The sequence below is a fragment of the Lynx rufus genome, unplaced genomic scaffold (genome assembly GCF_022079265.1).
Source record: "Lynx rufus isolate CCGP_SWC_20201006 ecotype Redwood Valley unplaced genomic scaffold, mLynRuf1.p SCAF_2, whole genome shotgun sequence".
In the NCBI taxonomy this organism is placed as follows: Eukaryota; Metazoa; Chordata; class Mammalia; order Carnivora; family Felidae; genus Lynx; species Lynx rufus.
In genome coordinates this window covers 137705425-137777513 of record NW_025814834.1, presented here as the reverse complement: position 1 = coordinate 137777513, position 72089 = coordinate 137705425, and the positions used below count along the sequence as shown (strand labels likewise).

Below are 72089 nucleotides of genomic sequence, written 5' to 3'. Positions count from 1 at the left end.
AATTTTTTTTCTTTCTCCAAGACCATAGAATCTTTCTCTGGGCTTGGTAGGAGCGCCAAGCAGGATAGAGAAGTCAGGGGAAATGAGACACTTTTTCTTACTCATTCTAAATTTCTTTTCTATACCAAGAACCTCCTTTTTGTTTCACTGCAATATATCTGTTCTCCAAATAAGTTAGGATATAATAGATTAGCTATTCTGAATAAAAGAATGGGTCATGAGATTATATAAACTACTGGAAATGAAAAAATGCACTAGAATATCAAAAGCCTATCTTATTCCACATGTATTAGTCAGAGTTCTTAGGTGCAAGCAACAGAGACCCTTCCTAGCTAATTTAAGCAGAAAGGAACTTATTTAAAAAGCTGCAAGCAGACTTGGGAAAGAAGAAAGATTTTGTATACAGAATCCCAGGCAAAATCATTCCAACTGAAATAGCTTTTGCTGTAAAATGAATCATTCCAAAATTTAGTGGCAACCATTTGTTTTGCTTACAATTTTGCGGTTTGACAATTTGAATTGGGTTCTCTTGTGGGTCTGTGATCAGATGCCAATGACCTGGGTGGCTCTGTGTCTGTTTGGCTAGGGCCTGACTGACTGACACAAGAGGTCTATGTGATTCTCATCAACCAGTACATTAAGCCAGGCTCATCTACATAGCTGCTCAACATGGTTCCAGAGGATGAGAAGTGTACCATTCTTTCAACCTTACAAAAGACAGATATAATTTTCACCCAACTTGACTCTTGTAATGTATCAGATCCCACGATACAATCTAGAATTTAATATGATGAATCTAAACAGTTGGCTTCGATTAGTTAGGATCATTTTAACTTCATGGGGTGATGTGCTGTTCAAATTCATAACTGTAAATGTAATCACTTTTAACCATTAAAAACTATTAATCCATTTGTGTATAATAATCCTCATGTCCATTTCTCTGTTCATTTGTTTTATATTTTAAATACTCTGAGTGGCATTGAAAATTGATTTGGCACAAACATATAAGTTTTTACTTGAAGTTAGTGGGCAAACTCTAAAAATAAATAATTTCTAATTTTATAGAATTCCTTTTACTGTACTATATTATTTAAAATTCACTTGATAAGGACACCTGGGTGGCTCAGTTAGTTAAGCCTCTGACTCTTGATTTCAGCTCAGGTCATGATCTCAAGGTTTGTGAGCTTGAGCCCCGCATCATGTTCTGTGCTGACAGTGCAGAGCCTGCTTGGGATCCTCTCTCTACCTCTCTCTCTCTGCCCCTCCCCTGTTGTCTCACTCTCCCTCTCTCAAAATAAACAAACTTAAAAAAATATTTTAAATAAAAAATAAAATTGTTTTGATAGACAAAGTGCTTCTAATTAAATGAATAAGGTATAGTTTGGTAATTTGCTATGTCTTGATAATTATATTTTGAGAAACTCATAAGAAATTGAGAAAACAAATAACTCTAATGTCTAGTTAACAAATCATTTTCAAGATAGGCAAAATTATTTTCATATAAATTGTAGAATCAAATTGTCAAGTTCCTCTAAGAAATATTTTGGAATTGTTATTGGGACTGCCTTAAGTTTATAAGCAGCCTCAGAGAGAAGTGACAATTTTGTAATATTGAGTGTCCTGCTCCATAAACATTGCATAGCTCTCCATTTATTTAGGACTTTAATTTCTCTCATTAAAGCATTTTAGCTTTTAATGTAGAGATCTTGAAAAACTCTAGCTTAATTCCTATAAAAACTTGATAACTTTTTATTCCATTGTAAATTAATACAGCTACGTCAGTTTCTTTGGGCAAGTTTTTATACGGTGTTCTCTTTCTTGTCTTTACCTTTTCAAATTTTCAAAATCTTCTGTAAATAGGACATAATTAATTTTTAAATCTGATGTACCAGTCCTCATATTTAAAATAAATAACAGTCAACTTGAAGGCCTTCAATTATGTATAAATAATTATGTAGTATATACATTATACATTGTATGTTATGTACTTTTATCTTCAATTTTCATATGTTGTTTTTATTTGTTTTACCTCGTATACTTTTCTTCACCTGATACATTGTTCTTTCCTCTTTTTACCCTCCTTCAATACAATGAAAGAACGTTAGAACATATGAGACATATTTGATGCTTTCTTGACTTTCATGCTATTTTAATCATGTTTCTTTATCCATCCTTATACTTTCATAAGGGTCTAATCTGCTGTTAAACATATCTGTATAATTTTTCAATTATATAACTTTCAGATAGTTCCTCTTCAAATCTGCACACTTAAATCCCTTGAAGAAAATTTAAGTTTGACTTTTATCTCCATAAGCAGAATAAGTGTCTTTACCCAAGGATGTGTCTGAGAAATCCAATATTTGGAGTTTTTTGGGGTCTATCTATTGCTTCTGCTGATTCTGGCTCATGCAAACTTATTATATGTATTGACATTTCAAATTATTTGATGGTCAATTTTATTGGAAAAAAAACATCTTTTAGACGAAGTTTGCCACTTTGTGCGATATCATCTTCTTCAGAAAGGATTTTATCTCCTTCTTCAATTACCTATGGACACTTGAAATACAGGATCAATGTTTGAGGAATCTCTATGCTGTCTCTGGGGTCTCTAGAGCAATCTTTACATCCTGCTTCCAGAATTCAGCTCTCTGAGGTGTTTGCTCATAACAGGGATAGGGTATTGCCAACTTTGGCAGTTGCTGAGCTCAGGCTCAATTTCCCATCTTTGAAAATCTGCCCCAAATCACAGCTTGCCTCCCAGATGTGTTATTGGGTGTTCCCACCCAGTCACCCTAGTCCTCTTCACTGAAGGCTGAGTTGCCTCCTCTCCGTGAGCAAATGCCCCCAGTGTCAACAACTCTAGTTCACCTTTCTGTGACGTTCACCCTCACTAGTCCAAGACTGGTCATTTTTCACTAACTTCTTGCATGTTCAATGCTATTAGGAGGATATTTTCTGTATTTTGTCTAGCTCTTTTGCTTATTCTCAGCAAGTGTTAGTCAAGTCACCTAAGTAACCATCACCAAAACCATCTTTTTTTCACTTATATTATAAATGAATGACGGTAGATATCAAATCACAATGGCATTTAGATTCCACTGGACACATGTTCTAACAGATTTATCTAATACTATCAATATTTACAATATGCCAAAGTTTTATCATTTGTACTAATTTAAACATACCTTAAATTTTAAGATACTAATATAAAATGGACAACAAAAAGCTTTTTTTCATATTATTTTAAGAAGCATGTGAGAAAAAATCGTGTAGACTAGTGTCTGTTTTCTAAGTATTTGATTTCACATAACTTCCCTTAGTATAGTGTAAACTTGTTTAGGACAAAACTGTGCTCATTTATCTCTATGCCTTCAGTACCTGGTACAGTACCATATATAGAATAGCCCTTCAATAAGTATTTCTTGAATTGTTACATTTAAATTTTTTCCCAAATTTTATTTTTTAAAAATTTTTTTTTCAACGTTTATTTATTTTTGGGACAGAGAGAGACAGAGCATGAACGGGGGAGGGGCAGAGAGAGAGGGAGACACAGAATCGGAAACAGGCTCCAGGCTCTGAGCCATCAGCCCAGAGCCTGACGCGGGGCTCGAACTCACGGACGGCGAGATCGTGACCTGGCTGAAGTCGGACGCTTAACCGACTGCGCCACCCAGGCGCCCCATTTTTTTCCCAAATTTTAAAATTGAGTTGTGTATGATGTCAATGAGCAGCTGATCAGCAATAGAAAACAACATTATTTTCATTAAATCTAGTAATTTTCCTTTCTAATCAATACAACAGTTGGTTTCAGTATTCAAATGGCATTAAGACCAAGGTTCCATCTGCTTTTTCTGAAATATTGGTTAATTTATTCTAATTTGCATGCCATTTTAAATAACCTTGAAAGAACTCAGCACAGATTGAACAAATTAAAGATATTTGTATAATGTGGCTTTTGCCATTTTATGACATTTGAAGGTTTAAAATTTCCTCTGAATAGTATTTACAAAGGCAAATGGATGTCTAAAATTTAAATATTACATTAAAATTCTCTCTACTGTATTTTATGGCATATTAAGGAATATTTTTAATTTCTGTCAAATCTTCTGTGAAAAATAAACTATACATCGTTCTGTCTGCATTATTCCTGTGTATATGAAGTCATGTCACAAATTCACTGTGCTCTGTGAATTCACATCCATAGATATGACATTAAAGAGTCAAGACTAGATATTTCAGTGGGATAGTGGGTTGTTTAAGAACTCTGCCATGACAGCGATTGGTGAGAAATGGTATATGCCGGAAAATGTCACTGTTTATTCTGGAGACAGTAAGATCAATCACGTGGGTTCAGAGTAAAGTCAAACTAAAATTTAGAATTAGTGAGAATTAGGATAGATGGGGTGAAGGGAAATTCTGAAAGCTGTTGAATATCAGGGGTCAGCACTGCATTCCATGAAGAACCCAAGAGAATATTTTACACTTTGTGAGCTACATAATCTTGTGTCACAGCTACTCGACTCTGCCACTGCAATATCAAAACAGGCATAGACAACACAGAAAGGCTGTGTGTGGTTGTGTTTCAGTAACACTATATTATTTTTTTAAGTTTATTTATTTATTTATTTATTTAGAGACAGCATGAGTTGGGGAGGGGCAGAGAGACAAGGAGAGAGAATCCCAAGCAGGCTCCACACTGTCAGCACAGAGCCTGATACGGACCTCCAACCCACGAATCAAGTAACACTATTTACAAAACCAGGCTGGATTTGGCCTGTGAGATGGTGGCTCACCAACTCCTGCTGAAGAGGGTTCCAGGACCCCAGGAGCTAACTTGTTGTTTGAAGGAACAATGCTGGAAGACAGAGAACCAAAAGCCTTACCTTTCTCTGTGGCATCCTGGCTCCGTTTGCTGCCAGATCTTGGTCCTCCACAATCCCATGCAAGTTAGCCCCAGGCCTATGAGATTCTCATGGTGACTTGGAATCCTGCACAGTCTGCAGCATTGCCCACTTGGAGACTAAGCAAGAGTTTTCTCATTTCACAATCCTACACACATCCACTGTTCTCAAAGCACAGCACCATGCCAGGGCCAAGTCCAGAGGGACTTCCAAACTTAGTTACATATCCCTCCAGAACTAGCTCTTCCTTAACAATTCTTGGGTCCTATCATTCTAGATTCGGATCATGAAACCAGAAATACTTTTCCTTCTGGCGAGTTCCTCTTGAGAGTCTTTATGTTTCCTCCTGCCAGAAGATCTCTTGTTTAGGGACACCATAGGTCACCTTGAGAGTTGCCCTTAATTTTGATTTTTTTTCACCCTTAATTGTTAAATTGGGGTCAGAGTCTGGGTCTTTTCTTCCACAAAGACCCTAGCTTTTTATAAAACTGATTCATCTGTCAACATATCAAAGAAAACAGAAAAATAGTCCCCTGGCAACAAAAGTATGATACCCTTCTCTAAGGATAGTGATTCCTATTCAATTTACATTTCCCTATGCCAACCCTTTTCAAAGCAGAGATCTGCTCCAAGGTGACTTCTTTCTTCTCCTATAGAATAAATATGCAGTTTCACTTTACAAAAGGAAAATTTAGCCCTGTTTAAAAGAAGCTCTTATTCAGGTGTGAGATCATTTTCTTGGGATGCAAGAAGCTTTTCCTGGAAGAGCTAGACTTTCTAAATTGAATGGAAGCTAAGTTATCTAAAATGCAAATTAGACCAATACTGCATATCTCGATTCTTTTAAATTGTCAGTACCCCGTACTTTATTCTATCATCATCTCACATGTGCTGGTCCATCACATGATCTGAAGTTCACGAATCAATATTTGTCAATCCTAGTTAACCCCAGTGAGTCGTGTACATAGACAAGATGTGCATAGTTGCAAGTAGTGAAGCTCCACAATCACTGTATATGAGGGGTTCATGGACACCTTTGTCATCACTTCTTCCTGAAAATTGTGGGTGGCAGCAAATTATGCAGTGGTAAACAACTTGTGTTGAGGTTTAATTTGTAGTATATTAGGATACATTTCAGGATGATGGCATGGTAGGATTATGGCTGGAAATCAGTTAGACACTGACTAGTAACACCTCATACTTTATTCCCAGAGAAATGCTCTTACAATATCATTAGTATCAATCTTACAGAGTGTGTATTACACAGAAACTTTGGGTTATAAGTGACAGGAACTCAAAGAAAAGCAACAGGCACAAGTGGCTTGGAAAGGAGGTGATTATCAACTCACATAGCTGAATCTCAGAGAAGCTTGTGTTGCAGCTGTCTTTGTGGCCATTGAGTTCAAGAACTCAAAACTCTCAGGAATCTGTATCTTTTGTATCTTCTTCTCCCTTCATGTCAACTTTATTCTCTTCTACTACTAGGAGACTTTCTTCATTTGGCAGAAGGAACGGGACCATGGGAAGCTTGGGACTTACACTGTCACAGCCTTGCTACCAAAAAGGGGTGAAAGGGAACATTTCCCTCTGACTCTAGTTAGAAAGCCCCTGGGAGGGTACTCTGATAGGATCCTGTTGGTTTTATGACCATCTCTGGGCAAATATCCACTGGCAGACCATAGGGTATCATACATGGTAGGACTCACTTCAGTCATGTGCTCACTCCATAACCAATATGTGGTGAATTCTGTGACAGTAAATGCCTCCATGCCTCAGGACAACATATTGGCTTGTATTTGGAGAAGAGGTCCTACCTCAGAGGAAGGGATGGATGTAAACCAAAGAACCAGATGTTTCCAATGTCTGAGATCTACAAAAGACAAACAATTGATGAAATAATAGTTTACTCAATTACAAATCAATAACTTATATAATTCAATCTAAAGGGTGAACCAATGAATCTAAGGATTCTAGAGTTTATGAGAACCATCTCCACATTTGCAAAGATCTGTCACTTGTGACTCCATACCTGTGTGAAATCAACTTTGCATTAATTTTGTACACCAGAACAAAGTCCAGAATTAATATACCTATTTTCCAATTACTAATGAACAAATTTTTATCAAAGATGTAATTAACTAAAGGGGTAAAAATTATTTTAAGTATATAATTTTCATGTAGTTTATATATTACTTTGAAATTAAACTGTAATTCTATTTGTTTTAGTTTAAAGTTACGCAACATCTTAATTTTAAGAACTCCATTGCTTTCGCTCTTTTCATAAGTGTTCGAGAGCACACTGTAAGGATAAAAGGGGTGTGAGTGGCAGCAAAAGTTAAGAACCACTGCTTTACATCATCTTACATTGGTTCCCATGTCTTTTAATAATTTTTTCTAAAATCTTTTGAACTCCTGTCCTAATTTTTCTTATAATTGTTTATAAAACATAAGTGTGGTGACTGTAGTTAATAATACTGGATGGAATATTTGAAATATTGCATATTTGAAAGTTGCTAAGGAGTAGATTTTAAGATTCTTCATCAAGAAAAAAATTAATTGGGGCGCCTGGGTGGCGCAGTCGGTTAAGCGTCCGACTTCAGCCAGGTCACGATCTCGCGGTCCGTGAGTTCGAGCCCCGCGTCGGGCTCTGGGCTGATGGCTCAGAGCCTGGAGCCTGTTTCCGATTCTGTGTCTCCCTCTCTCTCTGCCCTCCCCCGTTCATGCTCTGTCTCTCTCTGTCCCAAAAATAAATAAACGTTGAAAAAAAAATTAAAAAAAAAAAGAAAAAAAAAGAAAAAAATTAATTATGTATAGGGATGGATGTTAATTAGAATTATTGCAGTGATTGCTTTGGAACGCATATGAATATCGAATCATTACATTGTATACCTGAAACTAATCTAATGTTATATGTCAATTACACCTCAATAAAAAAAACCATAATGATTATATCATAACATTCAAATTAAGAGGGAACAGAGAAAACTTTTAGTTTCTTATGACAAATAAAATGAAATTCCCAGTCCACAGAGGAGTTGAACAGCCAAGGAAACCAAGATAGATGGAAAGATACATTCAAGAGGCACTTAAGTGCACCGGTGCTCAGAGAAAAAAAAAGACCACTAACATTTGGATTCTAGAAAATTTTTGGAGCTGCTAAAGCCTAGAGACAAGGCTAGAAAACTTCACAGGGAAAGTGAGTCTTCAGTAGAATTTAGGAGAATTTCAGATGCAGTATTTACAAGAGTGCATGGTTGGCTACACACTGGGAAGAAATCAGAGGATGCAGATCTGCTTGATTGGAGCACATTTCTCCGTAGCTCCAGAGCGAGGCTCAAAATTCTCATGTTGGACTAATTATTATAAAAAATGTATGCAATCAAAGGGTTATTACAGAAGGATTGAGAAAACAGGAGTCATTCTGGACTAATTAAAATAGATTCTTATTTGTGTGTCAGACACTTTTCACACTTCTTGTGAAAATTGCCAATGTGCTGAAAGTGTTGAGAGAGAAGAGAAAGGAGAGAGAGTGTGTGCTTATCCCAGCAGGATCATAAATCATAAAAGCCTAAATTGATGAAAGCACTTACTCAGAATCTTTATTGTTCCAGGGTTATACCAATCATTGTAGGGGAGAATAAAAATTATGGAATTCACTTATTCAAAAAGTATTCACTAAAGTCTTGAAATGTACAAAACACTATACCAAGGATTGTATGTTGGGTCTACACAGGGGACAGTGGTGGCTTAGACAGAAAGATTGGTGGAGGCCAGACCAAAGAAGCCCTTAAATGCCAGCCAAGAGACCAGAGAACATTGGAGCGTTTTTAAGCAAATAAGTGACATGATCAAAATTGTACTTTGGGAGAAATAAAATTAAAATCAAAATTAAAGAGTTGATCATAGGGGCTCCTGGGTGGCTTAGCCAATTAAGCATCCAACTCTTGGTTTCGGTTCAGATCATGATCTCACGGATCGTGGGTTCAAGTCTGGTATTGGGCTCAATGCTGACAGTGCAAAGCCTGCTTGGGATTCACCCTCTCCCTCTCCCTTGGCACCCTCCCTGCTTGCTCTCTATCTCTAATCTCTATCTCTATCTCTATCTCTCTCTCAAAATAAATAAATAAACATTTTATTAATTTAAAAAAATGAATAGTTGATTATAAAATGAAGATACAAAGCCAGGGAAATTGACCCAGAAGCTATTATAACATCATAGAAATAATTCTTCATTAAGAATTGAACAAAATAGTGAGAGCAGAAATGTAATGGAGAGGATGGATAGAAGAAATATGACATATGTCATTCCCCCAATTCACCCCTACAGGTGGGAATACAATATTAGATTAAACTATATCAAATAAAATAATCAAGGTCATAATCAAGTGCTACATTGTGCAGTACAAAATAAGGTCCACTGTTGTTCAGACAGAGGTCTAGAAGAGCATGTGAGATGTATGTGTATTCTAGGAGATGGGAACAGCATGTGAGAGGGTTCAGAGGCAGAGTGAACATGGTCCAAGTATGGCTCAAACAAGTTCATCAGAAGAGAGGACACAGTCTGCAGAGGGGGAAATGAGGCTGTTCAACAAAGGTAGATCATTTATTTAGAGGGGTGTTGTATGGCAAAAAGAGCTTGGGGGACACAGCAAACTTTTGCAGGAAACCAGGCATTAATTGATGCCAATAGAAATAGGGAAGACACAAATATGAAAGAACAAATTTTCACTGGAAATTCAAAAGGATTTGGAGACTAAATGTAAGGGATGAAAGGCATGAATAAATCCAAGATGATGGCAAGATTTTTATATTGAGTTGTTGGCTCTATCTTATACTTTAATTAGTTGTTGCTTGTTACTTACCAGTAAGATAGTAGAAAACCTTTTACCCAGTGTGACACTGAAAGAAAAGGAATAGTCAATTTATGTTCATGTATTTCTCAACCTTTTCATACATAAAATAATGTATTAATACAGCACAGTATGGTAAAGTAAAAGAAAATTAAGTGCAGCTATAGAAAACTTAGTGGGAAAAATTAATTATATTTTTACAGTGTGTAATCATGAAGACAAATCAAATTTTAGGGGAATACATTAAATATAAAAATTCCAATAAAATCTATTCAATTTTTTTAATGAGAAACTTGAGCTTACTTCCAAAAATATGATTTTTGTAACAGGGAATGGATACATACATTTTCTTTTTTTTTAAATTTTCTTTTTTTTGAACGTTTATTTATTTTTGGGACAGAGAGAGACAGAGCATGAACGGGCGAGGGGCAGAGAGAGAGGGAGACACAGAATCGGAAACAGGCTCCAGGCTCTGAGCCATCAGCCCAGAGCCCGACGCGGGGCTCGAACTCACGGACCGCGAGATCGTGACCTGGCTGAAGTCGGACGCTTAACCGACTGCGCCACCCAGGCGCCCCGATACATACATTTTCTGATCAAAATTTTTAATTTTGATCTCTCTAACTTTGTGATAGTTACCACTGAAGAAAATCTTTGCACAAGTAGCTGTTACAAATCTAAAATCATTTCTTTACAAGCATTGAAAATATAACAACCTTTGAAATTAGATTGGACAAATCCAACAACTCTGCTTTCATTGACCAAAGTAACGTCTAAACTACTTGTGGTCACTTTTTTAAAGCTTATTTATTTATTTTTGAGAGAGAGCGTGAACACAAGTGGGGAAGGGGCAGAGAAAGGGGGAGAGATAGAATCCTAAGCAGGCTCTGTGCTGTCAGCACTGAGTCTGAAGAGGGGCTTGATCTCACGAACCATGAGCTGAAATCAAGGGTAGGATGCTTAACTAACTGAGCCACCCAGGCACCCTTCTTGTGATCGCTTGGATATTTTAAATCCAATTAAAATGTTTATATCAAATATGTCAAAACAAAAATGGTGCTCTTATTTCCAAAATGTGTATGTGTGTGTTTAGGGCATTTTCACCCCATGAAAGTTAAGTTGGGGTGAGAAAGTCTGTGGCTCACATGCTCTGCCACTGACTGTCTGGATGGCATGTCCAGTTGGTTTCCAGTTCTTGGCCATGTTTAGTGCATTGGGGTGGAACATCGATTTCTGATGGCTTGCAGCTCTCTGGGCATGCTGTTATATGATGCTCCACCCTAACCAGAATGCTTACAAACAGAAGCAACGTGCACTGAAGGACTTGCACAGACCCTGCCATACCCCTAAAATATAAGTATTTTGGGGGGTAGTTGTAACCCATTCTCAACACATCAGTATGTCAATGCACACCCATAGCAAAGCTCCACAGTGCAACTTTTTGTTTGGTTCCTGCTGTCACCACTATGGGATATCTTGGGATTACCACTACTCTCAGAGCAAATGTATATTCCTGTGGAATGGGACTCACTAGAACTGGGTAAGTCACCTTTAATCATGCCCTGGTAGGGAACCACAAGGGACCATGGTGGGCAAAAGTCATTGATAGTAGAAAATGTAAAACCCAATTACAAATTATCTCCTGCCAGAGAATACTGTTAGGTGTTATTTTTTAAGTTCTTAAGTTAATCCTTAAGTTAATAAGTGTCTTGTGATCCCTTTATATTATTTAGGGGTTTTTGGTTGCAGCCACAGACGTGGACTCTGGCTAAATTTATGAAAGAAAGAGAGAGGGGATGAGGGAGAGAGACAGAGGCAAGAATTTATTTTAAAGGATATGGGAAATTTTCAAAGAAACAGAAGAAAGAAGAAAGTCATACTTCTCAAAGGAAAAGAACATGTCACTTCTGAGAATTGAAAGACCAAAAGAAATTGCTGTTCTCTCTGCAGCTGCCATGAATCAACATCAAGAGTTTTCCATCTTGCAATCACTCCCTTCAAAATTCCAATTCTTGGGGAATTTATTCCATTTGTTTTCACTTGGCGCCCCATCCCCACTCCCCTAGTTGACCTGGAGAGGACTGAACACCTAAATTACAGCTTTGACTGCAGGAGTTGACAGTTCTTCATGAAAATTCAAGATACTATCACAAGAAGGAACAATGGGTCTTGGACAAATTAAGATGTTTGTTAGATGTTCATTTTACCATTCTGACTCTCTCTTTAGGTGAGGAAACCAAGTCCCTGAGGTAAGATGTTCTCTTCAATCAATGATGAGGCCAGAATTAGAACATCACTTTCCCATCTGTCAGAACTTTCCTCATTTTGCTTCTTTTTCTCCTTCATACATTCAGTTCTTTTAACCTTGTCTCTTTTAGAAAAATGAAATAATATCTTACATTGTCTCCTGAAAATGCTATGAAGTGGGCTGGTGTCTGAGAAATACATTACTAAATAAAATATACTTTTTTTCAACCTTAAAGATAAATGTCAGACAAATATCCCAAGGATGAATACTTGCCAAAGAGCTGAAAAAGAGTTTGTATTTGGCTGTGAGCACCCAAAACCAACACATAGGAAAACTACTTCTTTCTTATCTCAGGAGTCTGACAGTTTTAATAATCATGTCAAATGCATTTTCAGGCATACTTTTTTCCAGGTTATTTGTGCCGTGAAGTACTCTGTCTTGTGAAATGTCAGAGTGCTGCATGTTCAATGGGTGCCGTTTTTCATCTGAATGCACTGAAATAGGATTTCCAATGAAAAATATTCAAGTTCTGTGAGGCATGTTATATTGTTTTTAATGCCGCCATTATCATGAAGACTTACAACTAGCAACATTCAACACACAAGTTCTGCACTTGGCCCAAATATGGACGTACATGGTGAATGTGGAATACAGCATTCTTTAGTTCAGGATTGTCCTCTAGTAGCTGGAGGTCCGATCACCTCTAGTAGCCTCAATGCTGGAAGTGGCTCCAAGGTCCATTCTTCCCAAAGCCTTCCTTGGCCACACACTTAAGAAGTTTCTCCATAGTAATTACAACCGCACCCTAATTGTTTCTTCAGTAGTGTACATCACAAGAGGTAATTATACGCTTGTTACCAGAGGCAGAGTGTGTGGCCCTTAAGATCACAGAGCTTGGGGCAATCTACTGGGTTCAAAAACTCAGCTAATTTCAGTCATTGCCCTTAAATATAACAGCTAACCTCTCTGAGTCTCAGGTCTTATAACCGAAAAATATGACACAATGGTATCCAGTTCTTAAAGATGTTGTAAGCTTTAAATGAGGTAAAAGATGCAAAGCATTTTTAACAGTGACTTGTCTGTAGTGAGCATCATGTAAGTGCTTTCTATTGTTATGGCGAATTTATTATCCTGTGTCTTCTCCCTTTTCACGTGCATTAGACTCTGGTTTCTGTGAAGGCAGGAACCGTATTCTATTATTTTATCCAGTGGGTATCCAGGAAGAAAAGTGCCTCTTGCATAGTGGTGGGGAGGGGTCAATCAATATTTGTAGGTTGAATGGATGGACAGATGAATGGATGGACCAGTTTGATAACATCCCAAGTGCTCTCACATATATTGTCACATTTGAGCTCCCAAGTGCTGCTGTCAGGTGGCACCAACACATCTCTCATTTTATGTATTAGGAAACTGAAACTTGGAGTGACTTGCTTGAGAGCAGACTTCAGCTATAAATCCTGGACTTGAGCTCAGGTCTCTGACTCCAAATCTCATTTTCTTCTGGTTCGACCTTTTACTACTTAATGTTTTCCATCTCTGAATCCTCTCTACAAGATTATTCTATAAAAGAATTTGCCTTGTTCACTGCATTGTTTTCAACATCAAAAGTTAAAGTACGTAAAAGACATTTTAAAAAAATACATCACACTCTTACTTCAATGTAAAATTATTATTGTGTTTAGTATTTGAGGGATTGTATGAGGTAGCTGGATTGTTTTGTGAAATGATTTTAGAGGGGAAAGAAAATATTTTAAAGGAAGTGGGATAGAAGAAAAGAGCATCTGGTCAAGGGAGGGATAAAGGATTTACAATAGGAATTGGCTTTGAATTCTGAAGCATTTCCTGATCCTATACCATGTGGTCAGATCAAACTGGTCCGACCACCTAGAGGAGAAGGAAAGCACCTTCCTAATGTTTCAATAATTTATTAAATTATTGAGGTGTGGTCAGCATGCATCTCTGATATTTTCTCACACGCTTTCAGTTCTTGGCTAATAAAAATATGGGGCTATCGTTTTAGCCTTCTGTTTTACCTCCTCTTTATATAGAAGAGCTGAGTTTCCAGGATGATAAATTAAAAAATCTTCCAACTTATTTTTTACTGCCACCACAAATTGCAAATTCTGTTGAGGTACTAAGAAAGTTGAAAACAGAAAACACATGCAGGAGAATTTTGCTAGTAATGAGAAGTATAGTCACTGATTAATAGCAAGATGACTGGTAAACAGGATCAACTAACAATTATTGAACATTTAGTATGTGGATGAAACCATGTTAGATGGTTTCATATGCATTGTTTATTTCTTTTCACCATACCCCCACTCACCTCCATCATTTAATTTAATTGGTTCATGCATTCCTTCAACAAATATTTACTGAACAGTTATTTGCCAGGCACAATTCCAGTTACCAGACAGGACATATTAATCTTTTAGAGCTTACACTCTAGTGGGAGATAAAGTCAATAAAAATTGATGAATAAATACTTGCTAAACTATCAGATAGTAGTAAGTCCTATGAAGAAAAACAACATAATGAGTAAGGATAAAGAGTAATGGAGGCCTGAGGTGATTAGTGCTATATAGGTGGAGTGAGTAGTCCTAAGGAGTTTAAATTTGGGCAAAGGTATGAATTAAGTAAGAGGTTAAACCACACAGTGTTGACAGAAGAGCATTCCTGGATGAAGAAACAGGAAGTGCAAAGTCCCTGAGGGAGTACAAAGCTAGACTGGGACTATCAGACCATTAAGGCATAAAGCAACATCAGTAAGGTCCATGAATCAGGCAGGGCCCCTGGATAGGGCTTTAAGAAAAATGTGAGGAATGTAGATTTTTCTCCTGGGTGTGATGGAGAGTTCTTAGAGGGTTTGGGCAGAAGAATGACACAATTGGATTTACTTTTCAAAAGATCATTCCAGCTCCTGTAAAGGAAATGATTTGTAGGACATAGGGCTAGCAAGAGTAGAAGCTGGTAGAACAGTTAAGAGGCTGTTGTGCCAGTCCAGGAAAAAGATGGTTGTAGTTGTGGAGGGTGAGGGATGGGGAAATTCATCAGCTTCGGAAGATAACACAGCTCTCTTCTGATTACTTCTGCCTTCTGAGTGAAATGAGTTAAGTCGTGAGCTGAGAATGACAAGATTTGAATAAAGAAGAGAAGGTGTGAGTTGTTCCTCGGAGAGTAGAAAGTGAACAGACTATGGACAAATACTAGGATTGTGGGATATTAGGGCCTGTTTGAAGTTTGCGGTCATCAGTCTAATGTGAGACAAGACCACATGGCTGTGTGTTCTTCCCTACCCACCTTCAGTTGTTCCGGTGAGGGCAGGTAATTGGGTTTAGTTTGGGCTGGGATTCTGCAAGTGAAGTGTGGTGCATAGGGAGGTGGAAATGGAGTTTTGTACAGTGGGGCTCTGGAACCCAAGCCCGACAGAAGAAAATGAAAAAAAGAAAATCAGACTGTCTCCACACTGTCAAAGATCTACTGGAGTGTGCTATAGACTGAATATCTGTGTCCCCTCGAAATTCCTATGCTGAAACCCTACCCCCCCAATGTGATGGTATTTGGAGGGGACATTTGAGAAGTAACTGTTCAGATGAGGTCATGAGAGAATAGGAATTGGACTGAGAATGTTGGCATTGGTGGTCAGATGCTTCAAATAGAGACTTATAAGATATTGGAAATGACCAGAGGCACATCATCATGGAAGTGAGCTATCTTTCTTATTACATAATACAGTGTTTTTTATTTGCTGTGTGTTTCCCCCCTCTGTATTACTTGACCCTTCTAAGTTGTCAGAATCATCACAAAATTGAGACCAGCCAGGCACACTGCCAACAAGGTTAAGGACTTATTTTAGATTGTTGATGTCTGAAGAGGTGCCTCTGTGATGCTGGCTTTGTTGGGGAGGTGTGACGCTGAGGTCAGAACATGTCCTGGCCTCTGGGCTCAGTGGGAATGCCCACACATCTGCCCCATCGTTGCAGGGAACCCTCACCATCCCCAGACAGGTGATGGTGTTCATCAGCAGGAAGAGTCGCTGTTGCAGGGAGCCAGGGAATCTCCTAAGCAGAGAATCCTCAAAAGGGGCCATGCCGTCCTTCCTTGATAGCAGCCAGCCTTCAATAAGTTTCCACCACGGCCTACTTTTCAGTATGGGATCCAAGTTTTAATTTCACGCAGGTGGAGGTCTGTGTTGATGCCGTGGGCCAGTGCGCAAGAGCTGGGCTTCTGCTCTCCAGCAATCCTTAAGTAAGCGTTCCTCGAGTGGCCCAGGGGGCTTTCCAGGCGGGTGTGGGTGTCTGAGCTCCTCATCCTCTCTGCTGCAATATCCAGGGGTGCGTCCCCCCTTTTCCGATTCTTGACGTCAAGCTCTGACAGCGCGAAGCCTCGCAAGGGCGGTGGAGAGCAGAGGGAGGGTGGCAGGGAGGGGAAGCCATTGCAGCAACAGCTTGTGGGAGGGAGCTGGACGTCTCTAGGTGGAGAAAAACCAGGAGCGAGGGCCAGAGTAGGGGAGGAAGGAGACCTGCCGGTTTAGGGAGCCTCTTGCTGCAAAGAGGGGCGGGGAGAGGCGGGGGCGCTGCATGCAACGCGCTGGCTCCAGCGGTGCCCGCGGGGAATGTGACATCAGCGGCGCCGGGCGCTTGCGGCTGGAGAAGGCAGCTCGCCTCGGCTGCGCGGTGCACACCTCGCCCGGGGGAGGACGCGGACTCCGGCAGGCGGCCGGGATGTCGGCGAAGGAGAGGCCAAAGGGCAAAGTGATCAAGGACAGCGTGACCCTCTTGCCCTGCTTCTATTTCGTGGAGGTGAGTTGGTGCAGCGCCTTGGCGTAATGCAGATCTCGCTGGCAGCTCCGGAGCGAATTCGGGTCCTGGACGGTGCTGGAGGCGCGGACACTGTGCCGGGGTGCGCGCCGCTGCCCTAAAATGCCCGACCCTCCCCCTTCCCCTAGGTTTCTCCGGAGCTCCCCCCGAGTGTCCCTGTGAGTGTCTGCCAGCCAGGGGTGATTATCACTAGCGGTGTCGCTGCTAGGTGGCCTGCAGGGAAGAGATACCTGTGTGAGTGAATGTGGGGCTAGTTCCCTGGCCCTCCTGTAGCGCCTGTGTGCATAGCGTCCGCGGCCCACAGGGGCCATGATGCCGATATTTTGGGATGTGTGTTTTGCGTCTGCAAGTACGTATCTAGAACTCTGTGAGCTTTTGCTAAGAATGCAAATGCACACATCCATGCTCAGAATGTATGAGGTCTGGGGATGTTTCTAGAGCATTAGAATCACTGATTGCTTTATTAAAAAACAAACAAACAAACGTTCCCCTGTTATGATTTCTATGGTGCTCACATCTGCTTCTAAAATTGGGTCTGCATCCCTAGGCATCAACCTATCGGCCCTTTTCCATGGTTAACAAAAATTACACATATACGTGTATATATGTATTATGTATATACATATGTGTGTATATATATCTGTAGTATTTTTAAAATCATCTGATTTTGCATGATTTGTACATGTGCACTTTTTCTGTGCTGAGCAGTATTACAGATAAGCGATTGACATGGAGCTGTAGTGATAATGAACCTCTAACTTACCCAAATGCAGTATTTAAGAAAGGAACAATTTCTGGGAGGGTTATAAAGATTGACAGGTACAGCGATTCCATGCACGATGGTCCATTGCATTAGGAAGACATTTTTTAAACAAGAGGTTTATTAAGTCATAGGTAAAAAAAGAGATGCATTGGGTAGGTTTAGGGAAATTAGATGGTTTTAGGCACAAATGTATGTTCTGTAATTGAAGCCTGATTGCATAGAGAATTATAAGACTGTTGCTGAATTAAAAAAAATCCTTCATTGGCTGTCTTTTCAGCCAAATATGGAGGTTTAGCACTTCCAAGTACAGACAGTAGACTCTGTATTTGATGATTGTGAGGCTTATCTATATTGAGGGACAGCCACAGCCTTGAAACTTGGGGGAAGGGTCACTGTCAGATTGTTTCTTGTACAGAACAGTATATTTGCAAATTTGTCTTGGGTGTCCTAAATTTTAAAAATGGTTTCAGTTATCAGAAAGATGTATGTGACTTGCATAAGTCTCAGAAAAATGATGGGTGACTCCTTCATCCATGATCCATAGGGGGAAAAAAAAAGATATCTTGTTTATTTAAAGTAATTAGTTGAGTCATTTATTTTTGCCCTTTCTCTTTCACAAGGGATTTTGAGGCCATGGTTTAGACAATTTTGTTGAAATATAACAGAGAGTTTTCTCAAGAAAAATGTGGGCAGCAGAGGATTCCACGATGAAAAGGGAAAATAAATAGAAAATGGGATAACTGACTTTAAGCTAAATCATGTCAGGCCACTTGTCGCATTGCTAATCCACTGTGGTTTAAAGCACTTTCATTCACGTCTGGACCCCTTATGTGTTCTAGGAGAAATCAGTTCATTTCTGGGTTCTACCTCCAGGATGGATCACACCTGAGGTCAGCTACAAGCTGACTACATACGGATTGCGGCTGTATGGCTTCAAGGAAAATACTTCTTTGAAAGAGGATGCAAACCAGAGAATTAAGAATATGGCTTTAAAGAGTCTGTGTGTGCACTAATGCATTTGAAATGTGTCTATTGGGACAGCTGGCTGGCTCAGTTGGTAGAGATCACTCTTGATCTCAGGGTCCTGAGTTCAGGCCCCACATTAGGTGCGAAGCCTACTAAAAAACAAACAAAAAACCAAAACCTGAAAATGAAGTTTGTCTCTAGGAACAAACATCTCACAATTGTTACTTTTTTTCTATGAATGGAAATAGCCCCCAAATCATTACATTCCCTTTGACCTATTCAGATACCCTCTACAAATTCCTTAGCAAGGCAAGCTATAAAACAATTACTTGAAGACTACGCATGGAGTTTGACTGAGCATTAATGACATTACATCTTGGGGGTAACAGATTTCAAAGGGAGAGCCACAAAATTGGATTGCAAATTATCTCCCTGAAACTTCAATGCATGATGAACCACTAAAGAGCCTCTAGAAAATGGGAGAAGACATTAGTACACCAATTATTTAAGGGGTTGACAGGATGCCCTACCAGGCTTCTTTGGAATGACTCATTTTGAAACCAGTGAGAATGAGCTTTATATCTCCTTTGGAGGATGAATAAATAGCACAAATTAATATGTCAGTAAAATGCTCTAGAATAATGACACTTTGTTTTACAACATAGTTTCCCAGGACCTTAGTAATTAAAATAGAAAAGTGAAACATGAGTGAATCTTCCATCACAGATCAGCCCAAACCACTTATTTCAAGCCTTTCTCTGTTACTTCAGACAAAAATTTAAGCCACCTCTTTGCCAATTTCCAGAGCTGGTTTGGATTCCAGAGCATTCCTGAAATTGACCTGTCTGAATGGAGAGAGTAACTAACTGAGTGCTATTTACAGTTTGTACAAGGATGATGGCAACCATTTACGAAGCACTTAATAGATACTAAAAATAAAGAAAGCTAAATGCTTTACGTGCACCATCTCATTCAATTTTTAAAGGTTCTCATTAAGAAAGATGCCATTATTATGTCTGTTTCAGAGAAGAAGAAACTCAGGACATTCAACAACTTGCCAGGGTTTAAAAGCAAGGTCAAAGGTAGAGCTGAGTGTTGATTCAAAACACGTGCTCCTAACCACTGCACCACCTGTCTCTCTCAACATGTTGAAAGAATATTCACATAGGTAAAGTTACGGCCTATGGTCTCCCACTAGTAAACATCGGAACATGTAGTTTAAAGTAACGACATGTTGATAAAGATGACAGTTTTTCCTGATAACAGACCAGCTTTCCCAGCTCAGGCTGCCTCTAGGTGCAAAGGGTTGATGGACAGTGTATACTCCCCACACTGACTCACTAATTAGTGGCTAGTGTCCCCACAACAGGGGAAAGAGTGGAGACCCTGGCAGACTATGTGCAGAGTGTCAGAGCATGGAGATTATATCCCGTGGGTGCTGGCTTGAGGTGTTCAACCTCTAACATCACCACCAAACTCAATGTTAAGCAAACATTAAATTACTGGAGAGGATTAATTTTTTGTACACCTTTGGTTTATACTGCCAATTGTCTTCTGATAAAGGAGTTTATGGTTGACGGTAACTAAATACATGAATATTACATGATGACTTTAAAAACACATGATGATTTCCAGCAGGATACCTCACTTTATGAACAAGTTTGTTTATTCGGTTTGGCATTGTTCAACTTGAAAGGAACTCTCAAACAAGCACATCCAAAGCCTTATCAGGTTCAACAGAAAAGCAGGTTAAAAGAGAATGTTCCACTGAAGAAAAGGTTTCCTTTACCTTTAAAGTTCCAAAGCACTCTCCAACTGGTGGTTGTATCACTTACGATGACAATTGCAGCCACAGCATACCTACAATTAGTAAAAGGTCTTTCAGGCTTCATCACCCAGTAGTACATGTGATAAAGCTGAGTGTGTGCCTAATGCATTTTCTTTATGCAAGCCATCATAATGGCTGTACCTATGCTCAGACTCACCATTTTGTTCTCATTAGTCATCCTATTTAAAGAAATGGGTTCACATCCATTCAGCATGTAATGGCAACAAATGACAAATACTTCTAAGCCCACAAGGTATATTTCTTAATAAGTAAATGGGAAAGAGATCCTTTTCATTTAAATGTTCTGTTTTATGACATACATTTTTATTATTAATCTAATATTTATTTTATGGAGATAGAAGAGCTATGTTTAACCAACATGCAAAGATATTTTTATAGGGCTACAGATACACATAGTTTCAAATTCTTGTTCTTTGTACACACACACACACACACACACACCTACACACATAGTCATGCACAAACATAGATGGAGTGAAAATATCATCTCTCTCCATTAAGCATAAAGTAATAGTATCTGAAGCCTTACATATTCGAATATTTTAAACATTGCAAACTTGAAATTGTATGGATAGTTTTCACTAGTTTGAATGTTGTACTTAACAATGGGTATGTTTCAGGATTTTGTTAATGCAGGCTAATTACTATAGGGCTGGTAACCAGACAATGTGTTCAGGAGTAAAAGCCATTGTTTCTCAGTGGCTGTCCTACCTGGAGAAGTTCCAAAAGCCTTTGTTTGAGCACAGATACCCTGTATCAGTCAGAACACCATGGTCAGTCTGAACACCATGTGCAGATATTCTCGTGCCGTGACAAAACATTAATCTGATTTTTTTTCCTGCCCACTGGAGAGTGTCCACAGATTCTTAGTTGTAGCAAACCTTAATTCACAAGATTTCTGTTCTAGCTCATGATCTATCTGAAAATTATATAACTCATTTGATCCCCTTGCTGAGAAATATAGCTAGCTTATTTTCTTCTACGTAAACTTTGGCATCCGTAAGAAGTACAAAATCACATTTGTGCATTGCACATACCAAAATAGTAGCTGTAGGTTTCTCCCTTTTCTAGATGGCATGGAGAGTCTGCTCAAAAAAGTACTGCAAACATTGCCAACAGAGATGAGCTGACAAATCGTTCCTCCTCTTTTAGAGTCACAACGTGCAAAGTCTTTTGATGAGAAACAAGAAGGAAATGGAGAACATAATAGATTCCTAAGTTTTAGAGAGATTAAATGAGGACATTCCCACAAATACCAAGTATTTGGAAATAGGCAGAACCTGCTATTAGGAAAATCTGTGCTATTCCTAAGCACCAATGCCATCCTACTGTGTCTCCGTGGCCAAGTCACTCATAATGTTCTTTGCCCTACTTTTCTCTAACAAGAAAAAAAAAATATTTGGCTTCTACAAACCTCAAAGGAGATTGAAAATAATGATAATAATAATAGTAATAAAACAAAATAATCAACTTCAAACCTCCTTTATGTGACAGACCCTGTCCATATGATACCTTTAATACTGAGAACTACCCTAGGGGTTCCTGGGTGGCTCAGTCGGTTAAGTGTTCGACTTTGGCTCAGGTCATGATCTCATGGTTCCTGGGTTCAGGTCCTGCGTCAGACTGTGTGCTGACAGCTCAGAGCCTAGAGCCTGTTTTTGATTCTGTGTCTCGCTCTCTCTCTGTCCCTCCCCCACTTGTGCTCTCTCTCTCTCTCTCTCTCAAAAATAAATAAACATTTAAAAAAATACTGAGAAGTACCCTAGAAGGTAGTATTAATATTGTATTAAGGTAGTACCAAGAAAGTATTATTATCCCTATTTTTAATTTTTTCAAAGTTTATTTATTTTGATAGAGAAAGAGCGAGTTGGGGAGGGGCAGAGAGAGAGAGAGAGAGAGGAAGAGAGACAGTCCCAAAAAGGCTGTGTTGTCAGCATAGAGCACAGCATGGGTCTCGAACTCATGAACAGTGAGATCATGACCTGAGCCAAAATCAAGAGTCAGACACCTAACCGACTGAGCCACCCAGGCACCCCTGTTATCCCTATTTTTCAAATCAGCAAACTATAGCTCAGAGAGCTAAATATTTCTGGAGACACACAGCAGTGAAGTGAAGCAGCCAGGATTTGAGTGCTGGTCCATCTCACTCTCACATTGCCATCACACCGCCCTCTCTCACACCTGCTCTCATGATAAGGCTAAATGTGAAAATGCAATGGGATGGGGATACTGGGCTCTGTGATGCCTGGGCTAGCTTCATGGTGTCTGAAGGCAGGTACTTGGAAGATGTCTGGTTGGGGTTCCCTTTGAGTTGTAGAAGAAAGTTGTTCTCTTTATTCATCTGCTACACTTGGCTCTGTTAGTGCTATCTCCTTCTCATAGTAAGTTATTTCATCCAGACATGGAGGTGTAGATGACACAGTATCTGTCCACCTATAAAGGTGCTTCCTTTGGGAAGGCACAGAGGACATCCATGAGTCTCCTGTGGAGACCGTACAAGCAGCTGTGGATGGAGTGACAGGGAGGAGTTGGAACTGAAATAAAGCTTAGAAAAGGAGAGTATGCAGTTCTTTGGAAGAAGGGATCCCCAAAAGAGAACAGAAACAGAGAGAGGCCAGGCCAAGGGGGATTGGGAGAAAATATAGATGGTAGGAGTGAAGTGCACGTGAGGGTAATGGAGATCCAATCTGTGAGCAAATCATGGAGACTCCTTTAGGCATTTGGGTTGTCTAAACTGGCTTGTTAATAAAAAGCATTTAAGGCACAGTTGTTACTATTTATGTTGGGAATGTATTACAAATATTATGCACAGCACAGGCTTTTTTCAGGCAACCTCTCTTTAAAAAACAAAATTAAAGCAATGTTGTATTACAGAATTAAGTCTAATAATCATGCACTCCAAGAACATCTGGTTTGATTCCTCTATCACAGAGGAGAAAATTGCGGCTTGAAAAGGTTAACTGAGTTACCTAAAGACACGCTTTGGTTAATGTAAGGTCAGGAATAGAACGTGAGTCTCCTGACTCCTGTTCTAGTGCTCAGTCCTAATTATTACTATTTCTAGAATTCCTCATATTAGAAAATTTCCCCCTGGATTATAACACTTAAAATACAGGTCATTCTAATTCTGCATGTGAGCAAATTGTGCTAGCTGTTTGAAAGTTGTACCTAAATACTTAGGGCACACATTTCATGATACTGCATTGCAATAATCAATATGTTAAAGCCATTATGGATGATGGATCTTCTGCTTTTTCAAATTGTTAGCCTCTTTGAGAAGCACGTTTATAGCTAGAGGCATCTGGGTGGCTCAGTTGGTTAAACATCCAACTCTTGGTTTTAGCTCAGGTGAGGATCTCACAGTCCACGGGATCAAGCCCAGAATTGGGTTCAGTGCTGATGGTGTGGAGCCTGCTTGGGAGTCTCTCTCTTCCTCTTTCTCTCTTTCTGCCCCTCCTCCACTCATGCTGTCTGTCTCTCTCAAAACAAATAAATAAAACTTAAAAGAAAAGAATACGGACATTTAAGAAAAATAAAAGCATGGAAGTGATATTTTTCCTTCTTATTGCCTAACTCCCCACTGATAATTTCACAATTACTTGCTTTACATGAGGTCTCTGACAGACAGAAAAGGAAAGAGGATACATTGAAGAGTAAGAATATAATCTATATCATCAATAACAAAGTAACTTTGAATTTTCTATTATAGTGTAATGTAATTTTTCACATATATTGTCTCATTTGATCCTTTAAATCCAACTGAGGAGTAGATATTAACTCTGTTCTACAAATTAAGTAACTGAGACTCAAGAAGGTCCAAGAATGTGCCTGAAACCCAAGTAGTCCTATTCTCCTACGCTGGCCACAAGAAAAGAAAAGATAGTTTGTATTTAAAGTGTGAAATGTCTGGAGTGCCTGGGTGGCTCAGTCGGTTAAGTGTCTGACTTCAGATCAGGTCACAATATCACGGTTCATGAGTTTGAGTCCTGCCTCGGACTGTGTGCTGACAACTCAGAGCCTGGAGCCTGCTTGAGATTCTGTGTCTCCCTCTCTCTGTCCCTTACCTGCTCATGCTGTCTCTCTCTCGCTCTCTCTCTCTCTCGCTCTCTCTCTCAAAAATAAACAATAAACATTGGAAAAAAATAAAGTATGAAATGTCTGATTATGAGCATCTTAGCTTTCTATGGTTTCTTCTAGAATTAACTAGCTGAGAAATGTACTTCCAGGTAACTATGCAATGGAATAATCTCCTCATGGTCATGGGTTTTGGAATGTGGAAGCCAAGGATAAAGATGCTAATTTTGACACAGTTAAGGTGGAGGTGTTTTTCCTGATCAGTAATTAGATACTGAATAATTGCCCTATAGGTCCATTACTCTTTCGTTGTTTTTAAATCGCAAAGCATTTATGTTAATTAACATAAAGGGGAATAATTGCTTTCTTATTTGCTGTAACAAGATGGCTTCTGTACATTTTTCTAGAACTGACATTAGACCCCTTAGGTATAGAATAAAGCGAAGAAGAAATCTAGGTAATTAAAATCAGTGTATTTTAAGGAAAAGGTAAATGAGGTATCAGTTCATTTAATAGAGTATTGTTTGGGAGTGGGAATAACAGAACTATGTGTGAATATGTTGTCTATGATATAATGTCCTCACCAAAAGCCTGGGCTGTTCAATTGCCTTAGCAGTAAAACTGCCATTTTATAAAGTCTTAATCATGCTTCAGAAACCAGGTCCACATACACAGAATCCAAAGAGACCGATCTTAGAACAACTACTCTCCAAAAAGGGGAGCTACAATGAAATACCAGGGTGTAATCTGTTTGTGCCTTCATGGCATTTATTCATTTAATAAATATTTATTGATTGCTTGTTATGTGCCTTTTAGTTAAATTAGGGGAAATAATATGGAACCATTATTGGCATACTTCCTAGGCCATAGTAGAATTTCAATAAATTTTCACTGAATAGATGGAATAAAACAGCATTAATATGAACATAAATTCATCTTTAACTTTCTCTTTCCTGCTAGGGGAGACATTTTTATTTGTAAGTGCTTTTATTTATAAGTAAGTGCTGATGAATGTCGCATCAAATATGTTGCCCTGTCTCATGGATTATTGAACAGGGAAGGATTAAATCAGTCTCCAAGGTCTATGAGTCCTCATCTCTTAATTATACTCATTTTGTGATCTAAGGCATACCTATGGATTTTTTAAGACTTGAGACTTCAAGGAGAGGTGATATTTAAACAAAGAATTCATTGTTTTAATTTTCAGAGAAAACACTTCTAGTTACATAAGGTACCCATGCTAGCAAAGATTGGGCCAGTAATTCACTTCCTCCAAGCCTCAGTTTCCACCTTTGTAAAATGGTGAAAATACTGTGGACATGTTAGTTTTTGTGACTGTTTGGTTATGTACAAATTATATAATATGGCTAACAATTTTTAATGGAAATGCAATGCCTAGTAAATGAGCTTTCTCTTTCCCATTTGCCAACACCTATCAACTCATCATCTTATCTAAAGTAAACTTTCTATGTAGCTTCAGACATTACTAGATTCCTTGGAAGGAGTTTATTTTTCTGATTTTTCATACCACATATTTTGGTATATTTTATAATGTGCATACAGTAATAATTTGTTTCAATGCATAAATACATAAAACATCTGCTTATTGGATTGCATACTCATTTTTATTGATAGAGGCACACACGCACGTAACACATACACACACAAAATGGAAAGCATTTGCTTTGATTACCCTTACTTAACCTTGTCAGTGGAAGAAAATTCACATTTACTGAACAACTTCTATATACTAGTTTAACACTCTATTGCAAGTCCTTTCTCTAAGGATGTTGGTCAGTCCACACTCTCTGAGACCCTGCCATTCTTGACTTTTCGGAATTCTATGGTACCATATATGAACTCAGCAGCAGCAGCTATCGGGTGCAAATTATACATCTTCCCATGTTTCAATTAGGCCATCTATGAAATTAAAAAAAATCATGTCCTACAAGAAAAGATGAATCAAAGGATAATCCAATCTTTGGAAATAAGTGACCTCATTTAGACTATTAGGGTGAAATTCATTGGAATTTTTATTGAGACAGTTGGGTATGCCTTAAAGTATTAATAAGTGTTTTTGCCTCCTGTACAACGATCCAGAGACACTTGCATTGTAGCAACTGAGATTTGCATGCTTCAAATATAAAGAGCTTCCAACTGTAAAGATTTGGGGTTCTCAGGAAAACATAGAAAGATAAGTAGTTACCTATTGGGTAATGTATACTAGAGAGACAAACACTTGAAGCTTTTCCACCCTAGGTTCTCATTAGGTATCTAGCCTCCAGTTGAAGTTCATACATGTAGGAAAAAAATTTATTCACTGATGCTAGATTCAATGATGTTTAAGTCTCATGGACAATATTGGTTCTAGTGACACTTTAGATAGTTAAACCAGGAGATAATTAAGATAATTTTTTTTCATTTTTTTTTAACTCCACCATCTAGAGCAATAGAAATAGCAAGGAGCAGATAATAGGCTCTTAATAAATTTGTGCTGTATTAATGTTACATTGGTCAAGAAGTCTGTCAACTTAATTAATGGAGATAGAGAAATAGAGACTGTACGGAGCCTCAGCTTTGATCTTAGCCTTGGCCTCAGGCTTCTCTGGCTGATTTGGAAGGCTAATGGTCCTTTAGGTCTAGTTCGAAACAGGGAAGAAATTGCTAAGACTTCATTGCTCAAATATGTGTTCCAACATGTCTAAGAAGGACCCAGGGCAGCACCTCCCAGAAGATGCCCGCTCTGTGGGGCTATAAGACTACAGAATGCTCATTCCAAAACCCCCAGCCCACCTGACTCAACAGGCTGTGTCCCTTCCTCCACCACCACCCTTTCACTTTAAGATTGCAGAAGTCAACACAGCAGAGGAGAGGAAAGATGGGTAATAGGAGATGACCCCAACAAGCACAAATACCTTAGTGAGCTGTGCTGCAGTCTCACATTCTTTTCTGTGTTGTTTTCTTCATTTTCCGGGCCACATGAAAAATCATAGTAAGGACAGCAATTTCTAATCTAAGCAGAGGCTGTTAAGCATAACAGAGGGGCAGAGACTGAGTTTGGGCAGTGAGGCAACAGCACCATAGGGCTGCTTAGCTACACATCCCAGATGGCTGGGTTGCCATAATCAGAGGCTGCTCAAATCTTGGCATATGAGTAGGGTTAAACAAATCTCTAATGGATGGCTACTTCTCAAAATGGGTGGGGAGGTTGCTTAAAAATGTCATTAGCCACAACACTGCTTCAAGATCCCTCCAGCTCAGAGACATTTCCATCCTCCTGGGCCACCTTCAAAAGATCTGTGCATGGTTATCAGGTGAAACTCTATAAGTCTGCAAAAGGGCACACAAACATGTACACACACACACACACACACACACACACAAATGATCTCATTTGCTTTTTGACTTTTGGTGCAAACCACTTACCTTCCTAGGTTTTCGTGTTGGTCAAGCAATTCAGCAGTAATTAGATTAATTCATTTCCAAGTTTAGTAATAAAATGTGCCTCTTTGTCAGATGTACTTGTATCCCATGTTACAGTGTATTTGACTTTCGATGCATCTAAAAAGAAGCACATGATACAATTACATTTAATTTAATCACAGCCTTAGAATGTTGGAAGATAAAACTTATCAGTGTTCTGTCTCACATTAACAAAACACCTTCAGTATTTCTTTTATATTCATTGGTGTCTTTCACAGGTACATTAAAGTAAATAAAATCTTTAGCAGCTTTGGAAAATCTTTAATCTTGAAGGTTGACTCATAATGTGCAACTAAGTATGCATCTAAGTATGTAAGAGACAAGCTTGAAGGAGAGAGAGTCTCATGAGACATTGTTAAGTTCGAATCTAAAAAAATAGATTGGAAATCCCTTTGCTGGATAATTGATACATCAAATAAAACATTATCAAGCACATAGTATACACTCAATAAATGTTTGTTAAATAGATCAAATAATTATTACATAATAGAAAATGTAAACTTTTATAGTGCTTAAAAATGGTTTAATGATAAATTGATACCTCAATTTAGTAAGCAACTAAAAATTTTTTTTCAAAATACTGATATCTCTAATTCAATAATGTCTATGTATATAACATAAAATTGTATGTCAGTAAAATTATATGTCAATTTAGATCTCAAAATCAGAATTTTGGTTTTATTATTCCATATCTCAAATGTGTCATTTTTAGTTACATTTCATTTCCCTGACATTATTGCATGACAATATTTATATATTTTTCTTTTACCCTGTGTTGTTTCATATTAGGAAGTATTTATTGGACCCTAAATGTACTATGTACTTCCTTTGTAAGACTGTTCAGGTGAAAATAGGTATGCTTTTCTACATGAATAAAATAAGTAATAGTAAAAATGTCATTTAATGTAAGTATATTAAGATTTTAATTTTTCAAGGAGACATCAAAAAATACATGCACAATTCCCAGCAGAAATTGTAAGGTGGCATCCATAGTATATAAAGATAAGATGTACTTTATATTAATGTAATTTTTTTGATTTCTAAACATCTTTGTGAAGGCAAAGGTCAGAGGTGGTAGTTTTAGCAAAAGGCAGTGGGTATAATTAGGTTGCAAACATGAACTAAGGTGCTATGTTTCTTGAGTTTATAATCTAGCTAAACAGCTGTATAATCTTGCACAAGTCTTGTAATCTGTGCCTCAGTTCTCTCATCTGTATGGTGGGGTCAGTAATAGTGCCTACCAGGTTTTGTGAAGATTGCATGAGTTCAGAAATTTAAACTACTTTAAATGGTACCTGGAAAATATTAGTAGCATTAAATTGCTACTTGTATCCATATTTCTAAAAGTCAGGTATATGTTCTAAGGGAAAAGAAATTACAACTGTAGAAAGATTTAAAAGCAATTACTTTTAACAATTGAAATACAGGTCTCCAGCCTCAGGTCTTAGTCTAATTTGGTTTAAAAGACAAAATGCTTTCCAAGACAATGCACATACTTCACTGTCTAATTATGTAAGGGGAACAAATCTTCAAAACCTAAGGTTAAAATCGGTGATTACAAAGCTTACTGCCCCAAGCCTAATGCTGAATCAATATTCAGGTAATGAAACAGACATGTATTATTATTTTAAACTTTACTAATTGATCACTGAATGATTGTAATTAGTGCTTTTAGAGCTATAAAGATGTAATTTATATTTGGATATAAAGACATAAGAGAGTTTTCCCATTAAACCTAACATATATATTGGGTCTGGTTGCTCTTCCCTATTAACTGCGGTTGCTAGTTGAAGGACTTAGTTTAATTTTCTTGTGCTCTTTAATGTTTAAAAAAATCATTAGAATGCTAGAAATTTGCAGTAGGAGCATGTTCTGTGGTAGAGGTAGGCAAGGATCTTTTAACATGGGGATTTTTCTTTTATTGTATTAGCCACATGACAAGATCTATGTAAACACTAACATCTCTTTCAAACCACCCATACATGTATGTATTTATTCTACATTGAGGCTACTGAATATGTCCTTTGCTATGCTAGGCCCTGGGGATAAAGAAGTGAATAAGAACATTTCTCTGTGCTCAAGGGTCTTATCATTGAATAAAAGAGAAAAGTGAAGGAACAACTGCTATCCCATAAGATAATCACTGTGACAGAAGCAGTTAGCAAAAGAGATCCAACGGAAACATTAAAGACAGGAAAGCATCTGGAGCTTTAAAGGTGCCCAATTCCTAGAATTTTATACTAGAAGTTACTTACAAGGGAAAACAAAAGTGAAGATAAAAGCAGGCAACATCCAAGATACAATTAAAGGTTCTTAAGATACTGCCAAAAAAAATAAATAAATAAAATTATATCAGAGAAACTTCACAGGGAAGAACATTTAAGACCCTGGAATATCATATGATTAAGAGCGTGATTTGAAAAGTGCTTCCCACCTTTCACTCTTGGTGCCATTTAAACCCCTTGTACACATGGCCATCTCTGGCCTCTGTCCTTAAGTGGCATTTCCACTGAAGCCTGGGGCTATTCTTTCCTGAAAAGCACTAGACTAATGCCAGATGGTGACATGTGCCAGGATAGCAGCAGGGTGTAGTGGGGCGTGTGCATCTAGGAATTTAACAGATTAGGTTCCCCACTCTGGCTTTGTACTTAGAAGCCAGGCGTGCTGTTTAACTTATCCAGGGCGGGGTCTTTTCTTAAAACTTATCTTAAAATTCTCAAAGAGGTTATGAGTATTAAATTAGATAATTTATGGGGAATTGCCTAAATAAAAACCCAAGAAATGTTCTTGTCTTCTTAGATATGTGTTGCTACTCCATAAATTCTATTTTTACTAACTGAAAGCGAACTGAGTTCTAGAAAGGATGAGTAGTAGATTTGAGCATAAGAGGCAATTTTCGTGTTTGAGTGGTAAAGAAACTGGTAGAGAAACTGTTTAAGAGGTAAGGGTTAAGAACTGGGTGACTTTGTTTTCAAAAGGCACCTATTTCCTGCAACACCCTCCTCCCGTTTGCCAATGGCAGCCATGGTAGCAATGTTGAGCGGGAAAGCAATTTGTGATGCATTAGCAAAGAAGTTGTATATATAGCATGTTTCCTGGACTTAGGCACCTGGGAAGGAATGTGGGTACTCCCATTACCAGCTTTGTGACCCCTGGACAGTTTATGTAACCTACTCTGTCTCAGTTTTCTCATCTGTAAATTAGGAATACCAATAGATACTTTACAAGGTGTGGACTGAATGGAAACTATCTATAAAAGAACTATAAGAGAACTTAGCACAATATCTGGCACCTACATCCTCAACATATATGCTATGTGATTGTTAATAAATTGGCCATGCTTCGTGTTTATTTAATACTAATGTCCTGATTTCTTTTGATTAAATTCAGCGAACATTTACTGGACACCTAAAACACTGAAAGCACCGTGTGAATACAGAGATCTCACTTTTAAGTACCTAATCTTAAAATTAGGGCTGGTAATATACAAGCATTGTAATTCAAGGCAGACACACAGGTCCTAAAATGAACTAGATATGGAGTACATAAGTCAGAGTCTTCAGTTCTGAATGAAGAGCATGGAGACATTTATGAGGAAGGTCATCTCGACCTTTATGAGGAAAATTTTTATGGGACACAAACGTGAAATGTAAGATAAAGCAGAGACCGGAACATGTCCTTTGAGATAAAAGTGTAATGGAAACAAAGGTTTTTCGTGGGCTGGGAGAGTGAAGAGTAGGTATGGAGCAAAATTAAACAAGAAAGCAGATTAGGCTATAAGATAAAAGGTCATAAGTGCCATTCTAAAAAAAAATTTGCACTTTATTCTATTATTAGTGGGACACTCTTAAAGGCATGATCAGACATGAACTCTAGAAAATCAGCCTAGAAGCATTGTGCAGGATGAAATGAATCGTGCAGGATGAAATGAATCGTGCAGAGAACAGAGGCAGAAGACATAATACTTTATAGAGGGTAGTGACCATGTAAAAGAAATGGTTGGAATGTTTCTGAAATCATGCCAGGATGTAGAGAGTTCTAGAACTAGATGGCAATGTAAACAGACCCTCACTTCACTGAGAACAGAAGAGATCCAGAGAGGTTAAGTGACTTGCCCCAAATCCCAGAAGCTAGTGGAATAAATGTGGAGAGGCTGGCTTCTCCTGTGGTGAGACTGGCCTTGGTTTCCCTCTGCACGCTGCCCTGTTTGAATTTGTACCTATGCATGCCATTTAAGCCACAGCCATTTTATCTGTGAAAACTAGCTTAGATACCTAGACCTTGAATGACACTGTAGACTCATTCTTGACCTATTCCTTCCTCTAACAACACTATGTGTTAGTGTGTTTTTTCATAATTCATGTTTTGGAGATTCATTGTAGTTCATCTGAATATGCTACAATTAAGATAGTTTTATAAACTATGAAGTCCTATACTATATTATAGTATATATTATTAGTTATTATTATTGTCAGTATTTGAAGGAGACATTTATCTGTATTACCTACAAGGCAAAAATTACTAAGGAATATCATTATACATATATATATACACATATATATACATATATATACATATATATACACATATATATACATATATATACATATATATACATATATATATACACATATATATACATATATATACACATATATATACATATATATACATATATATATACACATATATATACATATATATACATATATATATGTATACATATACTGTAGGAAGTGAAAAATTCCACTATCACCATGTTGACCTATGACAACCTCCTTTGTGGCACAAGCTTTAGTAAACTTCCTTTGATCTGCTAGTATTTCTTCAGTTTTAACTTGATTTCAATATATTTATTAATGTTTTAATTTTCACATTTTATATGATTTTGAGATACTTTACCAGAATTGGTTCCCAGCCTCCCACTTAAAATTTGTTATTCACACAAGAAAATGTTTCTTTTCTTGTGGATTATGTCCTGCATATGAGTGGTAGGAATATACACAATATATTCTTTCATATTAAAACCAAAGTAACTTAGCGCTGAAATTTCTTGTGCAAGTGTTCAAAAGTGAGTGTGATGTTTAAAGCATCCTGTATCAATGACATGCACCTTTCTACCTGCAGCCTTGGTCTAGATTGGCATCTTATTCTTTTCTGACAGCTACATTTTGATAACTAAGAGGGATCTCGACTGTCATATTCCCCAAACAGAACTTTATCTTTCTCCTACTTAAGCTTCTTCCACCTTTCCCTCTTCTAGTAAATGATGCTACTGACCCAATTGCTCAAACCTTGAATCCTTGAAATCGGCCTTTATTGTTTTTTCTTCAGTGACCAGACCATCAACAAGTCTTGTGTGTCTCCAGAATCATATCCAGATCTGGCAACTTCTGTGTATCTCCACCACTACACCTGAGTAAATGTGCCATCGTTTCTTGCCTGGGTTATTGCAAGTGCCACACGTCCACTAGCATATGGAAGCTTCATGAGTGCAGGGAGTTTTCTGTTTTGTTGACTGCTATTTTCCTTACATTCAGAGCAGTGTCTAGCATGTACTAGGTATTCAGTAAGTATTTGCTGAGTTTTGGTGAGCCTTCTAAATTTCACCCTGCTTCTACTTTTGACCCACCTCAATCCATCCTCAACCCAATAGCCAGAGTGATGTTCGTAAAATAATATTTTAAGGCATATTACACCTTTGCTTAAATTCTCTAAAGCATTTCCAAATGTACTTTGGATAAAGTAAGTATTAACTCTACCCACAGCCTTCAATTCTCTGCAGAGTGTGGCCCCAAATGCACCTCTCTGACTTCTTATATCACTTTTCCCTGTTGACTCTGCTTTTACCTGGTTTTTATACGATTAGTTCTTTCTTGCCCCGTCAAGCCTCTGCTTAAATGGCACCTACATAGGTAGATCTTCTCTGATCTAAAATAGCAATCCAGACACTGAGTTACCACAGCCTTCTCTTTTATCTTCTCTAGAGTATATGTTCTTTCTCATATTGTAATTTTTAAATTCTTATCTTCCTTCCTCAGCTAGAATGAAATCTCCATCAGAACAAGGACTTTGGGGGTGCCTGGGTGGCTCTGTCGTTAAGTGTCAGATTTTGGCTCAGGTCATGATCTCGCAATTCGTGAGTTCAAACCCTGCGTCCAGCTCTGTGCTGACAGCTCAGAGCCTGGAGCCTGCTACAGATTCTGTGTCTCCCTCTCTCTCTGCCCCTCCCTCACTCGCACTCTGTCTCTCTCTCTCTCTCAAAAATAAATAAACATTAAAAAAAAAAAGAAAAAAAAAACAAGGACTTTGTTTCATTCCATCCATATTCCAGGACACGGACAAGGCCTAAGCGCTAGGAGGCTCTCAGTAGCTATTTGTTGAATAAATAAGTAAATAAATAATAAACATATTTAAAATATAAATAAAATAAATAAACATACAATAACATATTGTATGTTAATTGGCCCTTTGTGACTATAATTCCACTAGTTTAAGAGGATCTCTTGAGACTCTGCACTCACAATGGCCAAGAAAAAAGGAAAAGAATGGAACTGACCTGTATTACTCTAGGCCAAGAGCAAAGTAAATTTTCCCAAATAAGAAGGAAAGTTGTTGGTTCTTATGATCAACATGCTAAAAGCAAGTAAGTTATCTGAACTAGATAAAATGTCATGATAGATTCCATAAAGTGTTTTGCTAAAATTGATAGACTGTCAATTTGTATTTTTTAAATTGACCCGAAAAAATCAATATTATCTAGCAACTGTAATCTTTTGAAACACAGTTCTTTTGTTTGCCTTGTCTTCTAAAACTGTTATAATTTACTCTTAAAAATTGCTTCTATTATTTTTACTGCAAGTTCCTTAGCAGATGGCAATTATAAGAATGATCTCTTATTTTTTAAAAACCATTTTGCTAATCATCAGGTAATTTCCCTTCTCTGTATTGCTGCATAAAAATAGCAAGTTCATGCTTTTTTTTTTTCTTCGCTACACAATAACTAGTGAATAAAATTCCTAATGCCTGCTTATACAGATCTTTTAAAATATCTTTTTAAATCTCATTTTAAATGCAATCAGAAGATGCCTATGCTTTTATATATCAACTCTGCATCTATGCCCAAATTAGTACATACCATCTGCTAAAGTTCTTCCATTCAAAAAGAAGTTTTGTTGATGAGTATTTCAAGAGATAAAGGATACCTCTGAAGACAAGTATTTAAAAGTGAGCATTATAGGGGCGCCTGGGTGGCTCAGTTGGCTAAGCGTCCGACTTCGGCTCAGGTCACGATCTCACAGCCCGTGAGTTCAAGCCCCGCGTCAGGCTCTGGGCTGATGGCTCAGAGCCTGGAGCCTGCTTCCGATTCTGTGTCTCCCTCTCTCTCTGCCCCTCCCCCGTTCATGCTCTGTCTCTCTGTGTCTCAAAAATAAATAAACGTTAAAAAAAAAAATTTTAAAAGTGAGCATTATAAAAAAAGAAGTAATGATTTTAATTTAATTCATTACATTGTCTGGCAGTAAAATACCATATGGGACAACAATGCATAAAATTACTATTTCCTCAAATACAAATATTTTGTTCAAATCACTCTTTCTTAAAAACAAATTTGAAGTAGAATACAAAGAATAAATAAAATACAAAGAATACAAAATTGAAGTAGAATACAAAGAGAAAGAAACACCAGAAAGAAGAAAAATATGACTATCAATATTTTGAAAACAGAGGAGGGTCTTGAAACATGTTTCTATAGAACTGTAAACAATATTAATACATGGGGAGAAAAATGGTGTCGCTGGAAAAATTGGTAGTTTCAAGAAGGCTAATGTCTGAAATGACTAAGGTACATAACATTACTGAAGGAAATTATTTTCACTCAAAAAATGAATTTATTATATTCATATATATACATATATATTTGGAACTCACTCTGATATATATTATTAGTGGAAATACAGAGGTGAGTAAGATTAGACCCCCACTTTAAGATTTTCATTTGGGGGGCACCTGGGTGGCTCGGTCAGTTAAGCGTCTGACTTCAGCTCAGGTCATGATCTTACAGTTCGTGGGCCCCCATGTCGGGCTCTGTGCTGACAGCTCAGAGCCTGGAGCCTGCGTCAGATTCTGTGTCTCCCTCTCTCTCTGCCCCTCCCCCCACGCATGTTCTGTCTCTCTCTGTCTCTCAAAAATAAATAAATGTTAAAAAAATTTAAAAACAAAAAGCTTTTCATTGGGGAAGCAGAGCAAAGGCTCCAATTAACCTATAGCAGATAACTGTAATAAAGAAGAACACATACAAATTTCCTAAAAAGAAGTACTGGGGAATTAAGAATGAGGAAATTACTCTCAAAAATATTACCATGTAAGGCATTATGGAAAAGGTGACATTTGATAAGTATAACAACAACAACAATAATAATACTAACATTTATAAAATGTTCTTCATTCCATATATTATTGAAAATTACTTTCAATACTTCATTTAATTGTTACAACTTCCTGTGATGATGGCTACTATCAGTGTACCTATTTCATAGAAAAAAATACTGAGATTTAAGAAAAACATTTCCAAGGTCCTATTTGTAGTAATGAGTGGAAGAATGGATATTAGAACCTCCTAGGTGCCTTGAAAACCATATGACCCCATTGGGTTTGACCACAGTAGTTGAATTCAGAGTGTCCACACTATTTACACACACGCAGGTACACACACAGACACACACACACTATAGGAATAGTACTTTCATTTCATGGTTATGTCTTCACTGGTACAGTTAAGCAGACTCTAAAGTAATCATCCACAAAATTCAATGGCAAATAATATCTGTAGTAGAGAAGATTTACTTAATTTTCAGATTGGACATGTTAAGTTTTGTTCACCTTTCTGCAGAAGACATCAAATTCACTTTACTGGGGCATTAGTATATTAAACTGAGAAGATCAAATGTTATTTAGGTAAGTGTCAAAGGTTTCAGACCTGATTCCCATTTACAAAATATCTGTATGAGACCTAAAATTTCATTATCCTAAAACTTTATTACCATTTTTGGGAAAAAAAGCATAGAATAGTGGTTAAGAAATAAGACCGGAGCTATGATTCCTGGGCTCAGAATCAACCTCTGCCACTTACCAAAGGAGACTGGACTTCTTCACCTGAAAAACAAAGATAATCATAACACCCATGTTATATCATAATAAAAAGTCTTAAGTTAAATGAGTTAAAATTAATTAATAAAATTACTTAAGATTTCTAAAACAAAAAAGTGACTGGCACATAGTAAGCACTATATGAAATACTGTTAAGTTAAAACTAAAATATATTTAAGTGGATTTAAGTGGAAAATCTCAATCACACATATGCACATGAAGCACTGCTTTATTGGTCAAGACTGAAGCTACCATTCATGCATTATGGGAGAGGGGAGTGGTGAGGAGAAATGATCACATATTTGGAGTGATCAAATGATCATGTGTTCTAATGCAAGAAATAGAAGTGATTTGATGTACTTTTTGTTCTCTCTACTGAAAAGCATCAATCTGAAAAACAGGAGGACAATGCCAGATAAATCTCTATACATAATTAGTTGTTCCAATAAACCTAATTCTCACCTCATTACAAAAAGACCCTTGGGAAAAGAAGGCATAATGCTATTTTCTACACTTATATTTTTAACTGGACAACCAGAAATAATGGATGATCAATAATGTCTTTATCAAAAATCTGCCCTGTTTAGTCAAATAATTATTGTGTCTTCTACAAGTAACAAAGCCTTAAGCTAAACAGTTCTTTTTAAAAAATGTTTATTTATTTTTGAGACAAAGAGAGGCGGGGGGGGGTGCGGTGTGGGAGACAAAGGATCCAAAGCAGGGCTCAAATTCACGAACTGGGAGATGATGACCTGAGCTGAAGTGGATGCTTACCCGACTGAGCCACCCGTGTGCTCTAAACAGTTCTTAATAATAATGTGACATAAACTGAATTTTCAGATTCTGAAAGGCCTAGCATCAATATACATGCAGTATTTTCTCTTAATCTTTGATCCTTGCTGGCCAAGCCCATGTCCTGTTCACCATATTGTAGTTAGCATCGACATAGTACTTGGCATATTGTAGGTTGAGTGAATTAATAGTTGAATCCCTAACACAAAGTCTAGAAAGTAAATTGTGTGTAATTTAGGTTTACCAGACAAACTAAAGGGTATCCAGTGAAATTAGAATTTCAGGTAAACAACAATTTTTAGTATAAGTGTCTTCCAAATATTGCATGAGACATACTTATACTAAAAATCGCCCAATGATTATCTGAAATTATAATCTCACTGGGTGACCTGTAATTTCATTTGCTAAATCTGGTAACTCTAGTCTAGTTATTATAATAAATTAAGATTTATTAATTTATTCAATTAGTCATTCATCAACAAGTATTTATTGCTGTATTAAATTATTAAATGATATACTACAGGCCCAACCTGTGCCAGGAACAATTCTGTGCCCTGACTCAGCAATAAGTAAATAATACTGGCAGACTGTCACTTCATGGAGCGTGTATTTCAGCACAAATGGAGGGAGGGATGATGAAAAATACATAAGTGAAGTATTAAATTGACAAGGTAATTTCAGTTAATGATTGGTGCCATGAAGAAAATCAAGCAAGATGATAAGGATCAAGAGAGAAGGATGGATCAAGGGCTACCTTAGTAAGAAAGTACAGGAAGTCATCATTAAATGATGAGAAGAGGCCAGTTGTACAAAGAGCCAGAGGAAGAGCAAATGTAAAGGACCCTAAGTAGAAATGAATTGGACTGTTTCAGGAAAAGTGGGAAAACCAATTAGAATGTGGTGGGCAGGGGCTTGGGGAGTTGTATAAACATTGTACAAGAAGAGGTAAGAAACTGAAGCAAGAGCCAGTTCATGCAGAAACTTATATTCCATGATGTGACATTCAGATGGTATTTGAGTAGAATGGAAAGCACCAGAGTGGTTGAAATAGGGAGTGATATGATCAAAAGTATTTTCAAAAGACCTGTTGGTTTGCTGGGGGGAAAATGGATAGACGGGGTGTGGAGGGGAAGAGTGAGAGTACTAGACCAGGAGGCAGTCCAAGAGCAAAAGTGAGGGACAACACAGGCTCATAGGCTGGTGACAGAGGTAGGTGAATTGGAGATATGTTTTGAAGGAGGAAGCAAGAACACTCATGAAGGGCTTTGACTCTGAGACCGGAAAAGAGTGGTGAGAGAAGATAGCCATTTGTTTCCACTTAAAGATGCACTGATCCTATGTATGACCCATGCACAATAATAAACTACTCTTCTATATCCTTCTTTCTCAGTTGCCTATATTGGCATCATCGGTGGTTAGCCTGTATTTCCTTGAACTCACAGATGTCTTCAAACCTGTGCACTCTGGATTTAGCTGCTATGATCGGAGTCTTAGCATGCCATATATTGAACCAACCCAAGAAGCAATTCCATTCCTCATGTTGCTTAGCTTGGCTTTTGCCGGACCTGCAATTACGGTAAGAATTGCCCCCAAATTATGTTTGTCAGTCCCCAAAACTAAGAATGGCCACATTTGTGTAATAAATGTGTTAAAAATAAACAAAAGGTGAACTCTAAATCTTGGAACAGAGAGATCATGTCTTTGAGATATTTTGAAAATATAATGGGACTTAATAGTTGAAAATTACTGGCATTCAAAGTTATAGAAGATTATATGATTGCAAAATTGATGGGTCTCTAATGTTTAATTTTATAAATGATTCTAAAAATGTTAATAACTGTATAATTCCTCTTGAATGGCTAATATGATGTTTCTGATATACTTCCTAATTAATGTGTTCTTTTGGTATCTGAAGTCTGGAAAACTGGAGGGGAAAACCAAATAATTATACAGCCAAGAGACTTTCTTCTCAAAATACATGTAGATATCGCTTACAGTTCCATGTTTACTGGGTTAGCACTTTCCATTGATTAGGAGCACTGAGCACTAGCAATTGTAAAGTAAAAAGGTCACAACTCACACTTCTGGCATACTGGCTCATGCACACACGCACACACACACATGCATACACAGAGACAAATAAAATACTTTAGATTCAAAACAGGCATTTGCATTTTTAAACATGTAATATAAAATAATGCCCTAACCTACTGGAATTGAATTAAAAACATAGTTATTTTTAGTTTGCTAACTTACACATTATGAATAAACACACTTTTTCTTTTTTAAAAAACCTTTTTTTTTTAAGTTTATTTATTTTTGAGAGAGAGAAAGACAGAAAGAGCGTGAGCAGGAGAGGGCAGAGAGAGAGGGAGACACAGAATCCAAAGCAGGATCCAGGCTCTGAGCTATCAACACAGAATCCAACACAGGGTCTGAACCCATGAGCTGTGAGATCATGACCTAAGCTGAAGTCGGAGGCTTAACCGACTGAGCCACCCAGGTGCCCCAACACACTGTTTCTTAATTCATTAATATATAAGACTAGACAGAGAAAGACAAATATATGATTTCACCCACATGAGGAATTTAAGGTACAAAACAAATGAACATAAGGGAAGGGAAGCAAAATAACATAAAAACAGGGAGGGAGACAAAACAGAAGAGACTCTTAAATATAGAGAACAGAGGGTTGCTGGAGGGGTTTTGGGAGGGGGAGGATAGGTTAAATGGGTAAGGAGCATTAAGGAGGACACTTGTTGAGGTGAGCACTGGGTATTATACATAGGGGATGAATCGCTGGAATCTATTCCTGAAATTATTGTTGCACTATATGCTAACTAACTTGGATGTAAATTAAAAAATTAATTAATTTATAAATAAATAAATAAATAAATAAATAAGACTAGGCAAGCTTTTCCAGAAGGCTTCTTCTGGAAGAAGATTCTGCCCCTAGAATCCTACATAAAGAGCAAAAAACAGGTTTCAAGGTTAATAATATTTATTTCTACCAGTAGGAACTTTTAATTTGCCTTTATCATGCCCATGAATATCAGAGGAAGTGGTTTTTGAATGACAAGCTGTATTTGAATGGAGTTTTTATAGGATTCCCTAATGAACTGACCTATTCTGGTTCAGCACATCAGCAATTTTAGAAAAAGAATCTATGCATAAACCTTCCAAAGTCTATACTTTTATATAGCCATGAATTTGCTTTTAAAATTTTTCCCTATATTAAAAATCATAGCATATGTTTACACTCTAAATAAATTATACAAAATATTCTCAGAAGGTAAGGTAGAATCCGAAATTAATACTCCATAGAACTTTGTCATACTCAAAATACTTTGTAAGTTAATGAATTATTTGAACTCTAGTAACACCAGGGTAATTGGAACTATTCATGATGTGCTTAGAAATAGCTGAGACTCAAACTAATAAAACATATTTAAAGTGCAGTATTACTCAGAATAATAGCATTTTCCTGTCATTTCTCTAACGACTTATTAAAAAATTCATATCATCAGTCATTTGATAAGAGCAAAATGGATATATGCTTTACACTATTACACCAGGAAGCATTTCTCCTAGTTAGGGTATAATCCCCAAGTTTATTATAATAGAATATTTGAAATTAAATTCTGTACAAATGTTTAGGACTCTGCTGAAAAGATTGTGTTGATATTCAGTCATTGAAATAATTTGTTTTTTATATATCCAGAAGCCTTCCTTCCCCAGGGTATTTTATTAAGTTGCTAAGAGAGCAAGTCTAACTGTGGCACTTGGTGCTGGCACCGTTTAGCCTACATTGATCCCTTTGTGACACTGTTACATGTCCTAAGGACAATGACCTTGGCCTCATCACGGTGTCCCTGCATCTGTGACTCCTTCACTTCCCATAATAAATTCTCTATATGCAATTTAGAGATGCTTTCTGGGGATTCTAAGCCAAAGCTTGCTTTCTTGAGCCCTGAGAAATGACAAGGCAAATCTGTCATGGCTGCCTCCCACCAAAGTTGACCTGGGGAACCCAGTGCCAGTTCCTCCCACAAAGAACCCACTGGATCTGGGGGTCTTCACAGGGCCTCTCTAGTGGCTGCATGCCTCTTAATGGAACAAGAGGCAAACTAGGGCAATATTTATACCCTGGGGTCCCTAAATACCCCCATATCACTTGGAGTTCCATGATATTCCAGGGTGTCAGTGATTCTTACACATGGTTTCATAGCTTTGTGTAAACACTCAAAGGTAAAACAAATCTTGACTTTGCTGACATCAAATATTGTTTTCACACCTTTCTTTTCAAATATCATGCTTCTTCTAGATTTCTTTCCAAGTTCATTTTCCTTTCTCTATTTTTAGGGCCTTCTCCCAAAACATTCATTTTCTCAACATTGGTCTTATGTCTATAGTCATCTTGTTCTAGACTCATAATTCTGCCTCTAATCTTCCTACATAGTTACAATTGTAACCTCCTTCCCCTCTTTTCCTGAAGGTGAAAAATAACAAGTAGACTCTAACCGCCAACTCCCAAGGATGCTGTTCTCCTTTTACCTCTATGGTAGCATAAACCTGTTGCAAATGCGGTGGTGAGCACAGGAGGGGAGGCAAGAGCAATCTTTCATTTGAAAATGGCTTTTAAAGCCCACTTCTGTGAAGAGAAGCACTTCTTGTTTTTACCCATTCACCTGGAGAGAAGATCAAGAAAAACAAAGACCTCATGTCCTTGATATTCTTCAAAAGAATCTTTATATGAACAAAAAGAAGATCGACTGATTTTTTATACAGGGGCGCCTTGGGTGGCTCAGTCAGTTAAGCGTCTGACTTTTGATTTCAGCTCAGGTCATGATCTTGGGGGTCGTGGGATCAAAACACAAGTAGGGCTGCTCTGATAGCACAGATCCTGCTTGGGATTCTCTTTCTCCCTCTCTCTCTGCCCTCTCCTGCTCTTGCACACGCACATTCTCTCTCTCTTTAAAAAAACAAAAAACAAACAAAAACAGAAACAAAAAACAAAAACAAAAAACAAAAAACAAACCCAAAACTCATGTCCACAATATTCTTTTTTTTTCAATTTTTTAATCTTTATTTATTTTTGACAGAGAGAGAGAGAGACAGAGTGCAAGTGGGGGAGTAACAGAAAGAGAGGGAGACACAGAATCCAAAGCAATCTCCAGGCTCTGAGCTGTCAGCACAGAGCACGACACGGGGCTCAAACTCACCAATTGCAAGTTCATGACCTGAGCTGAAGTCGGACCTTCAACCGACTGAGCCACTCCAGGCACCCCCACAATATTCTTTAAAAGAATCTTTATATAAACAAAAGAAGATCTACAGATGTTCTTATATAGGCATTCAACTATAAATCTTTTAGTGTTTGCTTTTCAGATTTTTTAAAATGCTTTGAGAGGTTTTAAAAATAACTTGGCTTTGTGATGTTGAATGAGAAACTGTAAAAGTTCCTTTCATGTCTGTGAAATACATTTTATGTCTCTGAAATTGCCCTTAAATTGGAAAATTTCATCCTTAATATTCACTTTTCGTTTACTTTAAAGTGATAATGAAACCAGCATTTTGTTCAGTCCTTTGGAGACTGTGTCCCAGGGAAAACAACAGAGAGTACCATAAATCTTCATGAAATCTATATGAAAAGAAAAGGATGTATATTTTCACTTCCCTGGAAGTATAATTTTATTACATATTCTTAAAGGATAAGTATATCTAACTTTATAGAAGAATTCTATTGGAATTGGATTATGTTCCTAGAGGGTAACCTTAGCTTTGGGAGACTATACAATCAAAAGGTAGAATATTAAATGTATTAGGGTTTCCAAAAGACATTCACTGCAAATTTAAACACTGAAGATACTATGATAAATATTATATTTTTGTCATTGTGCTTTGTTTTTTTCACAAGGAAGACTTCTTTGATTGGAGTGCTTCCTCTGGTGGCTATTCTTAGGGCACTGCCCATATGATTAATAAAAAGCAATATATTTCTCACTATGCCTTTTCTGAAGTAGAGTCACTTCAGAATCTTTTCCAAAAACCTGCCTTGATATTGGACAAGCCAAAAAAATTGTCATTTCTTTTTTGGCTTGTGTACAGGCTAAACAGAATATTGCGAAAAGACGCTTGTCACAAATTGTTTTCTATTTACAAATGACAAAAGCAACAAATAATTTTACTGTCAAAGGCTAAACTCTGAAACCATATTTTAGCACAACAGCATGCCATTCAGAATGAGGAAACAAGTAGGTGCATTTAGAAATAAATCAAGAAGCATCTCCCCTCCCCCTGAGGAGAATTCCATCTTTAAACAGAATTGAACCACTTTGAAAATTCATGCAATGACATACAGCTCAAGGTTAAATGAATAGAAGTATGAGGAGAAAATTGATGTGTTTCTTAGAGAGGACCAGTGGGTGATGTCAAAATAATGACAAGAAACCTCTATCCATAATCAAGCCAAAGAGTATTAAAGTACTCTCTTGACATACGAGTTTTGAGCATATTACACAGCTAAAATAAAACCCCTGAAATCTCAAGGTCATTTGAGATAATGACTATTGTGTTGTATGATAAGATACATTTCCCTAATAGCACTATACAAATAAATGTGTATATAATTTAGCTTTCATGGGCAAAATGTGAATCATTACATATAATTGAAAATAGGGGAAAATTATTCACAGAATTATTGTTGAGAAAGTGAAGATGAAATCAGTATTTTTTAACCATACAATAATGCACTTCAGGAATGAGTGGTTAATGTTCTTGAAATGATGAATTTGAGATACCCATTATCTTATGCTTTGTGTGTGGAATATCATGTCACATCTATCTGTGCAGAATATAGAACTTATTGTGTTTCTGTGTCTAACTTATGGTGATAATGTAGGATGACATTTTTCAAGAAGTATAATTAACTCACTGTTCAATTATTTGAGAAAAAAACCCCTCCTTTTGATGATTTCTGTAAGATTGATTTTAAAGATGTTTATCATGTATGCCACATGATCTTCACACATGTGTGATTATTGGTAGAGTTCCATTAAGAAAATTATTTTTATACAAATTAAGATTCTTTGTAATTGTACACATACCATAATACCTAAAGAATTAAATATAGCAGATTGAACATTCAAAGCAGAAGGTCATAGGCTTACTGTCATTAGTTTTAAAAAAACTATAGTTTTAAAAACTTCATAAAATAAATGTTACACTAGTAATGAAAACTGAGAAGTTTCCCTTGGGAAATCTGTTTGAGCCCCTAATCATGACCATGACTTTTAAAGTGACACCATCACTTGTATCTAAGAGACTTCTGGTGTCTCATGTAACTCAACTTTCCTCAGCTCCACACATATCTACAAATCAATGTCGCATTTCATAATAATCTCTTAGGCACAATAATCTTAAATATTTGAAAATTTTTTTCATAAATAAAACTCATAATTTCAAGTCTTACTTCTCTTTTTTTTAAATTTATTTAATGCTTTTATTTATTTTTGAGAGAGACAGAGACAGAATGCAAGTGGGTTAGGGGCAGAGAGAGACACACACACAGAATCCAAAGCAGGCTCCAGGCTCCAAGCTGTCAGCACAGGGCCCAATGCAGGGCTTGAACTCACGAGCTGTGAGATCATGACCTGAGCTGAAGTCGGATGCTCAACTGACTGAGCCACCCAGGCGCCCCTCAAATCTTACTTCTCTTGTATAGAATAACCAATGACCTGAATGCCCAGGGTAATTAGCCAACAAGAATCCCACAATGAGGGTAACAAATGCAAATCCCACAATGCCAGGCATTGTGCTAGACAATGAGAATTAAAGGTAAATAAGAAATGTCTCATCCCTCAGAGACTTGTAGTCAGGTAAAAGACAAAAAAATGAACTGTTCAAGTGCATTTTAACCAAGCTTTGCTAAGAGGGAAGGATGAGGTGCTGAGGAAGCCACAAAGAAGGGACCTAATTCAGTTTAGGATGCTGTGGGGTATTTCAAGGAAAGCTTCTTAAAGGAAATGATGCCTAAATGCATTGGGTACCTTCCCTGATGTCCTATGTCTTGGAATCCTACAGCAAGTATACTTTTCTTTATCTTAACCTAATCCTTCTGATACTACAGCATGGCTCACTGTCCATTGTAAACACATTTTGCAATCTTATACCTAGGGAATAACACCTTGCTCACCTAAATTCTCTTGTAATCTGCATTCTCCAATAAAGTAGCTACCAGCCACATCTGGCTATTTTATGTTAAATATAAATCGATTTAAATTTTAAATACTGAATTAAATACAGGGTAATGAAACTAAAAATTTGGTTCCTCAGTTGTGGTAGCTAAATTTCAAGGCCCAGTAGCCATATGTGGGTAGTGGCTACCCTACTGGACAGGATGGAAAATATTTCCATCATCACAGACATTTTTATTACGCTGCTCGGCTTTAGATAGCACCTTTCTAACCCTGTGCATACTTGCCAGGGATTGAACCTTCTGCTCAATCCCAAATTGGTTTATTGAAATAATATGCCAGTAAAATTTCCTAATCCTAACTTTGGTACTTATTTTGTTCCTCATCATCCCCACCAGTCATCTTGTTTTTGTGCTTTTAGCAATGAAATGCCAAGACTCAAAGGGTTAGGGCAGGATCAGTCATCATGCAATTAATCAATTAGGTATCGTCCCTGGGTGTCATTGAGCAAAAAGGCCAAAGACTGAGTGCTCCAACTGCATGAAAATGCCAGGATGCTACCACAGCCTTGACTGGTACATAGGCACCCAGAAGATCCAACCAGAGCTCTTTACAGTGCCCTGATTGCTTCTTCTCACTGCTCCCTCAACTACTCAGGAGAACTTGCTCACATCTCTAAAGCTTTTAAGAAAACTACATCTTTACCTTGTTGAACTGATGATGTGTTAAGAGATAAGGTAGAATTCCTTTGTACCCACTGAGTCCATTCCGAACACTGCCCTGTCTTTACAGATTATGGTAGGGGAAGGAATTCTCTACTGTTGCCTGTCCAAAAGAAGAAATGGGGTTGGACTGGAGCCCAACATTAATGCCGGAGGCTGCAACTTCAACTCCTTCCTTAGAAGAGCCGTCAGATTTGTTGGTGAGTGTGGGGAACCACAAAGAAATGAATTTTTTTCAAATAGAAATGTTATATTTAATTACAGATATTAAGTCTTTAAAGCTATAATTTAGATGTATAATTTCGGGTCCATGATGAGTTTTACATTATATGAAAAAACTGTTAAAACACTAAGATTTGGGCTTTGTATCTGTAATGGGTTATTTACAGTTATAGTGCTTGTTCTGAGAGCTAACATGCCATACATTTCAGTATATTTTTGTCTTAGCTGTGGCTGAAGCATAAATTTACCTTAAAATGGTTTTTCTGGATCTGTGTTCGTTTTTTAAGGTGGAGAATAAATGTCAGCAGGCCATTATGAATAGATAACTCTTCAGAAATTAGTTTAGCCACATCAGTGATTCCATTTCAATTCTCCTGGAGTGTTTTCATCCAGAAGTTACTGCACATGGAAATGTCACCATAGAGAGAGCTGAATCATGGCTATTTATCCTTGGTTATATCCTCTAACTTTGCCTCTTATTTTTTATAAGGCCTATAGAAAATCAACATCTGAATCTAACCAGTATCTAAACCTTCATCTCTTCTGATTAGCATGAGACTATCCTAATGTTTGAGTCACAGGCCTTTTTGTTCTCCAATAGGTCAGTAAAAAATTTACCTGTAACCTCTCAGCTCAAAGGAATAGGTCATTTCATTGAATAGCTAGAAGATAATGAAGTACAACCTTCTTCCCCACTAGAAGAAAAGTCCAGTCTAAGTCATGCCCTAGACTTGCTCCACTAAGCAAGGCACTTGGAGATGGTAAGACAAAAAAAAGCCCTTTAGCAGGGTCACAAACTGAGGCAAGGACAGAAATCTTAAGGACACATAGCTGATCTGAGAAAAATAAATTTTTGTAATGTAACAAAATTCTGTGGACAAGGGGGCATATGACCTCTGTGAAAAGCCTCATGCCTTTGAGGATGGTCCATCCTTCCCTAGAGAACAGTGCCCAGAGTCAGCAACCTCATCCTCCATGAGAATGAGAATCTCCTAAGGAGATTCTTATTCTCCTAAGGCAGACATGGATGGGCTTCCCCACTGAAGCGAACTCCTCTCTAGGACCTTGCATACTTCTGGGAATTAGAATGCAGAAATTAAGGTTGTGTCATGAACCCTAGTCGAGAGGGTGGAGAAGGAATTGGGAGAGTAGTTGCTAGATAGGGATAAGCAGAAAAGGAAAGTGGAAAACAAGGTAACATGCAGGCCAGTGACCGTGGTCTGGAGGAGTCTACTGATGAATTGCCCAGCTGCCTCTTGCAATGATTTCTATGAGAAAATCACGAATAAGAATCCAGGATGTCAATTCAGAGTGAATCCAGGGTGTCAAGACCATGTAGAGGAAGCAGGTGAGTGAGCAGAGCTAGACTCCCAGGCAAGGGACCTGCATCAGAATTTGTGAGTTTCTGGTGTGAGACTGGCCACAGGACACAAAAAAAAGATAGGATTTGGGTGGGGAGATACAAGAACATCATTTCTGAATTCCAAACACGCAGGAAGGCTCCCACAGCCCCGGACCCAAGATATGACTGTTTCTGCGACAGGACCCACCTGCCCTCTTCTCTGTTTTAATTAGCATTCCTGATATGACTACAGCTTGTAGGGAGTTGGAACCAGTTCTATAGGGTTTAGGAACTACTGGAGAGAGCGAGCCCTGAAAGCTCAAACATGTGAAGCAATTTTAAACCATTTTGAATTCTGCTTCATCCCCTGTATTTAATCCTTCTCAAATCACACAGTTGGCCACCTTAATATGTCCTGGGGGTCTTACAAGACACCAATGGCAATGATATTGAGAATAGGTCCTGCTTAAGCCAAATGACAAAAATACCTCAGATGACTAACTTGGAGATCCTAATTGCCCTTATTTTAGCAGCAAGTATCTGGTTTAAAGGTTTAGGAATTTTCTATACTGTTTTCTCCAAATTAACTCAGAGAAAATAAGCACAACAGATTTGAAGGTTGCCACACTAATGTGTGATAAACATGGTTGATGATGGCACAATATCAGCATTAGGTGCTAACTTGGTAACAATTTCTTTCCCTCTGCTTGTAGGCGTTCATGTGTTTGGACTGTGCTCTACAGCTCTCATCACAGATATCATACAGCTCTCCACAGGCTATCAGGCGCCATACTTTCTAACCGTGTGCAAGCCAAACTACACCTCCCTGAATGTGTCTTGCAAAGAAAATTCCTACATTGTGGAAGATATTTGCTCAGGATCTGACCTTACAGTGATCAACAGTGGCAGGTTAGAAATTGAGACTTAAAAACTTTCCATGTCAGTGTTTTCATTGTTCATTAATAGTGTGGGGTATCATTGTAGGCCCACATTTTTCAGTCATAATGACTTTGGTTTTATTTATTTTTTTCAATTCAGTGATTTCTTTAGTGGTTATACCATAGAAAACCCATTGGTGGCTCTTTCCAAATCCTCCGTCTGTCTCCAAATTTCAGCCTCACATTGCTGCCACTAATATTCATATCACCAAATTCTACTCACATTTTGTGATCTACCCTTTACTCATTATGGTTTTAGGTTATCACAGTTGGTTTATTTGAGGATATTATAGTTAGTCATGATTTACAGTTAATACGTGTCCTGTATTGACTTATGTGGTAGGCTAAATATCTATATTTACATCTCCCTTATATGTTTTAGTTTTTAAAAACTATGTGAATTTTCTATTTGGTAGAGTTTTATACATACATCTTCTTTGAATAAACCCAAAAGATCACTATAGCTCCTAACCTTGCATTTTAGAAAATAAAAGACAGGAAACCTCAAGAAAATACCAATGCATTAAGGTTTTTTTTTTTCAGTGAATAAAGTAAAAATTAAGCTTTTTGGCAAGAGATAATGTTTTGGAAGTTCAAAAGAAATAAATTGCAGAAGGACAAAGGGCAATGAACGATTTTGCTCTAAGAATTTCATGTCATTTAGTGAGTTCCTAAGATCAGTTTAAGAGTCAAAAATAAGCTAGTAAGTACTCTTGAAGAACACAGCCTGATATTATGTAATTATATACATTCAAGTTCTCATGGCCCATTCAATAATTTTGAAGCTGCTTTTAAGACCTGTGTCTTCTTCTATTCTTTCTCAATCCTTTTTTACATATCTTGTCTGTATTAAATGGTAATCCTTTTTATTGGGTACCAAATAATTAGGAGGATTTTAATATAACTGAATTTTATCTTTAATTTTTTTTATCCATTAAAATAAATCTCTATTTTTTTTCTTCACCTGTCCTTTTCAGTGTCTCTCATATCCTGTGTTCCTCCTCTCTCACCTTGCTTCTTAAATTTAACTAGATTCTCAGCAATTCTTGAGATGATAATTATTTTAAAGTGGAAAATGCAGGGAAACGTTTTGTTAAGATTGGACTTCTTGTGTTTTCTAGAGTATAAAAAATACACTTAGATTCACTGCTGTGAGAAAATAATTTTGCCTTTTAAAGTTTTATGTAAATTAAACCATATATTTAGGAGCATAGAAAAAGTTTAAAAGCTTTAAAGTCCTAGGTTTTATGGACCTTTACTTTAAACTGACATAATTCTAATACCAAAGAACAAATATAATGTTTTCCAATCCATTTCAACTCTCGACCATCATTCCAGTGGTGTAACAAAGTGATCATCTCCAAAGCTGGCACTTGATATTGAAAAGTGTATTACTACTATTCTTTCATTCTAATGGTGATTAGCAGTGTTTATCACTCAGATCTTTCTCCAGAAAACTAAACAGAAATTAAAGTTATCACTTATTGCCTTGAGGCTTTTAAGTTGAATGTTTTAACCACCCAGTGTTCTCAAGATGATTGTTAGCAGTGGATCTGAGATAGAAGACATAATTTGACTGTCTTCCTTTGGCAGAAAATCATTCCCTTCTCAACATGCGACCCTCGCTGCCTTTGCTGCTGTGTACGTTTCGGTAAGTCACTGGCTCTTTTTCATCAATCTGTGTCCTAGAGGAAATTAGAGAAATGAGTGCGGTGTCCAAGTGACTAATTAGATTATATAGCCATGTAATAAAAGAACAGTAAAATTTAGTACAGCAGTCCTGCAACACAATTGCATCGAGAGCAGAAACTGGGTGATACTGGAAACAATATTACAGTAAAAGAACTTTTCTACACAGTCATAATATTTATTCATCCCAGTATTCCTTCAATGTAATATTGTACCTCATGGCAGGGTACTGTGAGCTACATGAATGTTATAAATCTGAAACTGAAAGAACTGTGTTAAGCACAACACACACACACACACACACACACACACACACATGCTTTACTTTCAGCATTTATGTAACAGTTCAAAGTCAGTGTAAATTTGATAAATGATATGCAATGAATCATCATCATATCTGATTAATACAATAATCCATCAGGTCTTATGTGAGAAAAGTAGACTGAAATTATGTGACAAGTAACGTGGAAACTAAACAGTTATCTGGCTAATTTTACGGCTTCAATTTATTTTTCAAAGTTTCATGTAAGTCTGTTTTTTACTAGATGAATTTGCTATGTATTTCCTTTTTTTCAGGTATAGAACATAACCATTACAGGGCAAATGGAACAGTAAAATTGATGTTGAGTGTACCAGTTAGGCTTTGAGTTTAAGTTTTTATTTGATTACAATTTAATAGTAAAATGACCTTTCTAACATACTTAACACATCTCTTTCATTTTTAAGATGTACTTCAATTCCACATTAACGGATTCCTCTAAGCTTCTGAAACCTCTCTTGGTCTTCACGTTTATCATCTGTGGGATCATCTGTGGGCTAACACGGATAACTCAGTATAAGAACCACCCAGTTGATGTCTATTGTGGCTTTTTAATAGGAGGAGGAATTGCTCTGTACTTGGTAAATAATTTATTATTCTTACTTGATTAACCACAGTTTAAATGGAAAACTTGCACTGAACATTTTGTACTGTAATAATTTACTTGCAATATAGTTTATATTCGTGAGAAAATGTTTGGGTGCCTCTCCATTCTAAGCCAAAACACACATCCTACTTTCAGCAAAATAATTTTTTTAACTTTTCCCATGGACTAGAAACTCCACTTTTAGGATTATTGTATTTTATCCTCATCCACACACACCCCGAAAAGAATCAAGGATTACTTTTGCTAGTATAATTTTATAGATGAGGAAAGTAAATATTAGTGAAAGTAAGGTTCATGACAGTGAAGGTTTAGTAGAAGTTTATATAATTTGCCCAACAACACAAATGTAGCATCTGGATATATAGGCACCAACTAATACTGAATTTTTTAGCAGTATTCTATTTTCAAGCCTAATCTTCTTTCAAAGGAAATATTCTCAGCATAAGGAAACTGAGATTATCCATTTCATGCATTAATTCTTTCACTCATTCATTTTACATTTATTCAGTATATGATCTGTGCTAGGTACTATACTGAGCATCAGAACAGTGAGAATATATAGTCTTAAGAAGTCTTCAGTGTAAAGACTAATAAAAATACAGATGGTTACAATATGTTAAATGATATAATAGCGTGTGAACAAAATGCTTTGGAATAGCAGACTGAGGAAGGAAGTTAGGGAAGCCTTCAGAGACATGATGTGGTTTTTAAGAAATAAGAAATTTTTTTCTTAGGGTAAGAAAAGGAGGAAGGACTTTCAAGCAGAAGAAACTACACAGGCAAAAAGATGGACGCATGAAAAAGCAAGTATAAATGGAAGGTGAGGGAACAGGAAGTATGAGAGATAATGGCCAGTTTCCAGCTTGGAAGACTGAGCAGATGGTGACTTCTGGTCTAGCAGACCAGGTAAACAATGGAGGGAGCAGGTTGGTCAAAGCAGCTCAATTTAAGGATCCACAGGCAGTTGAAGAGTTGGGTCTGGAGCTCAAAAGAGCAATTGATAGTGGAGAAATAGACTTAGAAGTCATGGATATTATTGGAGGAAGCACCATTATAGTTATAGGGGTATATAAAATTGTTAGGTAATAAGAATAAAAGCCAAGAGACACCAACATGCAAGCAGCACAGAGAGGAAGAGGCAATAACCAAGGAAACTGAGAGAGGCTGGTAGAGAAATGAAAATCATCTATAGCAGCAGTTCAATCACGTGATCTTGGTGCACTGTGGAAGGTGTTACAAGAAAATGATTACAAAAAGATAGTAAAAGTGCTGAGGCAAGCAGTGATTAATTTTCATTTTTATAAACTAGCATGGTCAGGATTGTTACTTCAAATCTCATGCTTACTCACATGCTTTCTTCTGTGGCAGAGAATATGATCCAGGTAAAGATAGTATTCCAGGAATTGGGCATAAGCTTGGGTTTCTCATGCGAATGTTGATTGGTGATGTGTGTTACAGAATAAGAAGACTGAGAACTGCATCCCCGTAGTTCAAGAATTGCCTTCACACGTGTGTGATTTCATGGTGTCCTGGAATTAGCATGGGCTCCATAGTCTGAAGAATTTGGGCTTGAATCTCAAATATCCTTGACATTTGGCCAAGTTACATAGTCTCTAAGAAGCTTGTTTCTTCACCTATGAAATGAGAATAATAGCTACTTACTTCATGGTATAACAAGGATGAAGCAACTATATTTATTAAGCACAATGCTAGGCACTGAATGTTGAACAATACGGGCAGAGTTATTTGCAGTCTAGTGGATGATTTTCCTAAACTTACAACAATTATTACAATTATTAATACAATATTAGGTAGGCCTGCTCATCCTGGGAAATCTGGCAGCGAGAGCATAGATAGTTATTATTTAGAAGAAAATTTCAACCGGGAATTAAAGTGGTTGGATAGGCAGAAGCTTGACTTTATTTAATTTCTGTTTGCATGCTATGCCCTGAGGTTGCATATTCATCAATTCTAAGCCAATGCTGTTTTAAATTGTTAAGCATTCTATAAAATGTTGATTCCATGGGATTCTTTTGGCTTGATTTGAAATGGTAGACAGTGGCTACCATTCATGGAAATTAATACCCAAATAGGTATCTGTTCCTTGCTCATATCTCCAAACTAAGCATCTTAGAAATTGAAAATCCATCAGGGATTTGGTCTTCTATGTGTAAAAAGTAAAAATTCTGAATCTGAATTTTTACTTTATCCAAATTTGTATCCCCCAAATCTAAAATAACAAAAAATTGGTAGGTTAAGTATGAAAGCAAGATTAAATAAAATTTAGCTCAAATTTAGTGTCCTAGCACTAAATTGACCAAACATACACTTCCAAACTTGAGACCAAGTTAAAAAAAAGAATGTGGGTGCCCCAAACTAGTGACAATTTCTGCCCTGTCTTCTGAGAATTCTGCACAATACTGAACACACAGGGCTGTGCTTGATCTGAGTCATAACAACATTTGTATCTGACCTCACTGCAAAACCTGATGACATGTTTTATGAATGATTTGGTGTTTCATATTTTTCACACCTCTCCTGCTTTCCATCATAAGGTGTGATTAAAAAGGAAGGTAAAATAAATCAGTTAAGCTATTCAAGGTGTCGCTCAACAAGAGGTTCCTAAATCCAGAAAAATGAAATGCTTTGAAAAGCAGAAGAATGTCTTATTTCTCTCATTGTCTGTCTTTTTCTTTTCTCTCAAAACATACAGAGGATAGATAAGATTCACAAAAACATCCAGTGGGATGGAGAAAGGAGAGGAAATCCAACTAATAAAAAATAACGGGCTCCTTATTTCTGAACAGTTAGTTCAGCGATTTATGATATAACTTACAAACTACTTCCTGAGTAATTGTACTTTTGGTTTTTTGTTATTGTATTAGTCAGCGGTGTATAGACAGCATATACCTTATTTATATGCGTCAGTGGGTCCTCTAAGACAAACTCTTAGTAACCATGTCTTCTAGTGCATGATGTTCTTGTTTCTTTCCAATACCAGGGCCTGTATGCTGTGGGAAATTTTCTGCCTAGTGAAGAGAGTATGTTTCAGCACAGAGAAGCCCTCAGGTCTCTGACAGACCTCAACCAAGACCCCAGCAGAGTATTATCTGCTAAAAATGGCAGCAGCAGTGATGGAATTGCTCACACAGAAGGCATCCTCAACCGAAATCACAGAGATGCCAGCTCACTGACAAACCTCAAAAGGGCAAACGCTGATGTAGAAATCATCACTCCACGGAGTCCCATGGGGAAGGAGAACATGGTTACCTTTAGCAATACCCTACCTAGAGCCAACACCCCATCCGTAGAAGACCCTGTCAGACGAAATGCCACCATTCATGCCTCTATGGATTCTGCTCGATCAAAGCAGCTTCTCACCCAGTGGAAGAATAAGAATGAAAGCCGCAAGTTGTCCCTGCAAGTTATAGAGACTGAGCCTGGACAGTCACCACCCAGATCCATAGAAATGAGGTCAAGCTCAGAGCCCTCCAGAGTAGGGGTGAATGGAGACCACCATCCTCCCAGCAATCAGTACCTCAAGATCCAGCCTGGCACTGTCCCCGGATGTAACAATAGCATGCCTGGAGGACCAAGAGTGTCCATCCAGTCCCGCCCTGGGTCCTCGCAGTTAGTGCACATCCCCGAGGAGACGCAGGAAAACATAAGCACCTCTCCCAAAAGCAGCTCTGCTCGGGCCAAGTGGTTGAAAGCTGCAGAGAAGACCGTGGCCTGTAATAGAAGCAACAGCCAGCCCCGAATAATGCAAGTAATAGCAATGTCCAAGCAGCAGGGTGTCCTGCAAAGCAGCCCCAAGAACACCGAAGGCAGCACTGTCTCCTGCACTGGCTCCATCCGCTACAAAACCTTGACAGACCACGAACCCAGTGGGATTGTAAGAGTTGAGGCTCACCCGGAGAACAACAGGCCCATCATACAGATCCCATCTACCGAAGGCGAAGGTAGCGGCTCCTGGAAATGGAAAGCCCCTGAAAAGGGCAGCCTTCGCCAAACTTACGAGCTCAATGATCTCAACAGGGACTCAGAAAGCTGTGAGTCCCTGAAAGACAGTTTTGGCTCTGGAGATCGCAAGAGAAGCAACATAGATAACAATGAGCATCACCACCATGGAATCACCACTATCCGTGTCACCCCAGTAGAGGGCAGCGAAATTGGTTCAGAGACGCTGTCAGTTTCTTCTTCCCGCGACTCTACCCTGCGGAGAAAGGGCAACATCATCTTAATCCCTGAAAGAAGTAACAGCCCGGAAAACACTAGAAATATCTTCTACAAGGGAACCTCCCCAACACGGGCTTATAAGGATTGAGTGATGGGATTCAATCCCTTGAGCGAACCCCCCAGAAGACCATGTCTTGATTCTCCCTCTGTGCTCTGTTTTCAGTGGATTGGGAAGCCTTCTCATCAAACTGGGTCATCTTACCATCAGCCCGGAGCTCAATGACTCTTGAGAACTACTACATGCAAAGCTTGTAGATTTCACATCAAGGGGAGGGAAAAGCACAATGCAAGAACCTAATTAATATGATAAGGTGAAGAATCTTAAGACCTGTCTTCAAACTCAAAAGGTTTGCAGAAGGCAGTATCAGAAGAAAGTGGTTTCCTTCAGTGTATACTATTTTACTTCCTGAATGTGCCAACTTTAGGGATTTTTCTTTATAATTAGCTGTGGGAATCCAGAACACGGTTCCCTACAGCAGAGGCCATGCAGTATTATATATTCATTTTGCAGAATCTGCGCCTACAGCCCAGTAAGGGTGGTGCTGATTATTATAGTACACATACCATGTAAACTCTCAAATTCTATTTAGCTGTGAAATAGTGGCGTGCAATTCCTTGTCAAAGAAATGCTACTGTATTAAGAAGATGCTGGCTGCTTTGTGTTAGAATAGGACACCCCGCAGCTTCTCTGTAGTGGCTCTGTCACAGTCAAAAAATGAAAAAGTTTTGTGCATTTCCTCAAAATTATGCTTTCTTCAACAACAAAAAATGTGTAGGAATATTTTCAGTGAAAGGGAATAACTAGTACTTTTCTACATAGTTTTTTTTTCTTGCTGCTTACTTTTTATTTAAGTGTAGGTACTACTAATGATTCTGTTTTTTAGTGAGTAAATTTGCATAACTTAAAAAATACATTGTTTTAGAGTTTTTCAAAATTGTTGTGATCATATTTTGCATTTTATGGCTCCTCCTTTATTTATTAATTATTTTTTTGATGTCATAGATATGTTTTTCTATTTTTAAAGCAAGAATAACAGTTGACATTCCTTGAGCAAAATATACTGCTGTGAATTTATAAACAAGAAATCTGAACCAACACTTGACATTGTGGGTTACATTGCCAGCAATGTTGGTTGAGTCTACCCTTGGACATCTCCAACCAGCTGGCTTAGGTTGCTATCTTAATCAGTAATCCAAAAACTCTGTTTTGTTCCAGATTAGTAATTTTTTGTATTCTAATAACCAGTAAATCAGAGCAACAGTAGTTAGGTTTTACCTTCTTCCCTAAGATATTTTTGTCAATTGGACATCAACAGGAAGAATCTGGAAAAAAAATGCAAATTGATAAGTGAAAGTATCTCACAATATAAATTAAGAATGTATTTCTTCAAAATATCTAAATAGACACAGTTTTTGTGCTTAATATGCAAACAACAATTTTGCTACCTATCCTGAATAAAGCCTTCAGCCTAAATCAAAGGAAACAAATATTATCAATAAGAAGAAGATAAAACCAAAACATTTGGAGGTGTTTTCCAACTTAAAAATTTAACTGTGGAGAAATATTTAGTTCTTGGAATTTAGTATCAAACCTTTTTTACACCATTTCTTAAGAATTCTAATATACACTTGATGATTGCCAAGGGGATAAAAGGTAACAACAAAGCTGGTTGATCTGATCTGTTTTCAGTGAGAACAGAAGGAAGGGGTTGTTAAGAGATAAAGACTATCACATCATTATCAACTTCTACAGGAAAAGGGCAACGCTTTCTAGAGTTAACCAACCTCCTAAGAGCATTAGGGATTTAGCTGAAACCAGCAGAATTGAAAACTCTGGCAATAAAATATGATTCAACTATATCCCTTCTGGCAATTTCCTTCTCAGAGAGGGGAGTGGGAGTAAAATGTTGCCTTCCCCACTTCTCACCACCGCCACCATCACGGCACTCCTACTGGCTTTTGCCATTTCATAGAGAGGAAGGTGGACTGGTTTTAGTACTCTGAAGAAAAAATAATAAAGCTGCAGCATTTCAGGTGCAGTATGATATTTCCTAATCTTTCCTATTTCTTAACAAAAGATTTTAAAGTACTTCTCTAGTCATTGAAGGTTTTTTTTTCTTTACATAAATATTGATATATTCTTTTTCTACTCAAAGTGCCAAAGGCTACAGTTTTTAATGACTGAACAAATTGTACCACATTGTTAAGGAAATATAATGATAGTCGCTAGAACTCAGACCTCTGCATGTATATTTGATAATACATCTTTTGTAAAAAAAAATTACAAAAATATTTGTTTACATTCCACTGGTACCTTAATTTAAAATAAATGAGACTAACAGGTGGTATCTCTTCTTAGTGTTCTATTTATCTGATTTGCTAATGAGAGCACTTCTTCCTTTGTTAGGCTGTGCTTTACTGATAAAACCAAGTATTGAATAAAGAGAGTAATTATCTTTTTAAAGTAAATAAAACTATGAAAATATATATAATATATATAAAGTATTGTGTTTAATAAAATGTTATGCAATGTTTTCCAAACTGATAAAGTTTGTAAAGTGCTATAATGTATTTTGTTAAGTACAGATTAAAGCTATTGTGTGAGTATATTGTGCTAACATCATAGAAATAAAGATTAGATTTCTTCATCAAAATTGGAACATTTTGATTTTTTACTTCAGAGTATGAATGGATAATAACTTGGCTTATAGGAAAACATCTGAAGAAATAAGAATGAATCAGAGCTGATTATATTCATAACTGTTTAGAAGAAAGAGAGTTGACTAACAAAAGTTGGTCAAACTATGCCATAATTTTCCCTCATCATTTAGAATTTTTATTTTATGCTTATTAAAGGAGCTCTTTTAGATTTACTTAGGCATAGATATTTTACATATCAATGTTATAAAGCATGAAAACAAAAATACGTCAGGGCCAATTGCTCTGAATCAATTTTTGACTAAGAGTAGTTGATGTGCCTCTTTTCTTCCATATTATTACCTCCCATGCCAGATTTTCTCTAAAAGAATGCTCTACTATTAATTCCAGGATTGTTTTTCCAAGCTATTAGCATCTGTTTTATGAGTTTTACTGCTGATACTTTATATGTTTCACTAGAAGGTATTAACAAAAGTTTTTAGGCCACAATAGGACTCATGCTTTAGTCAAATGATCTTGAAGTGGCCCACTTACTGAAGTGAAGTTACAGTTGTTCAGTAATGCCTACAAGTTCATGCATAAACAAGCAACTACATCATGATTTCCACCTGGCAAACAACCATGGTAAGACACTATTCATTATAGAAAACACATTGATTTTAGAGATGATCATATGAATTACAATGTGCATCTTATAATAGTTGAAATGCAATGTTAATATTCTCTAGGTCTTGATTTTTTACCTCTAATATGGGGATGTTCAGCTCTATTATCCCTTCTAAAAGATATCCTAAAGTCTTTTCTAAATTTCTATGGATTATTATTAAGTATTTTATCTAGAGAGCAAAAACTAATGACAAGAGAATAGGAAATAACTTGCTGGTTTAACATGACTAACTAATGAGAATTGTCATCTTTAATCATAAAGCTAAAATAAGCAATACAATGGGGTTGCTAAGAGTCTACATCAACATTTCATAATATGTTAACAATATATAATATGTCAAAATAGGTGATTTGTACCCCTGATCCTAGTACCTTTCTCATCAGGTATCAGGTGAGTGCATTCTGGATTATATACATAAGAAGCTATCAATAGGGGGTATATCATTTCTGTCTTTTACAGATACTTACTTGATATCTATGGGTCATTCCATGTTACAGTTCAAAGGAAATATAAAAAATACATGCATGGTTCAGATAGTAATTTAATTATAAGGAAATCAAAAGGAATTAAAATGGTTTACTCTAAAAGGAAAATATAACCTGGAAAATGGATAATAGTCTATTTCTGACTGTACATTTCATTTCCTCTGTTTATTAAATGTGTCTCCTGACTTTAATCTGTAGAAAGCTTCTAAAATGTTCTCAGATCAAATGCTCCAGTTGGATGAAAATATAGCTTTCAGTAACAGTATGATATTTCAGATAAGATCCAGTTACAGGAAATCCCCAGTGACCATGCTTTCTAATTGCAAAAGAATATCTAAATAAGTCCCTTGATCTAGAAATGACTTTTATTTCACTGTCCATACAGTTGTTAGTCAATGAAAGCTCTTAATTGTGTGTGATTGTGTGCTGTAGTCCATGATAATGAGGGAGAACTGAGTAAAATTCCATTTAACGAATTTGTTGAATGCCCATTTTATCTCCTTTACTCCCCCTACCTTAAGATTCTCAGCCATTGACTTTGAGAAAACCCTATCTAAACTTTAATGTTAGCTTTACAAAATAGTACAACTGACAAATGGGAAATGAATTTGAAAAAGACAAAGTATGAGAATTGTATTCCCATAAAATCTCCTTTTTCCCTTAATCACTTCAGGACATTTTGCACCCAGGTACTGCCTTTTAGGAAGAAAGCTAGATATTTATTTTCTGTACTAGGAACTCTCTCTCCCCCCTTCCCTCCATGTTGTGGTTTATACCTTCTAGCTTGAGATGTCCCTCTGAGAAAAGATGCTCCATCTTTGAGTAGTAGGAAAATCTAATTCACTCCACTCTCAGCTCAATCTTTCCCAATCTGCATCTAAAGTTAATAATGGCAGATATTTCCACAGATACTTCTGGAAGTATAAAAAGTCTTTTAAAAAATTAACTCAAAATGGGTCAAAGACTTAAGTGTAAATGTAAAACTGTAAAACTTTTAGCAAAAAATATAGGAGAAAATCTTCAGGACCTAGGACTAGGACCAGGCTACCAGTCCTTGGTTAGGTATGTGGCTTGCAAATATCTCTTTCAGCCTATAGTTTATCTTTTCATCCTCTTAATAGGATCTTTCAAGGACCAAATGTTTCACATTTTAATGAGGTCCAATGTATCCTCTCCCTTTATGGGCCATGTTTTTAGAGTCAAATCTAAGATATATAATAAATCCTCAGAACTCAACAAATAATAATAAACACAGTAAAAATTAAACAACAGTAAAATAACAACAGTAAATATTAAAGACCAAAAGAGTAAAGCCATAAGATAAAAAAAAATGAACAAAGGTACGAAGAGAGGGGCTCCTGAGTGGCTGTCAGTTAAGCGTCAAACTCTTGATTTAGGCTCAGGTCATGATCTCACAGTTCGTGAATTCGAGCCCCATGTGAGGCTTTGTGCTTACAGCATGCAGCCTGCTTAGGATTCTCTCTCTCCCTCTCTCTTTGCCCCTCCACCACTCTCTCATTCTCTCTCAAAGATAAATAAATAAACTTTAACAAAAAAGATATGAAGAGACATTTTACCACAGTGGATATAGAGATAACAAATAAGTAATGAATAGGTGATCAACATCATTAGTCATTTAGGAAATAGAAATTAAAACTGCAATGAGATATTACTATACACATATAAGAATGACTAAAATAAAAAATGGTAAGAATACCAAATGCTGGCGAGAATGTGGAAGAATTGGATCACTTATCCATTGGTAGTGCAAATGTAAAATGGTATAACCACTCTGGAAACAATTTGTCAATTTCTTTAAAAAAAAACAAAACTTTTTTTGTATACATTTATACGACCCAGGAACTACACTCTTGGGCATTTTCCCACAGAAATGAAAACTTATGTCCACATGCACACACAAAATGGTACCTACATATTCATCTTCATTTTATTACTAATAGCCCAAAACTGGAAACAACTCTGATGTTTTACCATGGGTAAATGGTTAAACAAATCATGGACTACTACTCAGCAATAAAACTAAACGAACTATTGACAGCACACTACTTGAATAAATCTCCAGGGAATTATGCTGAGTGAAAAAGCCACTACCAAAAGCTTGCACACTGTACCATTCCACCTCACAAGACAATACAGAGTTGAGTAGCCCATATATGGAGACATGGTTTTGCCATCTGTAACACACAACTTCCATAGTGTCTCCATTTGCCATAATTCCCAGCAGGGGTGGGGTGGGATGGAGGAATTAAAAGATAAGCAGCTTTAAGAAGAAGACATAGAAGTTTCATATGTCATGTGTAATCTAACCAAATGGTGCAAATTAGATCTCCTTGGCGGGAGGAGAGGCGGGGGATATAGTCTCTAGCTGAGAGGCCCCGGCCCAGCTAAAAATTTGTGTCATCTCTAATTAGACGAAAAAGGATGAGAATGGCTCCTGGGGGCTAAGGATCAGTTCTGTCATACCAGCTTCAAGACCCTTCACAATAGGACCTATAGAGCCTTATATATCACTGCTTCTCCATATAAACCTATCTGCTGCATGAGGCCTGGCTTCCTCATTTGTGTGTGTGTGGGGGGGTGGGGGTGGAGGGGTGGGCACCTGGGTGTGAGTGTGTGTGTGTGTGTGTGTGTGTGTGTGTGTGTGGTTTATTTTTAACTCTCTGGAAAGTGTTTGTGCCCCGTTTTAAAATTCCCTTCGTCAGGGCTAGTATCCAAAATCTATAAAGAGCTCACCAAACTCCACACCCGAAAAACAAATAACCCAGTGAAGAAATGGGCAGAAAACATGAATAGACACTTCTCTAAAGAAGACATCCGGATGGCCAACAGACACATGAAAAGATGTTCAGCGTCGCTCCTTATCAGGGAAATACAAATCAAAACCACACTCAGATATCACCTCACACCAGTCAGAGTGGCCAAAATGAACAAATCAGGAGACTATAGATGCTGGAGAGGATGTGGAGAAACAGGAACCCTCTTGCACTGTTGGTGGGAATGCAAATTGGTGCAGCCACTCTGGAAAGCAGTGTGGAGGTTCCTCAGAAAATTAATAATAGACCTACCCTATGACCCAGCAGTAGCACTGCTAGGAATTTACCCAAGGGATACAGGAGTACTGATGCATAGGGGCACTTGTACCCCAATGTTTATAGCAGCACTCTCAACAATAGCCAAATTGTGGAAAAAGCCTAAATGTCCATCAACTGATGAATGGATAAAGAAATTGTGGTTTATATACACAATGGAGTACTATGTGGCAGTGAGAAAGAATGAAATATAGCCCTTTGTAGCAATGTGGATGGAACTGGAGAGTGTGATGCTAAGTGAAATAAGCCATACAGAGAAAGACAGATACCATATGGATTCACTTTTATGTGGATCCTGAGAAACTTAACAGAAACCCATGGGAGAGGGGAAGGAAAAAAAAAAAGAGGTTAGAGTGGGAGAGAGCCAAAGCATAAGAGACTCTTAAAAACTGAGAACAAACTGAGGGTTAATGGGGGGAGGGAGGGAGGAGAGGGTGGGCGATGGGTATTGAGGAGGGCACCTTTTGGGATGAGCACTGGGTGTTGTATGGAAACTAATTTGACAATAAATTTCATATGATAGATAGATAGATAGATAGATAGATAGACAGATAAAATCCCCTTTGTCCTTCAAGGCTAAATGTCAATATTCCTTTATTTTCAATTTTTCCTTTATTCTAATTTAGGGCTGGAAGGGACTTGACATATCACTCATCCTTCTAGGTATAATAACTGTGGTTACTATGTTTCACACATGAGAAATGTAGAATGCACGAGAAAGACTTTACTCAAAATCACACAAGTTGTAGATGTAAGGATGCTGAGGGCAGAGAAGAATACCTCCTGCTCATTTTTTTATTCCCTAATCTTTAGCACATCACCTACCATATAGGTTGGACACTCAGTAAACATTTGAAATGAATGAATGAATGAATGAAATATTTATACTTATAAATGCTTGTTATGCATGACCAATGTATTCATTAATCATACAGTTTGTATTATTAGTCAATTTGACTGATGAGGCATTGAATATTTACTACACATTAAATTGTAAGCTTTTATAAGCAGCTCTTAGCACAACAGGTGCTTGATAAATATAAGGTTCATTGAATGAGTACAGTATGTTCCATTTACTATAAGTGAAAAATTATGAAAATAAGTAAATAACAGAATTCATCATGTGAAGGAAAGTATGAGAGGATTTGGAAGAGAAAGAAATGGTTGTCCATTTGATTGTGCCCCGAAATCTTACAGTTCTCAGAAATTGCCTCCAAGACTCTGAAGCCAAATATATGTTATTTATATTTTTCTCCTTTTTCTTATTTGAAGCATCTTTTTCAAATGTTGACATTGTATAAGCCAGATCTCTTGGAACAAACTGTCTCCTCACAATAGATATGATTTTGCAACAGTTGTTTGTTCAAATGTTTCCCACCTCCACAGAAATCTCAGTGCAGGAAAGTGCCAATAAGGAATACTTACTTCTTCCATCATTTAGAAAGAAAGAAAGAAAGCAAGAAAGTAAGAAAGCAAGAAAGCAAGAAAGAAAGAAAGAAAGGAAGGAAGAAAACAAAGAAAGAAAAGAAAGAAAGAAAAAGAAAGAAAGCCCACTTTATAGTCAGCATTCTAAATTATTTTTCAAATTCAAAATCAGACATTAGAGTCCAGGGACTTTAGTAATTTCTTTATTTCATGCATATCCACTGGTCTCTTATTCCCACCTAATCCGCCACTTAGGGTATCACAATTATTTCCAGAATTATGGAGTAATGAGTCTTTGGGATCAGGCTGACAAGTGTTCAGATTCTAGCTCCAACTACTGTGTGCCCCAGTTTTCTTGCCTGTATAATAAGCATAATAGTTTAAGGTTGTTATGGAGATGAATAAATAAATATAGGCAAATCATTTGAAACACTGTATGGCAGTATATATGTATTGGTTCCTATTCTTGGGAAATGTTGTATGACTTCCTTATCTCTATTCTTCACTCCTCTCTAGAAATCTAGAACTAAATACACAACTGCCTGTTTGATTGATATCTATCCTTAAATATCTATAATTATCTCAAATTTAACATTTTCAAAATACATTTCCAGGTTTCTATTCCCGGATGTATTTTTCCATCTTAGTAAACCATTGACCCCACTACAGTTGCATCTCTACCTCAATGGCATTATCCATGACCTCTAAGAATGTCTAGTGACCTTAATTACTCCAAATAAAGTCATCTCTAATATTATTGGTACACCAAAATAATTCCTTTATTTATTCAGTTGGCAAATATTTGTCAATTACATTCAACATGTCTATCTTCCAGAAACAGATTTTAGAAATGCAGAGCACTTGAGTGCAATCCCGGCTGGATCACTCACCAATTCTGTGACCTTGAGCAACATCCCTACCCTTCCTGAAAAGCTGGGCAGGTTGCTAACTCAGATCCTATCTTGAGTTTTCCACCCACCAGCTGCTTCTCAGCATGTTGTACTGATATCTGCTTCTTCTAGTCTCACAGTGGCCCACCACTGACTTCTCTGCTTGTCACCATCAAGAACTATTAGGCATGGTAGCTTAATAGGATGCTGTTCCTTTCACATGGATTTAATGGGAGGAAGATGAAGAAAAGTCAAAAGTTCTTGTTACTGTCCCTTTCTTTTGTTCTCCATACTACCACATATATGCATCTATATAGATGTATTCAAGTAACCACAGGAGATGATAAACATAGGAGGTGAAAACATTAAAACTTTGTGCTAAAAATTAATTTCCTGCAGTTAAACAAAAAAGCTATCAAGCATGAAAAGACATGGAATAAACTTAAATGCATATTACTAAGTGAAAGAAGTCAGTCTGAAAGGTTTCACTGTATAATTCCAATTATATGACATTCTGGAAAAGGCAAAACTATGGAGAGAGTACAAAGATCAGTGGGCAACCATTTTATAATATATTTCCGTAGATTTTCAGTACTTCTTTTTACCATTGATCATTCATCTTCCAGATCAAGAGAGAAAAATACTAACAAAAATGTAGTAGAGATCTCTCTGCTAAGATCTTAAAGTGTGTCCTTCCAATTAACTTTCCAATCCAAATGCAGTTATTGAAGTAAGACATATTATTAAAGGGTGCTTTTATTCTCTTGTCTCTCTAATTAATCCTTCCTCCCCTGTCATTTTTTTTTGCTTTGCTTATATTAGTCAGTGTATATTACCAAATGTCTTGAATCTTCCAGTCTTAAATTTAAATTTTTACCTGTGTCCAAAATATATACTGTTACTGATGAAATTTTGTTTGAAAGTAGTCAAACTTTTCTCTTTTTTTAAATGTGTGTTTATTTGAGAGAGAGACAGACAGAGAGAGAGAGAAAGAGAGAGAGAATGAGAGGGGGAGGGGCAGAGAGAAAGGGAGAGAGAATCCCAAGCAGGTTCAGTGCTGTCAGCTCAGAGCCAGACGTGGGGCTTTATCTCCCAAACCCTGTGATCTTGAGACCATGACCTGAGCCAAAATCAAGAGTCAGATGCTTAACTGACTGAGCCACCAAGACGCCCCAAAAGTAGTCAAGCTCCTCTTGATCAATTTTTTAAAAATACATGTGCTTGAGTTAAAGGGCTTTAAATAATTTCATATAAAACAGTGATAATTTCATAAGAAATGAAATGTGGTCCATACTTTAACAATTACACCTTTTAGTAAATACCTCAGGTGATGATTATTCTCACTAACATTTTGGAAAACATTTGGAAACCATTGCAATAGACCATACTCACCAAGTGGACAGGAACTGTGTTTTACTCACCATTGTATTTCTAGTGCTTACTACAGGGCCTTGGCATTGAAAAAAACTATCTATCTACATGATTTTATTAAATCCTCCCAACTTACTAGATATTACTATTTCAATTTGAAAAATGACAGGCAAAAACTCCAAGAAGTTCAAGGACTTTGTCAAGCTCACTAACTAGCTCTTGACAGACCTGATTTTAATATCCAGAGTTCCTGGATTGCAGCTGTATCTTTGATGGTGAGCCACACAAAAAAAATTGGAATTTTCCCCCCTTCATGGAGAATTATCAGGCTCAAAAATGTGCACTCATTCAGCTTGGAGGAGGCATCCAGATTTGGAGGGAGGTGGAACAATGCGTTAAATTCACCAAAATTCCATCATGGGAATTTAGCCTGGAAAACTCTTTATCAGCAGCAAAAAAAATACTGATTTTTTTCAATAATACATTTGATCAGAAGCCTTGTTCTAATATGAGTTCACTTTATCTTTTAAGATAAAGGTAAATCAAATTACTAATTCTGTTTTTTTTAATTATTTTTTAAGAAACACTATAGTTTATTTAGAAACTTTAGATATATCTTGGAGAAAAAAATAAGAGCCTCTCCCAAAATCCATGACCAGCTAGGTCATGACTACTATCTCTAAACTGAGCTTTTAATATATTCTAAAATTTTTATTAATCAATAGACACCAGGAGCGGGGCAGGAGCCTACATACTCATTTTGTCCCCAAACTAAAAGGTTCCCAGTAAGCAACCATCCTCCTTCAGCTCTGTTAACCCTGCTCTGTCCACTTCACACATGGCTTGCAAGACCTTGGAACATCATCATTAAGTGGCCTCATTACCAAGTCGGAGAAATTCTTTCAGTTCCTGTGTTCTAGGTTGTTAGGCATATATAATGGGTGACATGTGGGTTTATGTACACTGACTATAAGAGAGAACATACACCTGTATGTTAGTCAAAGCTTCCAAGTAGTGGCTATATGAATATTTCATGTTTCCTCCTGGCCAATGCTTCTGTAACCTGTTTTTAAGTGATACAAAGAGAGAGAGAAGAGTACAGGAGAGGTAAGTTTCCATAGGAACAAGTGTCACAACAGAAAAACCTGTTAGAGCTAGAGCTTTGCCTCCAGCTCAACTGAACTCACACCACCAGTGTGTTATGAGCAGCACAATTCTCTAATTTAATTGCATTCTCCAAAGCCATCTCTAAAATCCTTCCATAAGCAATAAGTATTTACAACTTTCCTTTTCATTAGGCATTTTGCTTTATTTTTTACAAACTGGACTTTTGAATGTCTTTAGCCATGAAGTGAAATAAACTCACCAAAGTCTGAATCCTGTCCTATGTCCATATTGACAAGTTCTTAGGGAATAAACCCAGAACGCAGCCTTACCAGTGAGAGAACAACCACTAAAAATACTCCCCCATATCATAATATACAACATTGCATTATTATATTTAACATAAAATATGTAAAATAAGTGTTATAAACATGGACTCTCTGGCCTCTGAAATAGAAATATTTTAAATCAGAAAATTAGCTATATTTTTTTGTTTGGATTGGTATTATTTGAATATAAGAGGAAAAAAGCCAGCTAAAGCATGAATATCCCAGGAGAAAATTAAGGCAATACAAAATAATTACTTTTTCTTAAATACTAGTTGTAGTAAATATAACTGTTAAAACACACTGGCTACTTGACAGAAGGCATTAAGAATCAAAAATAATAATAATAAAGTAATAAGTAACTTATAAAACTTTTCTAAATTTACAAGATGAATTAATATGAAATAATTCAACTTAGAAGAAAAATTGGTAATTTACAAATTACTTCTCATGATCAATATAAGAAAGCAGTATTATTCTGCACTGTATTTTAAGGAATCAAAGGAAAAATTCCATTTTATAAAGTCCATAATTATCATGTAAACTCTAAGACTTCTGTTTATAGCTTTTGAAAAGGGGTTTAAGTATTAAAATAGCAACAACAGATAAGTTCTAGAAATCTATTATCTTTGAATTCTTATTTCTTCTCTCTCCACATACACTTTGTCATAGAACTCTGTGTTCTGTCACTTCTTGTCCTTTAGCCATGACCTCACTCTAGCACTTCTTTGGCCCCCAAAGCTCTAGGTACCCACCCTGCAAGCTTCCAGTGCTCCAATGCAGAATCACTCTTCCTTTTTGTATTTACCTGTCCACATTCCCATTCCTAATGGGCAAGTTTCTCAGAGGTTTGCCAGAAAGGTCTGATTAAATTATTTTGCAATATGATGTAAGTGACTGATGGAAATGTCACTGTGTTGTACTTCCCAGAGTGATATGCATTCAAAAGGGAAATTGGTAATCCCCTAAAATTAATTTGTTGATTCAAATCCTTTGGAAATGAGAAGAAACATTTTTTAATTTAAGTAAACAAATGAATACTCAAAGGAAGAATGAATCTATAATGTTAGAACATCAGCAGTAACACAGCTGTAGACACCAATAGTCTCTTAATTTGCATAGTTTTTAAAACGTTTTTTAAGGTTATTTATTTATTTTGAGAGAGACAGAAACAGTGTGACTGGTGGAGGGGGAGAGAGAAAGGGGAAGAGAGAGAGAATCTCAAGCAGACTCCACACTGTCAGTGCAGAGCCTGATGTGGAGCTGAAACTCACAAAACATGAAATCATGACCTGAGCTGAAGCCAAGAGTCCGATGCTTAACCAACTGAGCCACCCAGGCACCCCTTAATTTGCATAGTTTTGACAACTAACTCCTTCACATACAACTATTAGCTCTGCAATAAAATTTTGGAAACTTAGAAACTACCTGATTTATTCTTCACCACGCCGTCCCACAATTCTGAATTTGCAGCACCAGTTACCTTTAAAATGGAAATAAGGGGGCGCCTGGGTGGCGCAGTCGGTTAAGCGTCCGACTTCAGCCAGGTCACGATCTCGCGGTCCGTGAGTTCGAGCCCCGCGTCAGGCTCTGGGCTGATGGCTCAGAGCCTGGAGCCTGCTTCCGATTCTGTGTCTCCCTCTCTCTCTGCCCCTCCCCCGTTCATGCTCTGTCTCTCTCTGTCCCAAAAATAAATAAACGTTAAAATGGAAATAAGGATGAGGTTAAAAACAAGAGGCTGTTTGAGTCACAAGAGCCTTCAGATTTTCTTCCTCATTTTCCGTTCCCTACCTCTTCAGAAAACTGAAGATATGTCCTTGAAATGATGAGACAGAGATTTATTTGAGAGGGTAAGAGGTCTGTCCCTTGGAAACATACACCAGAATGGGGCAGAAATCCATATTAAAACTTTCAAGTTCAGTGCGAGTGTATCAGTCACATACTGAATTTTGAAAACCCAATCTTTTTGCTCATTGGGATCTCAGAATGATGACAGGCTACTAATCTCAGGTCAGTGGTAGAAAACTTCATTTCAGAGAATTTGACTGGCTCAAGGAGAAAAGAACTAAAGATACTGCTATTAGCCCAACTGGATTAACCAGCCCAGAGATCAATGAATCAGGAAGATATAATAGTCCTAAATGTAAATGCACCTATTAACAGAACTTCAAAATATGTAAAGCCAAAATTAACAGGACTGAAAGGAGAAATTAAATCCACAATCATAGGTGGTGATTTTAACATTATTTTCTTTGCAGTTGATAGAACAGGCAGAAAAAAGTATTAAAAACATGGACATTTTGATAAACACTATCAAAACTTGACCTGATATTTATACTTTACACACAACTGAAGAGTACACATTTTTTTTAAGTGCACTGGGAAACACTCCCTATGCAGATGATATGCTGTGCCATAAAACAAGTCTCAGTAAGTTTAAAAGGATTTGAAATCGTATGCTTTGATACCTTAAGTGCATTTAATTAAAAAATCAATAAGATATCCAGAAAATCTCCAAATAGTTGGACTTTAATCAGCTTATTTCTGAATAACTGATGGAGTAAGGAAGAAATCACAAGGGAAATTAGAAAATATTGCTTATTAAATGATAACTAAAACACAACATACCAAAATTATCAGGATATAGCCAAAGTAGTGCTGATGCAGTACTTAGAAGGAAATTTATAGTTTTAAATGTTCATATATATATATGGCAAAGCCAATGATCTAAAACAAGGGACTGGGCTAGACACCAGAAATTCAATGGTAACTAAAACACTGTCCATCTCCTGATGGTGAATACGGCCTAGTGCAATGGTTGCCCTATATTAGCATGAAAAATCACCACCAGGAGTATTTACTAAAATGTACAATCATTAGAATGTAGACCCAATTACAGTTTCCCTTATGAAGCAATCACTGTTTCAATATGTCCTTCACAATGAGGATTTCCATGTCACTAACAAACATATGAAGAAATCCAATTTCATTACATATTAGGAGAGTGTTAATTGGAAACAATGAGAATTCACTACACACCCAACAGAATTACTAAATGAAAAGGACAGAAAATGCCAAATGCTGCAAGGATGTGGCACAACCAGAACTCTCACACACTGTTCGTGAGAATTTAAATCGGTAAAACTACTTCGGACAACCGTTTGGCAGTAATGGCTAAAGCTGAATGTGTATAAACTCCATGACTCATCCAAATTTCTTTCCTTAGTATATACCCAACAAAAATGCTTACATATGTTGACCAAAAGCCATGTACAATCATATTCAGAGCAGCGCTATTTGTAAATAAAAACTAATAAACACTACCTAAATGTCTGTCAAGGTAGAACAGATTTTTAAAATGGGGACATAGCCACATAATTAGATACTACATAACAAAAAATAGGAAAAACTACAAACATATGCCAAATTTGGATGAATATCTTTAAGGAAACATGGAATAAAAGCAGCAGCATCGATAAAATAGTATATACAGAATGATTCTATTCATATAAATTTCAAAAACAGACAGAACTATTGCATGGGGGTTGAAGTCAGAATCATGTTTAGCTGTGGGGGATGGGGAGTGGGGGTGACTGGTAAGAGACATGAAGCTAACTTTTGGAATGCTGGCAATGTTCTACTCTTTGATTCGTGTGTGCTGCTGACATTTGAAGGTTCACATGGTAAAAACTCACTGGGTTGTAGACATAGAATTTGTTCACAGAAAGTTCCTGTTTGTTTTTTTTAAAAAAATTTTTTTTCAACGTTTATTTATTTTTGGGACAGAGAGAGACAGAGCATGAACAGGGGAGGGCCAGAGAGAGAGGGAGACACAGAATGGGAAACAGGCTCCAGGCTCTGAGCCATCAGCCCAGAGCCCGACGCGG

At 37.2% G+C, this 72089-nt stretch overlaps 1 protein-coding gene across 2 annotated transcripts; it reads left to right on the top strand.

Annotated features, from left to right (window-relative positions):
* The first annotated feature begins 16547 nt into the window (after positions 1 to 16547).
* Positions 16548 to 57924, top strand: PLPPR4 (phospholipid phosphatase related 4). 2 transcript variants are annotated; one of them, XM_047085787.1, is made up of 7 exons: positions 16548 to 16801; positions 39284 to 39469; positions 46881 to 47010; positions 49088 to 49283; positions 50906 to 50963; positions 51728 to 51901; positions 54929 to 57924. In XM_047085787.1, exons 1-7 carry the CDS (start codon positions 16580 to 16582, stop codon positions 56252 to 56254), a joined length of 2292 nt encoding a protein of 763 aa, XP_046941743.1. In that variant the 5' UTR covers positions 16548 to 16579; the 3' UTR covers positions 56255 to 57924. The 2 variants fall into 2 exon arrangements, with proteins under 2 accessions (XP_046941743.1, XP_046941744.1); XM_047085788.1 differs by lacking the exon at positions 51728 to 51901 and having other exon boundaries at positions 16724 to 16801; positions 54929 to 56254.
* Positions 57925 to 72089: the final 14165 nt, after the last annotated feature.

Excerpts from the sequence above, each read along its gene's own strand:
- PLPPR4 (XM_047085787.1), top strand. The coding sequence starts at position 16,580 with ATGCAACGCGCTGGCTCCAGCGGTGCCCGCGGGGAATGTGACATCAGC. Across the intron at positions 16,802-39,283 it reads CCTGCTTCTATTTCGTGGAG|TTGCCTATATTGGCATCATC; the intron begins GTGAGTTGGTGC and ends CTTCTTTCTCAG. Across the intron at positions 49,284-50,905 it reads ACAGTGATCAACAGTGGCAG|AAAATCATTCCCTTCTCAAC; the intron begins GTTAGAAATTGA and ends TTCCTTTGGCAG.